This window comes from Polypterus senegalus, chromosome 3 (assembly GCF_016835505.1).
Source record: "Polypterus senegalus isolate Bchr_013 chromosome 3, ASM1683550v1, whole genome shotgun sequence".
Taxonomy (NCBI): Eukaryota; Metazoa; Chordata; class Cladistia; order Polypteriformes; family Polypteridae; genus Polypterus; species Polypterus senegalus.
In genome coordinates, this window is record NC_053156.1 from 174874529 (window position 1) to 174946617 (window position 72089).

Consider the following 72089-nt stretch of genomic DNA (forward strand, 5'->3'; position numbering starts at 1 on the left):
GTCTTTTTACACCAAGACTGTCTAGCCCCTTACAGAGGAAATTGTACTGAATCCACTGATGCATAACAAGGTCCCCAGTTGTTTCACCAACATTACTGTTGACATTACATGCTGGGGAATTTGAAGACCATCTCAGCAAAGACAGCTGCCAACACGTCTTCGTGACTTTGTGCTCCCTCAGGGTTGAGGAGCTAAGGATAGGGAAGTGTGATATGCTGGTACATTACTCAAAAAATTGTGGGAAAAGCTTCTTACTAAATAAGGGTGCTTGCAACATGAGATGCACATGTTAGTGTAGGGAAAGCGCTAGGAGGAAGAAGTGAGACAGGTGTTTTGCAGACAGGCCATAGGCGACTTAAACAGTTATTATTTCAGTGGTGTTTTCCAGGACACAAACAATGGAAAATGGTAAGGAAACATGTTTAGTAAGAATCCTTCAATGATAAAGACATTGGGCTTAACCAATAAAATTGTCTGATGTTTCTCTGCAAGTCATAACAATATATTTCTGTTCATTTATTTAGTCGTCATATTTAATATATTATTTTTTGTTGTTAGTATTTAGTATGTTTTGTTAGTATTTTTTTGCAGTTTCTTTAAATTTCTTTATGTTCCCTGTGTTTTTTGGATTGACCCCCTAAGAGCCTGAACTTTTCCTACTTGGAATTGCCTCTAGCCCCATTAAAGGAACTCTGGCAAGTAGAGCATCTTCCATTTCAGTGAATGTGCTTTGGAGGAGTTGTGAATCTGTTTGATGAGTATTGCTGTTTTCATTGGATTTTCTTGTGTTTCCATTTCTTTTTGCTTCTGTTTCAGGATTAAAATTTAGAATTTTGTACTAGGAATGTTTACAGATGGCCTGTTTATCAAGTACTTTTGCCACTATTTTACTCTTCTGAGGATTTTGTTGCATGGTTATCAGTTGAATTGCTTGGGCATCTTTGTTTGAACTGCAACTCTAATATAATGTAAATTAACGACATTGTAAATATGATATAGTCAATAAAATGTGAAATACTCTGTCTGTAAATATTGTTTTAAAAAATTACTTTTGCCCTGCACAAATTAATTGTCCTAAATGATATGTCAAATTTAAAGCTTGCTAGTATAAAATTTGTGGAGGGGTTATAAAGTGAATTTTAAACAAATGATCCAAAGTGTAACTGTAGGAATGTGACTGACACATCATTGAAATGTACAATAACACAAGATTTTCTGTTCATTTCATTGATCTGCTGCCCGGAGTTGCTAAAATGCCAACACCAAAAAAGACTACATAGGACTTACAAATAATCAAAACCTGCAGTAATGTTAATTCTTTTTTGTATGTATATAAATATGCATATACATATACTGTATATATATATATATATATATATATATATATATACATATACAGGTATATATATATATATATTGTCACACACGTGCACTTAGGAGGCAATCAACAGGCCCAGAGGTGAGTGAATGGTTACAAGATGGGGGGTTGTATGGTATTAATGTCTCTCTTTCTGACCTTACAGAACTAAAGAAGAGAAATAATAAAGTACCCGACATAATTGACTCGGCAGATAACGGTTCATCCTACCATTCAACCTCCATAACAACACTTACGGCTCCCACTGATGACATAACTTCCGGTCACGCCATGATGCTGTCACTTCCGGGGCCCACTGATGACATCACTTCTGGCTCCCATTGATGACGACATATCCTGTTATTACCACTTCCTGTAGCCATTTTGATTCATTCGTGTATAAAAGCCGAGAGAAATCACTTACCATTGTCAATGTCTGATAAAATCTTTATTTATCATCTTGACCAGGAGTAAAACATTACAAGGGGCCAGTCCCCGAACCTTTATAGTTGTTCGTGACTTGTTTATTGATCACTATATATATATATATATATATATATATATATATATATATATATATGGCCCTTTGCTTTCCATCCTGTCCTAAAGCAGCCAACAATAACAGAGATTTTAACTCTCTGCCAGGTACTTCTTTTAAAAAGGTCATGTGTAAGAAATTTGAACAACAGTTACTTACAGTCTCCACAACTAACAATAGCACATTAGTGAATGCCATTTTTACATTGCTTGAAATGGACTCCGCCCTCTATGAAAACTATTGAGCCACCACAAGCATATTTCAGCTTGGCTTTTAACTATATGATGTTTTAAAGTGCTGTTAAAAAGCAAACACATAATGTATTCTATTCTATTCTATTGATATAACTGCACATGATCCCTGAATGCACCTGAATGTTAAGAAAAGCGTACATTTTCTGACTTGTTTAAAACTACTTTGCTTAAGATTGACATATAGTCTAGTATTCTGAAATGGAAAGTCTACAAATGATACAATTATCCCTTTCCTTATCTTTTTTCTTTGATGTGCTTCTTGTTGACATAGTATTTTTCATACCACAGTCTGTTTCCATTTTCTGATACACCTTGTAATACTGCTTGCTGATTGATTGACTATCATAGCTGTCTTTACTGTTTACATTTCTCGTGACGTGGAGTGATGGTTACTGTAGCACTCTTTCATGGCAGCTCAAGGATATGAGTCACTTTTAAATCTATGTAGTCTGGATAAGTGAAATTTTTACGTTCTTACCTGGTTTGTGCCGGCTTTCTCTAGTTTTAAATTGCACCATGTGATTAATGCACATTTTTTCAGAGTTGCGTCACTGTTAATGCTGGCAACAAGCTCCAACTACTCCACACTCAGCAATGATCTCTCTACTATAATTATTTAAAATTATTTATTACTTGAAAAGTGTATATGTTAAGTCATATAATTTAGAACTACAGACACATTTTCACATTGCTCTGATTTTTTAGGCTAACAGGAACCCGGGTCCTATCCTGGCATCACTAGATACATGCACCCACATGCACAACTAAACTTTTCAATTAGACCATTTCAGAATCATAAAGTTACATAACATTTCAGTGAGTTATGAAAGGAGTTCCTGAAGAAACTCCATGCTAATATTTGTTACTCATAGATACTGACTAGAAAAGATAGCATAACTGGAAAAAAGAAGCCATTAGGAGTCGGCGGTATTTATCACAGTGCCAACATGCTGACTTATTACAGTATAATCTTGTTTACTTAAAACAAATGAGCAGAGTCTTAGAAGGAATAAAAATCCCCAAATTTTAAAAAAGGAAGCAAATATGAGAAGAAGCAAAAAAGAGCCTGAAAAGAATTGTGGTATATAAGTGCAACATTAGGAGATTTAGGAACACATACTGTATGGATAATGAAGAATTAGCCGATAGATGCTTTAATTCAAAATAGCAGAAAAAGAAATAGATGAAACCACAAGATATTCAACAACTTTCACTGTATAAACATTGTGTATTGTAACCAGTAGGGTGTACCCCCAAGACCCAATAATGCCCAACACAGTTACAGGTTCAAATAATGGATTTTTTTAATCTACCAAGCACCTTGTACAACAGACACGGACAATAATACAGTGCAAAGGTTTTTCCTCTGCTACTGAATCCAGTTGAGTGTCACCTTTTGTGCTGGGCCTGGAAAGGAGTATGTCTTGTGGGAAGCACTTCCAGGTTGTCTAAAAGCCAGAAAAGTCTTTCCCTGGCACAGCTGTCTTGTGGCACCCGGCGACCTCGACTTGAACTTCCAGAATCCACTGGGTGTCCAAACTGGGATGGCTGCAGTGGACCACTACTACCTAACATATGGGGGATGGAACTGCTCCTGACCTCTGGCTTCTGCTCAACCATCCCCAGGCAGCTTTCATTTTGGCAAGAGGTCATGCTGTCGTCCAGGCAGGACGCCCATCAGTCCTCCATGGCACTCACAGTATACATTTGAATACTTTATACTTTATGTACTGTATATATTTCTTTATGTTCTAAAATATTGTGAAAATATTTGTCTTAATTAAATGTAATATACTCTTTCTAATCATACCTTAAATTGCAGAAGTTTTATAATTTTATGATAATGAAGGAATTTCTTCTTTTTTTAGTTAGCAAGTTTTAAATTGTGGAAACCAGTGAAAACTAGTTAAGAGAAAAAAATGTAATTATAGGTTACATCCTTTTTCTTTTGGATAAACCTCACATCGCCATTTCAAAAGCAAAAAGCCTCCCCTAACATCAAGAATGACTCATGATTATTATGTGGCGACATATTAACTGACTGAATGATCTAAATTACAGTATTTAAAGTGAAAGTAAAGATTTTGCAGAGAACAATGCCCCCTGCTGTTAGAAAATAAGCAAACAACAAGGGTGAGGGTAATCATTGTACACATCTTTCAGACTTAAATTGTTTCACAAACTAATAACTACATATACATGATAAAATAAAAATTGTGAAATAAACTTTGAAGTTCATATGAAGAATTTTAATGTTTTAATGTAATACTCTTTTCATTGAAAACCTCAGCATGCTACACATTTACAGATCAAAATAGTGAAATTACATCGTAATGACACAAAACACTTTGAAGTTAAACACAAAATGTGCGTATAAGCACAAATTAAATGCAAATATTTAAGATGGCATCATTTTTCACAGTTGGGTAGCAAACTAATCTCCCTTAGAAAAAAAGACTTTTGGGGACCACAGTCTGTCTCAGTCTGAGAATTTCTTCTGTGGTGTCACAGCACACTCTGCCACAGATCTTTTGGTTACAAAGACACTATCTCCGGTGTGTCCAACTCCGATCCTGGAGGGCCGCAGTGGCTCCTGTCGCTTTCTTTTTTAGGGACCAGTTTCTGCTGTTAATTGACTTCTATTCCCTGTTGTTTTAATTGCTCTGTTTTTAAAGACACCATCCTCAAAATTGATTTTTTTTCCTTAAATGGCAGCCAGACAAAATGAGATGTGAAATTAACCAACAGATCACCAGCTAACTCCAATCTATCTCTCTCCAACCAGTTTCTTTCCAGTTCATCTAAACTGGTTGTTAATTAAACCAATTATTTATATCCTTGGTTTGCTGGTGCTCTCATTCTTCCACAGCAGTTCATTTTCTTTTTTTCTATAGGAATCATCAAAATATTTTATGGACCTGAACAAATCAACACTACTGAGACCTTCACTTTTCTTTATTTTTAAATGTTGTATGATGGACAGGTTAGCTGTCATGAGTTGGCTCACTTTGTGTCTCATCATTGTTTGACTGCTAATTAAGGAAAAAATACAACTAAGGGGGTCTGCATCTTAAATAGTAAGTCAGTTACAAATAAGGCAAAAGACGTCAATCAGGAGCAGAAATTAGTCACTAGTTAAGAAAATGGGTAGAATTAAAGCCTGTAGTGAGTGCGGCCCTCCAGAATCGGAGTTGGACACCCTTGCACTACTTCATTTTGTTCGAGCAATAAAAGGCGATCACTTTGCAAGTGGGCCAGCTTAAGCAGTTAGCAGTGCACTTCCATGTGTTAAATATCAGGGTGTCTCTCTTCCCAGACCACTGCATCTGGACTTTCAAATGATCACTGGGAGAAGATAAGTCAAATATATTTGATCTGTGGCTGTATTCAGCAAGCATCTCAGAGTAGAAAAATGGTCCTAACTCACTCAACGATTTCAAATCGATGTGCATTTCCTCCTGTTCTTAAGAGTAAGAAGAAAAGAATTTTATCAATTTTTCTAATTTAGGAAAGTATTTCTAACTTCCCAAGGATTTAATAAAGTATGTGAGCTATCCTAACTCTCTTGGAACTCAGTCAGAGATCAGCATGCACATCCTGGGAAGGGTGGAATGTTCTGGAAATGGTGGACAACAATGAATTCATAAAAAGATATAAATTTGATAGAGATGGAATAATATTCATAACAGATCATCAACACAGACAAGCCACGCACTGTTCACCAAAATGAAAATGTTGGTAATGGAGTATTCCTTTGGATAAGTGCTCACATATCTTCCACAGCTTGCAACGTAACTTTTATTTTGAGAATATCTGTCATATTTTGCCTACACAAAGTGCAGTTATTAGTTCTACTAATACTTAAATAGAACAATCACAACAAGAAAGCTGAACGTTATATTCCTCAAATTGACTTTTTTCTGCACCGAGTCTCAATTTGACTTAATATCTTTCTCCTAGCTGGCCACCTATCAGTCTCTCAAAACCCAATGTCTTTGCACTCTAACCACTGACAGCCAGATGGCAAACGCTGCTCATGCTTGTCCTCTTCACATGCTTATACATACAGACACTACACTTTTCAAGTGTGAACACTCATACATACGAGGAGCCAAACAAGCCATAAATCATATACTTTTATATGTAAACTACGCATGAACACTATGAATTTATGGGTATTTACTATTGGGTTGCATGAGTACAATACTGGTTTCATCCATATGAACTATATTGGTTTGTGCCTGTATACTATTAGTTTGTTTGTGAGCTATCGGTTTGTATATGTATGCTACCAGTTTGCATATGAACTATAATGACTTGAACTTGTATTGCTGGTTCACATGCTTTTGTTATTGGTTTGTGAGTGAATTGCATTAGTTTGTGTTCGTATGTTGTCAGTTTGTGAGTAAGGTGTATTGGTTTGTATTCATATGTTGTCGGCTATATTGACTTGTGTTCATATACTACTGGTTTACTTACATAAAGCATTAGTTTTGTATAAGCACTATACTGGTTTCAAGTAATTAATACGTTTCACGTGTGAACTCTGTTGGTTTTGTGGATCGAATCCATGTCAGTCTTGTACTGGTTTTATATGTGTACTATGCCAGATTTGTGAGCATAACATGCTGGTTTTATATATGCTTTATATCAGTTTCCCGTATGAAACATACCGGTTTACAAATGCACATTGTTGCAGTGTTGTGTGTGTACTATATCAGTTCTGCATGTGAACTATAATGGTTGTTCATGTGGTTTTCAGAGGCAAAGGGAGGGGCAACAAAAAGCAACTGTAGGGCTGGTACAGTCAGCTATTTTTGAATGTGAAGGCGAATGGGTAGGCACAATAGTTTAAAACCACTGAATATTTTCACTGTAATAAGTTTATTAAATAGGTTAGGAGGTAAATATTACTGTTTAATAGTGTTTGCCCTTAAGCTTGAAATTAAGTGTAAACAGTTTAGTTACTGCCTCACATCCATTGCCAGCTGATTTGGAGTTTTTTGGTCTAACAAAAAGCATTGGCATTTGGGAAAATCAAATTAAAAAGAAAACTCATTGAAATATAATACTAGTCTGAAATAATAAAGAAAAATCATCTGTATACAAGATCATGACAAAATGAGGTAAACCAACTTGAAAGAATTTGTCGTCATTATCGATGTCATCTTCAGTTAATTTTTGTAAATCGAAATATCCTTCAATCATTTTCTTTTGAAAATCAACCCTTTACCATTCTCAGCCAGTTGTATAATGTTTTAAGATCTGTTTATGATCAAACAGAGGAAATAATATTGTGATTAGAATGAAGTGAAGATTTTTTCAATCAAGAGCCTTCAGCAAATCTAGGAAATGAATGATTAGTCATTTCTTTTCTGGTAGGACAGGGACACCAAGGTAAATACATTATTAGTGTATTTCTTTGAACTAATATTGGAAATCATTTTTTGTTAAGAAATAATGACAATTGTTTTCAGCACACAGCAATATAAAGAAAAAGTAGCCTTGTGCCTTAAAACTTGCACTTACCTGTTGTGATGAGTAGCAAATAAATGCTTGTGATGTCTAAATTCTTGTGTCCATAAAAAAATTAAAAAGCTAAACTACAAATACTTTAAAACAGGCTGTCCAACTTAATTTCACCTTAATATTTTGTTGATAGAATAGAAAAATGGATCTTGTTTTGTAAAAGGCTTGGTTTAGTTATATTTTTGTGTTAAGTTGTGCTTTTATTGTTCACCTTCTTTCTATGCTGCTGTGTAGTGTGATGAACCAAGAGCTTCTACGGTCATAAAAGTGAATTAAAACTGTGGGAAGAAATTAAGTAAAAACTTGTATAGTTTTATAGTATGTACAAACTATATGAAGTTATCAAGTAAAATTTGGTAAAAGTTTAAAAGATTTTCCTGACATTTGCAAAACTGTAGAAGCAGAGAATTAATAAACAAGAATTACAAATCATTGTTTATTTTAAATATTGCTTTACTCTAATCAACATCATTCCAATGCACTTAACAAATGAAGATCACTCAGAGATACACAGTAAGACAGTGGTGGATATTGAAGTTTCATCTATGTAGTTTACAATAAAAGAAGTACATTACCTGATTAACATTACTTTATTATTTCATTAAACCAAATTACGCTGAAGTAGAATTAAAACAGAAATCTAATAATTTCATAAATTAATCTGCATCAATTTTAATCTGTTTTACAGATAGCACTTTCATAATATTTTAGCAGTTGTAATTAACACTGTAGGTCGGAATCCCTTAACTCTTGTAAACCCTTACAGTATACTAGTGCAACTTGTTGAGACCCACAGAAATTGTTCTGAATAAGCAACAAGTCTGTAGCCATGATATGGACTGAGATCTCCTCTTAGTTACATTCATTAAGGAACAGATACACTTATGGCCAGAGCAGAAGTACAAGAAAGTACAAAGAATATTCAGAGTTTCGCATCTGCCTTGTTACTTTGTTTCAGCTGGTGTCTTAATGAGTCTTTTATCTTTGTTGTCCACCCAGACTATTGCACTTCAATAATGCTTAAATGTTAATGCAAATCCTCAACCATACAGATAATTAATTTCCATATAGCTATCAATTCTTTTCACTCTTTATCTCATCCTTATTCCAGCTGTCATTTTAATGATTACATGATTTTGTTTTTTTGGGTTTTTTTGCTTGTAATATTTTCAGTAGCATATGATATGAAACTTTTTTGACATTTGGTATTTCTGCTTAGAGGTTTATTCCTTTTTCCTCTTAATTTGTCAGTGTGACACATACAGTTACACCGCACTATCCTGGCAAAATATTTAACAATGCAGTTTATACCTCAATGCTCATGTGTAAAAGAAACAGTTGTTAACAGTCTAAAAAGATAATGTATCAATTAAATTTAGCATTTTTTACTGTATCTATCAGTCAATCTATATCTACTGTATGAGTATATTTATGTGTGCTGGTGTGAGATACACAGGAATCTTATGAAAATCCATATTAATTTAGGATTTTCTTGGATTTCTATTTCAAGACTCCTCTATATTGGCACATGAACATTATGTTGCCATTGACAAAGACTGGGACTCCTTGTTAACTCCAGGTTCAGCAATACTTCTGATTCTGAGCTTGATACTTTAATTCTAGAAGTTAGGCATTCAGCACCTTACATAGGTGAAAGATACAGTACATTTCTGGCAGCCTGCCTTCATGTAACATTTGTGTGCAACAATGGAGGATAAGAGAAAGACTTGATATAATTGATCTTGTTGGAACTATAATTCGGAGAAGGTATGCAGTTCAAAGAAGAGTATATAGTGTTCCTGGAACAAATTATCTTTGGTAAGTGTTTTGTCTCTGGAAAACTGAACTGATCGAAAGCCCTTTGTCAAACTTTTTGCCTCTTATTTGATTTGAATGCTGGGAAAAGTACAGTTCTAGGTTCTGGATTGTTATCCTTTTTATGGTTTACACAACAAAACTATAACTCATATACAAGTGCTTTGACAAAACTTTGTTAACACACTACACCATTATTTACTGTTATTAAATCTCAAAAATACAGAGAATATGTGGGTATGTCACAAGACACTTAAGAGTGGAGATTTACATACATATATGTCACAGAAGAAATAATAATGTATAAGAATAACAATATATAAGAAATAAAATATATTAATGTTTTTAAAAGCTGGATCCACATGCAGTTTCTCACAAGTAATTTTAATTTATAGTCTACTTAAAGAGTGTTATTTGTAAATGTGTAAAGGGCAACATGGTGGCAGTGCAGCTAACACTGCTACCTAAAAGGTTCAAGATACTGGGTCTGAAAATGCCAGGCCATTGATCATGTGGATTTTTCACAATTTTCCAGTATACATGAATATGGGAGTTTGAACGAGTGTACTGTGCTGGATAAAGCCCAATCTATAGTTATTGCCCAGTTCTACTAGGGTTAGGACTCATCACTTGGTGATGCTTGAATTGGAGTCAGTATATTTAGGAACTGAAGGTGCAATGGAGCACTGGTAATAGTACAGCTTTGCAACAATGGGGCTGGGGTTCACATTTTGGGTCCTTGCTGTGTGGAGTTTACATGTTCTCCCTGTGTTCATATGGATTTTCTTTAGGTGCTCCATTTGCCTCCCACAGTCCAAAGACATGTAGGTTAGGTGGATTGGTGATACTAAATTGGCCTTAGTGTGTGTGTGCTTGTGTGTGTTTACCCTGCAATGGGCTGACATCCTTTTCATAAATTGTTCCCGCTTTGTGTCCCATGCTTGATATGATTTCCTGCAACTTTCATGCAGCTTTCCTGCAACTAAGGATAATGCAGATTTGGAAAACAGATGGATGATTGTGTGAATAGAATGGGTCAAAACATGGATGAACAGGTAGGACTATGCATAGCTTTCACAAGGTGTATTAATTGTAATATACATATACAGTACATCCATAAAAGACAATAATAACATTATTAATGTTCTCAACCTTCACAAACTGTAGATGTACGTATATTGTTGTTTTAATCAGTCATATAGATGTTTTTCACTCAGTAAAAAAGTATGTTTAATAAGGAAAACACAGCTTTAATTTTCAATTAAATTGTAGTATCAGGTATTTGTACCTCAAAAGTGCGGCTGAAATTAAAATCTCAATTATGGGGATCTCTCACTATTTAAGGTGTGTCTGTTTATAATTTTGTAAAGGTCATATTCACATATTTTTATGAGCCTAACAAAATTACCCATTTTCATTTTCCAGGCACATAGACAACAACCATAATCTAATCCCATGGAGGTTTGTTTTTTATGGATGTGTTGATGGTTATAGTCGTACAATTGTTAACATTGAGGTTTCAAACAACAATTCCACATCAATAGTGCTTACATTTTTTAAGAAGTTGTGAGGAATTTTGGATTAGTTTTAAGGTTTCAATAAGATGTGGGTTCTGAGAATGTGCTGGTGGCAAGATACATGATGGGTGCAGTATGCATAATCAAAGGATTGAGCATTTTTTGGTAGAACTGAATAGAGCAGTGACCTCCTATTTTAAAGGAATATTAGGTTTATGGAAGAAAATCTTGTTCCCCTAAGAAGTTATGTACTATTTACACTACATATATATGCCTCAATTTTAAAGTAGATGTGCATGAATTTGTTAACCAATGGAACATAGTTTAAGCACAGAGAATAATTTTTCACTACAGTTGTGGACTGCAGGTTTGTCTGTAGGTGACAGAGTAAACAGCTTAGAACATGTCAGTTGTGATTCATTTCCACATAATTTTACACTTGAAATGGAAAATGTTGTTTTCACCGTATCTACTGAACAGCTTGAGCAATTGCACCAAATGGTTAACTCCTTCAATGATCATAGAATTAATCATTTTTTGACAATTAAAGAATATCTGGGGACTATTCTTAGAACATTATAGCAACCCAGCCACAGGTGATGCACATACCAGTGTGTTTCTTTTTGTCAGTCCCAAGCCCGGATAAATGGGGAGGGTTACGTCAGGAAGGGCATCCGGTGTAAAATTTTGCCAAATCAATATGCGGACAACAATACAAATTTCCATACTGGATCGATCGAGCCCTGGGTTAACAACGACCGCCACCACTACTGTTAGCCAACTGGGTGCTGGCGGAAACTGGCTTACTGTTGGCCGAAGAAGAGGAAGGAGAAGAAGAGGGGGGAGACGTGTCTGGAGGCAGGAGAAGAGGAGGAAAGTAAAGAGAGTGGAACTGAGGGTATGAACTTTGAATGTTGGCAGTATGACTGTTAAGGGGAGAGAGTTAGCAGATATGATGGAGAGAAGGAAGGTTGATATATTGTGCGTGCAAGACACTGAATGGAAGGGGAGTAAGGCCAGGTGGATCGGAGGGGAATTCAAATTGTTCTATCATGGTGTGGATAGGAGGAGAAATGGAGTAGGGGTTATTCTGAAGGAACAGTATGTCAAGAGTGTTTTGGAGGTGAAAAGAGTGTCAGACAGAGTAATGATTATGAAGCTGGAAATTGGAGGTGTGATGATGAATGTTGTTAATGCATATGCACTGCAAGTTGGGTGAGCAATGGGTGAGAAAAAAGATTTTTGGAGTGAGTTGGATGAAGTGATGAACAGTGTACCGAAACCGGGACAGAAAGTGGTGATTGGAGCAGATTTCAATGGGCATGTTGGTGAAGGCAACAGTGGAGACGAGGAGATGATGGATAGGTATGGTGTCAAGGAAAGGAATGAAGAAGGTCACAGGATAGTGGATTTTGCCAAAAGGATGGACATGGCTGTGTCGAATACGTATTTTAAGAAGAGGGAGGAACATAGGGTTACGTACAAGAGTGGAGGAAGATGCACACAGGTAGATTACATCCTATGCAGAAGAGCTGATCTGAAGGAGATTGAATACTGCAAAGTGGTGGCAGGGGAAAGTGTAGTTAAGCAGCATAGGATGGTGGTCTGTAGGATGACGCTGGAGATCAAGAAGAGGAAGAGAGTGAGGGCAGAGCGAAGGATCAAATGGTGGAAGTTGAAAAAAGAAGACTGCAAGGTTGAGTTTATGGAGGAGGTAAGAAAGGAGTGGAGAAGAAGTGTACTGGTGCCAATATTTAAGAATAAGGGGGATGTGCAGGACTGCAGTAACTACAGTGGAATAAGATTGATGAGACACAGCATGAAGTTATGGGAAAAAGTAGTGGAAGCTAGGTTAAGAAGTGAGGTGATTAGTGAGCAGCAGTATGGTTTTGTGCCAAGAAAGAGCACCACAGATGCAATTTTTGCTCTGAGGATGTTAATGGTGAAGTTTAGAGAAGGCCAGAAGGAGTTGCATTGTGTCTTTGTGGACCTGGAGAAAGCATATGACAGGGTGCCTCGAGAGGAGCTGTGGTATTGTATGAGGAAGTCGGGAGTGGCAGAGAAGTACGTAACAGTTGTACAGGATTTGTATGAGGGAAGTGTGACTGTGGTGAGGTTTGTGGTAGGAGTGACGAATACATTCAAGTTGGTGGTGGGATTACATCAGGGATTGGCTCTGAGCCTTTTCTTATTTGCAATGGTGATGGACAGGTTGACAGACAAGATTAGACAGGAGTCCCCGTGGACTATGATGTTTACTGATGGCATTATGATCTGTAGCGATAGTAGGGAGCTGGTTGAGGAGACCCTGGAGAGGTGGAGATATGCTCTAGAGAGGAGAGGAATGAAGGTCAGTAGGAACAATTCAGAATACATGTGTGTAAATGACGGGGAAGTCGGTAGAAAGGTGAGGATGCAGGAAGTAGAGTTGACAAAGGTGGATGAGTTTAAATACTTAGGATCAACAGTACAGAGTAATGGGGATTATGGAAGAGAGGTAAAAAAAAGAGTGCAGGCAGGGTGGAATAGGTGGAGAAGAGTGTCAGGAGTAATTTGTGACAGACGGGTATCAGCAAGAGTGAAAGGGAAGGTCTACAGAACGGTAGTGAGACCAGCTATGTTATATGGGTTGGAGATGGTGGTACTGACCAAAAATCAGGAGACAGAGCTGGAGGTAGCAGAGTTAAAGATGCTAAGATTTGCATTGGGCGTGAACAGGATGAACAGGATTAGAAATGAGTGCATTAGAGGGTCAGGTCAAATTGGACGGTTGGGAGACAAAGTCAGAGAGGCGAGACTGCATTGGTTTGGACATGTGCACAGGAGAGATGCTGGGTATATTGGGAGAAGGATGCTAAGGATAGAGCTGCCAGGGAAGAGGAAAAGAGGAGGTTTATGGGTGTGGTGAGAGAGGACATGCAGGTGATGGGTGTAACAGAACAAGATGCAGAGGACAGAAATATATGGAAGAAGATGATCCGCTGTGGCGTAACCCCTAACAGGAGCAGCTGAAAGAAGAAGAAGAAGATTCTTAGAACATTACAACAATCTAGATGAGAACAGGCCATTCAGCCCAACAAAGCACACCAGTCCTTTCCACTTAATTCTTCTAAATAAACATTATGTCTCATTTTGAAAGTCCCTTAAGTTCTACTGTCAACCACACTTCTTGGTAGTTTATTCCAAGTGTATGTGGTTCTCTGTGTAAAGAAAAAACGTTCTAATGTTTGTGCAAAATTTATCCTTAACAAGTTTCCAACTGTGTTCCTGATGAACTCCTTTTAAAATAACAGTCTTGGTCCACTATACTAATTTGCTTCTTAATCTTCTTTTGCTTAAACTGAAAAGCCCCAGCTCTTTTAATCTTTCTTCATAATTCATCCACTGTAGCCCTGGAGTCAGCCTGGTTGCTCTTTGGGCTTTTTCTAATGCTGCCATATCCTTTTTGTAACCTGGAGACCAAAACTGCCCACAGCACCAGTGAAGCCTCACCAGTGCATTATAAAGCTTAAGCATAACCTCCTTGGACTTGTACTCCACACATTGTGCTATATGACCTAACATTCTGGCAGCATTCTAAATGGTTTCTGAACACCATCTTGAAGTCGATATCTTAGAGTCCACCATGACTCCTAAATCCTTCTCATAAGGTGTACTTTCAATTTTCAGACCTCCCATTGTGTATTCAAACCTAACATTTTTACTTTCTATGTGTAATACTTTACATTTATCGACATTAAATTTCATCTGCCAGAAATCTGCCCAAGCATGTATGCTGTGCAAGTCCCTCTGAAATGATTCAACGGATTCCAAATTATCTGCCAATCCACCTAACTGGGTATCATTTGCAAACTTAACCAGCTTGTTAACTATATTCCAATCCAAATTATTTATATATACTATATATATATATATACTTGCTTTGCTAAAACAACTAAACCCCAATGTGAGACCCCACCCCCTCCTCCCCCGGGGTGCGCTGTGTGCCAGTCACTTGTGTCTCTGCTGTTTACATTGTGAAGAGGGGGGCTGAACGCACACTAAGGAGATGCGGTTGCTCCTCTGAAACCCCCTCTTAAAAGGTGACACAATGGGAAACAAATACATTTTTTTACCTCCTCTTTGCTCAATCAACTGTTGCCTTGCTGCTGCAGCTGCCATGCTGCTTGATCTACATGTTGCACAGCGCTTTGAAGTCTGTACAGCAGCTGTCCTTTTGTCTTACTGCCTTGTCTCGAAGGGACATTAAAGTGTCTTCAAGAAAACAACCCCTCCCAAATCCATATACTTATGTAGTCCATTATCAAAACATACCCTGCACATCTATTAAGTAATCTCACCACCATGCTATGATTTTGTCTGCAGCTGTCACTTATTGCTTCATTGACACTCCAAACTGAAAGAAAACATTTGGCCATTTCTTGCCAAATTAATGTTTTTTCTATGTAGCATAAGGCAGTGTAAAATGCCCTGGGAAACTTCTGAATTGCATTGAGAACACCAAGTGTTCTCAGACCCAGTTTGAAACTTAAAATAAACTAACATAATGTTTAGTAATATCACTTAAATTTTTTTAAATGTTGCAAAGCAAGCCAACTATAGCAAAGCAGATATTTTACCTTTCTTTCATTTGCTAAGTTTTACTAATTTCTTTTTAAGCATTATATAGTAATCCCTTTGTAACCATTTCTTAAAACATAAATTCTACTTATGTTCTTAGTTAATAAGAATGTCAGTTTGAAACAAATTTTAAGGTAATAGAAAAATATAACAAAGGTATACAAACAAGTGATTTCACTATTATGCTACTAGAAATTTTAACATTACTGTTTTGTGCTAAAATTTGAGAGAATGAAAGATTCTAATATCTTCTACTAACTCCCACTAACCTATACATACCTTTTAAATACTCCTTGTGTGCCCAAAAAATATCTATTTGTGGCTTCTTCGTCAATTTGTTTTTTAACATTAAATAGAAATCACCCTATGCAATCATTTTGCCAAACTCAAAAAATCTTGAAACATCAAGACAGCTTCAGAAGCTTCATCTAAGTTTTTCACCCCATATATCTCAAATATATTAAGAATCACAACGTAGATTTGGGAACCAATGCAACAAATTTCACCATGCTTAACATTTACTGATCATATGGCTAATCTACTCTTAAAACTGATTAATCACTCTCACCTTAGAATAGTCTATCTGCTGATGATGCGCCTCACTGAATATGTTAGATTGCTCACATGACAAACAATTATTTTTGGAAATAACACTGCTTTATTGTTGATAATTACTTACAATTTCACATGGAGCATGATGTGCCAGAGACACAATCACTACTTTTATTTTTAGATGTTAAGGACAAAATGTAGGCTGATGCGACATATTATGTCATCACATACTGTACAAGGTGAGACCCAAATGTTATAAAATACATACAACTTCTTATATGGACATAATTTATTTTTATTCTTCAAAATACATTTCTCTTTGATCAATACACTTGTTTGTGCATACTTTCAAATTATTCATGCCCTCCAGGAAAGCAGTTTTTGAAATGTTGTTAAGCTCCCTAGTCACTGCACAATTAATTTCTTCCACTGTTTGGAAATGCCACCCCTTTTAAGGGAAATTTTAACTTGGGAAAGAGAAAGTAGTCAGCAGGTGCAAGATCTGGTGAATAAGGTGGGTGGTGAAGAACAGCAACGCTTCTGTTCGCCAGAAACTGCTTTACAGTTGCAGCGTTATGAGATGGCACATTATCATGAAGAAGGAACCACTCACTGGATTGGAGTTTGGCCGTTCTAACTCATCGAATTCTCTTCAGTTGTCAATCTAAAACACCCTCGTAGAATTGTGCATTTACTTTCTGCCCTTCAGGGACAAACTCTCGATGAATTACACCTTCTACGTTAAAAAAAACAATTAATATCGTCTTCACTCGTGATTTTTGAAATCGCAGTTTCTTTGGTTTTGCCCCACCCACTCTGCACTCTGTCGTTTGGTAGGCAAAACATCATGTTTCATCACCGTTAATGATATTTTCACAAAAACATTCATCTTCTCCCATTGAATGAAGATCCCGGCAATAAATAACGTGTTCTTGTTCCTGCTCTGTGGTCAAGGCGTGAGGAACAAATCTCACGTAGATCTTCCTTTATCCCAAGTCTTCTGTTACAATCCGGTGAACTGTCTCCTTACCAATATTCAAATGATCAGCAATCATTTGGATAGTGGTATGACGGTACATGAAGCATAATACTACATAGTTACGGTGTCAGCCACTAGATGTAACGCACAGTACTTTTTTTTTTTTTTATTTATTTTATTAATTTTATTACACTTCATACAAAGCAATCAAGTTTTTACAAAAAGAAAAATAGAGTTAAAAACAGGTCGATCCCCACCCTTGAGAGAGAGAGCAAGCCAAACGGCATAAAAATTTTACAGCTTTTAAACATACCTAAATTAATAAATTCTCTATGCTTCATGACTTATTTTAAAATATTACTGATTAGATCCTGCCATGTTTTGAAAAACGTCTGTACGGATCCTCTAACTGAGTATTTGATTTTTTCCAATTTCAAATAATATAACACATCGGTTTCCCACTGACTTAAAAGAGGAGAGTTTGGGTTCTTCTAGTTTATCAGAATGAGTCTGCGTGCCAAGAGTGTAGTGAATGCAATCACAATTAGTTTGTCTTTCTCCACTTTAAGCCCCTCTGGAAGAACCCCAAACACAGCTGTTAATGGGTTAGAAGGGATTGTGAGTCCAAGACTATCTGAAAGGTAATTAAAAATTTTTGTCCAGAATAATGTTAATTTGGTGCAGGCCCAGAACATGTGGCCTAGTGAGGCTGGAGCTAATTTGCAGCGTTCACAGGTTGGATCATGCCCTGGATACATTTTGGAGAGTTTTAGTCGAGACAGATGTGCTCGATAAATAATTTTAAGTTGTGTAATTGTATGCTTTGCGCATATGGAGCTCGAGTGAATTCTCTGCATTGCTACTTTCCACTCCTCTTCTGATATATTAATTGAGAGATCTTTTTCCCAGTGTCCTCTTGGATCTTTGAAAGGGAGGGATTGTAAAATGATTTTATATATTGCAGAGATGGAGTCTAAGTCCTTGAGATTGAGCAATATTTTTCCAGCATGGATGAGGGTGCTAGATGAGGAAAATCTGGAAGGTTCTGTTTAACAAAGTTCCTGATTTGAAGATAGTGAAAGAAATGTGTAGCTGGAATGTTAAATTTGGAATGTAATTGTTCATAGGAAGCAAAGACGTTGTCTATATAAAGATCTCTAAGCACAGTACTTTTTTAAAGAAACTCCTCTAAAAACTTTTGGGTCGCACTTTGTGCTATATATTAAATTAAAAAAATAATTTAAACATAATTACTTTTTGTAGTTTTGTAGTTTTGTATGTGACAGAAACCATGGTGATGGTCATCTATATTTATGGCAAACAGCAATGCCATTCCCTGCAACGAAGTAGTCATCTGTTCTCACAACTAAAAACACACAGAAACAAATTCATGTAATTGAGTTAATTTACAAGAAACATGGTAGGCTTACTACACCATATCAAAAAGAATAAATGTGTAACAGGTATAGTTATGCAAAATACAAAATGCAATACAACGTAAATGAAATTCATGTAAATTTAGCCATCGGTGAAAGTGAAATTCCATTTTACTAACATGAATTACAAGAACGTACCTGCACTATTGATTCATAAGTATTTTTTTCTGGCCCAATAAAGAGAGTACTAGCTTGAAGATATCTCATCAAAAGTCTCTCTGTGAGATCCTCCAACATCAACAGCACCTTCCGAATTGCCAACATCATCAGTAAACTTAATGGACATACTTTTGTTAGGAGAATAGTTATTTCTTTTATATCCACATATTGCTCCCTTACACAGTGAAGATCTGTTAATGTTAAAAAATGCTTTCTTCTTCATTAACTATACCAGCCAAGTTTTGAAGACTGTCTTCAAGAAGGAAACTGACAATGAGAAATATGGAGATCTTTCAGGCATAAAATTATGTCAGCTATATTACCAGCTATTCTTTGGGTTCAAAAAATCAACAGTGTTTGATGAAATGCCTACCCATCACCTGATGAATCATTAGAGTTGTCACTGAAGACAATGGGCACTTCTATGTCATTATCTTCTGTCACTTCCCAAGTATTGATGTACTGGCTATAAAATAAAAGTTAAAAAGTGCAAGAAGAATATAATAGCCTATTGTCAAAGTATCAAAGTTGTGAATACAATTTACCACGGGGATAAGCAAAACTAGCATTTACCTTCCTCTAAGCACATCAAAGAAAAGAAATAAAAAACACTTGATATTTTATGCAGTTCACTAAAACACTTTAATTCCCTTATTGCATACTGCAGCATGTATTAAATATGAGATTTGTGACATTTGTCCTTTATTACTCTTCAAAATAGTATTTTTAATGAATAACCAAGGTATAATGTCCTTGTTATCCAATGACAATAAAGAAACTTTCAAATTTCTGCTTGCATGTCTTTCTTCTGCCAGCCTATTGATGACAAATACAAATGTTTTATCGGCCACAATAATCTCTGTCAGGAAGGCAGACACCAAATTAATGTTCAAGCTCTCATTTTTAACAAAGTGTTAATTTAACATGGACATTTTCTATCCAAACTAAAAAGAAGTAGTATTTAATGCAAATACAGTATGTACTGATAAGGATCGCTTGACTGACTATTTTCTCCTACAGTAACTGGTGAATATGCATTTGCAGATGAATTCTGAAGGTATGTTTTCTCAGTTTCTGTCACCAGCTGACCTTGAAAAACAAAGTAGCTTCATAATTTCAAAACCAAGCAGTGATCCTCTGTCTATAACCACATCATCTGTCATTTGAAAAGCAGATGTTTCTTGAAATTGTTTTTCAAAATCACTGCTGAAAAAAAAGATTCTTGGTTAGAATTCATGTAGTACAAACACTAAAAAATGCACTTTGTAATATATCTCAGATTTAATTTTCATGCAGGCCTGATTTTCAGTATATATTTTCAATGACATATGAACTTACAGTTGCCTTTCATAATGAGAATCTGAATAAATACAATGTTTGTCTTGTGTTCTGTTTCATTATCGGAGGAGTTTTTACACATGTGGGAAGCAGCCCGGACACTGACAGACAACATCATTTTTAGTCCAGCACACGTTTATTTATACTACTAATAAAGTGTATAACCCAGTGCCGCAGCACCAATCACCCCAATAGTCCAGGCCTCTGTCCACAATGCCTCTCCTTCAGACCGCCTCCTTCTCTCTCTATCCAGACCTCGTCCTCTTCCACCCGACTCCAGCCCTGAATGAAGGGAGGCGGCCCCTTTTATACAAGCCCGGATGGGCTCCAGGTGCTTCCCGACACTCCTCCGCGGACACTCCCCTGTGTGGCAGAATTGCCGGCTGTGCACCCGGAAGCCCTCCGGGTGTCCCCAGTCTTCTTCCCCCCAGCACTTCCTGGTGTGGTGGAAGTGCTGAGGTCCAGGGCTCTTCAGGCACCGGGGCACCCCCTGGCAGTGACCACGGGCCCCTACAGGGTTGAGCTTCCAAGCTCTGCACCCGTGGTCCCGAGTGCAACCAGGGCGGTTGCAACCTCGTGGTCTGGAGGAGGCGCAAGCCCTCCTCCGTTCCTCCTGGGCATCCCGGCTGGGTACCACCCCCAGCCATCTGCCACACTAAAATAAATAATCCACAATTACATACTGGTTACAAAGTTTAAGAAATTATCTAACACAACATTCTCTCACCAACCTATTCCAAATAAGGTTTGTAAGGTGTTGGATCCTATGTCAGCACCATTTGGTGCCAGGCAGGATCCAAGCCTGCCAGTCCACCACAGGGACATTTACACAATTATCAACATCATAATAAAGCATACATACAAACTCTCTCTATGATATCATCAGAAGACTTAAGAAGTGTTTTGTTTGGCCTAAGTTATAACAACTTGGTTGTAGGTTTGTCCAGCCACTAGGTTTGGTTTAACAACTTTACTATGTAGACCCCATGACAATTTCAAATCTGAAATAAAATACTTTTAATTAATGAAACAAGGATTTCCATGACAATATTTAAATGCACATAGTTCCATTGAATGTGGGATATTCGAGCATCCACTTGAAACAACTGTATCAGCGTGGTATAACTTAAAATTAAGTTTAAGTTAATCCAAGATAAATCTTACATAAACATTTTTTTTCTTTTCAGTTACTCACTATACTTATATTCCTTGTCCAAAGTTGTTTAAACATTTTTCAGAATGGCAAAAAGCCTATGCATACTCCACACTTTACATTTATATTTACAATATTCAAACTCCAAATTACAGCATGCTGTACAAAGGTCACCAATTAAATCTGAGCCTCTCACTCACTTTGAAACCAATAACAATAGCCTTGAAATGTGGTTCATGGTAGAAAGGTGAAAAATAAATTATATTAATGATGATAAAATGATCATTTCAAAGATTTTTACTGTGAAAGGGTAGGATGCAGATTAATTTACATTTCAGAAAATTAATATCCTATTAAACAGTCATACTTACTGAATGCGTGAATCAATTTTATTGCTGAAAACTAATCATAATTGTTCCATAATCATTTTTGCATCCCAGTCCTTTTGAAACTCCACTACATTCTTCACATGGCCTTTGTCAAACAGCCATTGCTTTGTTCCTCATTTTGGAACCACAACAGAATTAGCACCTGGTAGTAGCACTACATCTTTTGTGAAAGTGTTTAGGCCACACAATTGCTTCCAGAATACTGAACCTTTAATTCTTCACTCAAACACCTTTTTAAGATAAAATCATTATAAAATTCTACACACTTGTTTCTTCCCAGTAGCATATACCTTTCTGTGGTCAGTCTTGCAGAAATTCTTGAAGACTGTAGCATATTTAACCTTGTAGAAAAGTATGGAATACTTGCACATCATTTTCCTGAGAAATCTTTGGCTAGTTCTATATTGGCTAAATTCACAGAGGCTGCAGAAGAACAATGAGATACATTAAGAGGATGTAGGCTTTCATATTGTTCAGCCATGCTGTTGGGTGATAAGCCTGTCTGATTCAGTGCTTCGTCAAATGCTTTTCAACAGAAGGGTTGTTCAGAACTGATCCAATCAGATCCCTGCAAGCATCTATATGCCTAGAATTATCCATTCTGGAAGAGTGAGAATTGTCCACGGTTCAGATTAAACTACAAATCTGTAAATAAATTTTAAGGCAAATGCCTACACTTACCAAAACTGACTCAAATTCTAATGCCAGTTAGTTGAGATGTAATTGCACTGTAAACTCTGAAAATTGAGTTATATACTGTAATTCTATATTTTAAAACTTGTATGTAAATATTTTAACACTATGCCAAATTCACATGTCTGAGAATCACATTTTCCAATATTTTAGACTGAACACTCATTATTAAAAATAAACCACAGTCAAGCAGAAACAATTGCTGTTCATAAAGAACTTTAAAATATTTAGTAATACAACAAAACCAAGTAAAATATTAAACTAACACTTTTCCCAAAAGCCAATAATTTTGCTATACTGCCAAAAACCTCAAAACAGTTGAAAATGGATGTGAGGCACCAATTAAATTGTTTACACTTAATTTCAGGGTTAAGGGCAAATACCATAAAACAGTAGTATTTACCTCCTAACCCCTTCATAAACTTATTGAACCAAGAATGTTCAGCAGTTTTAAACTATTACTTCTACTGGTTCCTCTTCATATTCAAAAATGTCTGACTGTACCAGCTCTCAAAGTTTCCAATCCAACTGCTCCTGAAAACCACGTGAACAACCAATATAGTTTGCATGCAGAACCAATATAGTTCAGTCACAACACTGTAACAGTGTTTGTTCATAAACCAGTATGTTTTGTATGTGAAACTGATATAGTGCACACATTAAACCAGTATGTTACACTCACAAAGCTGGCATAGTACACACATAAAACTGGTACAAGACTGACATGGACTCAATCTAGTGCATACACAAAACCAATAAAGTTCATATGCTAAACCAATATATTACCCACATGAAACCAGTGTAGTGCATATACAAAGTCAATGCTATACATAAGCAAACCAGTAGTATATGAACACAAGCCAATATTGCTGATACGCAAACCAACAGCATACAAATGCAAACCAATGCAATTCACACACAAACAATCGCATGTGATCCAATAATACAAGCTCAAATCAATACAGTTCATAAGCAAACCAGTAACAAACAAACAAATATAGCTCACACACAAACCGATAGAATACGGTCACAAATTCAAATGAATGAAACTAGTGTTCTACACACACAAAAAAATGAAGTATGCATGCAAACCGATAGTAAATACTTACAAACCAATAGTGTTCAAATATAAAGCAATGGATTACGTATAAAAATTATATAAGTATATAATTATATAGTCTATTTGGCCCCTTACACATTAGACATCCACCTCCAATTCACATGCATCCACATTATCTATATTAATTAGCATCTGACTCATAATTATCAAATACATTTGGACTATGTTCTAATTGTGCTCAGCTTCTAATATTATCTGCTATTGGCAAATATTTGGGTACCTAATAGTTTCACTTTCATTTCTTTTTACTGCTTTTATTTTAATCTCTAATGCTTACTTCTGAGAGCGCCAGAATCAAAACTAAGTGTGAGTGAGCCTAAATTTATACATATACTGTATATGTGAGTGAGCCTGAATATATATATATATATATATATATATATATATATATATATATATATATATATATATATATATATTTGAATGAGGAATAGAGACAGTTAGAGATGTTGGTAGAGTTTCAGAACTAACTAGCATTTTCATCATTCTAGGCTGCTACCAGTCACTGCAAGAGGAAATGGTGGGATGTTTGTGAACCCAAGAAGGACAGAAAGACTCAGTTTACATGCTTCAGTTGCAAAAAAATAAATTTACATGAAACACACTTTGAAAGTCTGCCTTTCATGTGGTGGATAGATGCTATACGTTTGTGTTCATCCAGGCTAATTGTATCATTTCAGTATAACCCTGTATGTCTTTTCAATTTGTTCAATTCAGAATAAGGAACATCAATAGCTCTGGAAACCTTGTCTCATTTATATTTGTACAATATTAATGATATATTATGCTTGTATCTTGATGATTATTGATTTCTACACAAAAGTCAAATTTTATAAAAAGAATCAAACAGAACTTTGATTTAGAAATGTGATCTAGCAGAGCTTAATATGAACATTAAACATATTTAGTGAGAAAAAGACAACATCTTTTAAGTAGTTTGGCATAAGACATTATGCTTTTATTATTTTAAAAGCCCAAAACCACTGCAGATATACCAGACCCATGACTAAAACCTGAGTAACAAAAATACGAATACCACACAAAGGTTAACATTGCTGCTGTATTATTTTAATTTAAGTCAATGTATAAGCTAAGAAAATAGTGTAAAATAAGGACACAAATACCATCAAAGGTTTGGGAGATCCCCCCGTATACTGCAGAGAAAAAAAAGAAATGATGTCTTTAAAGACAGAGTTCAAAATGGAACTGACAAAAGGCAAAATGGAGGTGTTATATATGGTTGGCTACCATAAGTGATATCATGGGTAGATGGCATTCTGGATCTGGAAGTGACGTCAAGAAGAGGTGGGCTCTTGAGGGTTGGAACCGGAAGTGACGTTGTTAGGTTGAAGATTCTTCAGTTGTTCTGCAGTGAGAGAGGAAAAAGAGTTAGAGGGCAGTGCCAACCCCTGGTTTCGGCGGGTAAATACATCTATTTGAGCCCGTAAACTGTCTCCCAAATGCATGTGTGTGATCATAGAAAAAAGCAAACATAGGCTAAAGCAGTTATGAGCCAATACAAATATGGACTCAAATAAAATATGACTAAAGACTGCTGCATGGTTCATAATACAATTTAAACCTTAACACTCATCTTTCAAGATTTTATCACCCCCAGAACTGCAATGATTTGGGTATGTCAAAACTAGCTATTTCATGAATTTTGCACCAAACATTGAATGCCCTAACAACATGTGAGGTAATAGGCAGATCAATACATTTTCCCACCAGTCCATGTGAGGTAATGTTAAAGCAAGCTGCATTCATTTAAATTGGCATACACATAAAGATCATTGCCACAAATGTGGATTAGCATGCATATGTTAATTGCAAGCAGTATCACAGCATCAATACACAGGCAGACATACTGTAGATGCAAACTGTATTGCATTGGCTAGGAAATTACCAGAACATAAGTAGGGCAGAATGGATGTTTGATAGCAAAACATCAAACAGGTATGCTGAACTTTGCATTCTACAAAACTCTGGAACATGCTGGAATAAATTAAATCTCCTTTGTTGTTAATTCATCTCCTTTGACTTTGAATAAGACCTTTGGGAGTATATGATGTAAACCAGGCTCAACTGCATTTTTAATCCACCTTAGTTCAGTTGTATTCATTTTATAGATAGCCTGTCATCTGTAATGTTGCTGTTCTATTTCTGGGCTTCAAAATGCAGATTTTCAAATATTTCACGATATTGCAATCCTGATGAGTCCTAAGCAGCTGGGCCGACAACATTTTTTCTTTTGTAAATACAGAATGTGAGGGGAAAGAAGTGGGAGCAGACAGAAAATAGAATTACAGACCAGCAACAACAGTATAAATAAGTGGATCACCAAAGTTAGTTTTCACCCCAGTATTATTTGTCTTGCCTTCTTGTGATTGGGTGAAAAAAGGGTGCACTGTTAGCCTGCGTTATTTATAACAATGATGGTATTTTTTAGAGTGGCATCTATCTCAGTATTTATACAAGCCCCAAAATAAAAGCCTGTTTTGTTTGGATCACTGTCTCTGGACTCGTTCCTTCAGTTCAGCTACAGTACAATGTGTGGAACTGTTCATTGCTGCTTTTAATTGCTAAAATGATTAACATATCAAAAAGCTTCACATTTTACAATTATTGTGGATACTGAACACACGATTTATGGTAATTGGTGTAAGATGAAAATTTTGTTCTAAACTTAACCTGACCATCATGGCAAAAACAACTCTTGTTCTCAGAGGTAGGGCCATAATATAAAAAATATAAGATTGGAGAAATACTTGTGACAAATATAAGTAAATATTATACTTGCCTGATATTGAAAAGAAAAATAAAAGATATATAAACCTTGAAGGTACATGTTAAATAAGAAGAATAGTTAACATAATCATCTTATATATGAGCAGAATTTATACATATCTGTTGGTAAAGAAAATGTTTGCTGTTTTCTGTTTTAGGGTGCATTTTCTAGGATACTTGTTGTACCCATCTGTCATCAATGCCACATGCTTGTGTTCTACAATGGAATTTGTGGATATTGCATAGGCAAAAGTATTAAAAATGGCCAAGAGTTAGCATATTACTAATGCACTTATTGAGGCCCTTCTCCTCACCAAATGGGCACCTGCAGTCTATTTTTCTCCCCAACTCAGCATGTACAATAAAAATCACATCCCCTATTATGTATGCCATTTGACAATCTGATTACATTATAAAAAAGCACACCTTGTCTTTGACAGGTAGAAGAATATGCTGACAGCTGAGAAGACATCATGTCTTCTTAGCTGTGGCTACAGTGTGGAGAAAAATGCACAGCAAAACGATTGGCTGTCTTTTAATGGCTGTGGGAGAGCTTAAGGGAGCATGCTTGAAGGAAGTACCTCCAAAGACCAGCAGTTGTAGTAGAGGGAAGAAGCTGGCTTGCCTGTAAAACAACAAGCAAAACAGTTTGTGAAAAATTGAATGCAACTCAAATGCAATATTTTCACAGAAACGGCAGATCTGACAACATACTGTGGTAGAAATTAAACATATTAATTAAAAAAAGAACCTTATCCTCTACTGAGACAAGTGTGATAAAACCTTTTGAGTCAATAATCAGGCAGGAGAAAAACTGTTCAAGGCATCATTTAATTTACTTCCTCAGAAAAAGCCTTAGAAGGATCATCCTTCACAGCAGTCTGTTACAGAATGGTCAGAATCATCCCAGAATAAAAACAAAAGCTCATACATATTGATAATTGAACTTACATACCTGTGCTGATTAATGCTTACATATCATACTCTGATTGATCAAAATAAATGAGGTGTTTTAGTATAGAGCACAACCAGCCAAAATCAAAGTCTTTCTCCATTAGATAGTACTCTTGAAACCACCATGTATGTGACAACTGTCCGCTTTTATTGTTTACAGGACATCTGCTGATCTCTCAATCATACATTTGGTATATTACATCAACCTGCTCCTGGTACATTCTTGTCTTTGTTGTTCACTTTACCTTTATCTGGTTTCCTGATATGCCTGAACAGGCTTCTGACTATTATTAACCCTTTTATGCTAGCTCTTTACAATGAATGCTATATTTCAATATGGAAAGCATATCAAAATACTTCATCCTAAATAAACATGTGAACCCCTAACTGTAATTTTTCTCCTACAGTATACAAATACAAGAATAATTTGTCGGCTTTCTTTGAGTGTGCACGTGTCTGGCATCATATCATGTCTGTGATTCAATATGTTTGACGGTGTGTTTGCATGCAATTCAAAACTTGCACCAGCATTTCAATATAGATGTACTCAAATCATATTTTTTCTCCTTAAAGGTGCCGTTTACCATAAAATACCACTTTGCATCAGTCCTTTCAGTTTCACAATTTTCACATTTACACTCACTGTCGGATATTTTGCCCATTGTGTCTCCCCTTGTCTCCCTTCACCATGTCACAGCAATACTAACTGTGTACTTTGTATTCAGCAATGTCTGAAAAACTTTGTGATACTATTTCAAGTGAGTTTATAGTCTTATTTGACCCATCAGAAATAATTGGAGTGTTTCGTCACAGGTACTGTGACATTGTTTCATTGATTGTTTTGTTGTACTGAAGACAGATGACAATTCACATCTGGAAGACAATGTTCAGTAATTTCAATTAAAGTTGCAGGAAAGGATTTGTCAAGGTAAAAAGGATATTTAAATGCAGTCAGGTGAGAGCTGGAGGAGAAACATGGTGATTCACATCTGGGTGCCAATGTTCAGTGGCATTGTTTATGGCAGTAATAGAGGGTCTTCATGTAAAAAATAAGGAAATATATTATAAATCACATTTTCTGAGCAGAGTTTCAGAGCTGCAAAAGCACAGGGGACTCATGTATAAACGGTGCATACGCACAAAAATGTTGCATACAAACATTTCTACGCTCAAATCACAATGTATAAAATCTAAACTTGGCATAAAGCCACGCACATTTCCACAGTACCTCATACCTTGGCGTACGTAAGTTCTCAGCTCGGTTTTGCAGACTGGTGACACCCAGCATCAAAGCAGTGCTACTGTTCCTGTGTGGTTATCCTTTCTTTTTCAGATCCACATCTCTGACGCGGCTTTATAAATACACTGAAATTATCCGCATATTGTTTATTAGTTTAATGCATCTGATTGTAATTAACCAGTAACAATATAATGGCCCACAGAATGGTCCAACTATTCTAAATACAATAGCTGCTTTAGCGTTGTTACTCTCACTGCACCTTCTTCTTCTTCTTCTTCTTTCAGCTGCTCCCATTAGGGGTTGCCACAGCAGACCATCTTTTCCCATATCACTCTCACTGCACCACTCTGAGTATTTATATCACTCTATATTAGTGGGGAATTAAAGATCTACAGAAGCTGAGAAAGAGAATTATCAGTATACAGCATCAAGCTGCCTCAGCCATGCTATCTATTGAACTGCTCTCACATGGCAAACATTTCAAAGACTTTCCTGTACGGACCTCGCAGTTCAGAAACAGTTTAATCCCAAGAACTATAAACATACTCAATCACTCTATCAAGTGCTCCTTGTAGAACTGTTTGTAGTTATAAGTACAATTACCTCACTGTAAACTTGCACTACAGTTATAATATTGCACAACCTGAGCCACTTTATAAAGCGCGTATTTACATATGATGACAATATCATTTTAAGATGAAATGCAGCCAAAATATGTTTATTATATTTTACAGATAAAACTTTAACTTAATTTAAATAATCTATATTGATAATAATTAAACATGCCAGGACACAGTGCCGCAGTGCTAGCTAGGAGCTTGTGCTCTATTCACGGATTATTCCTGCCTCACGCTGTATTCTTGCTGGGGTTGGCGTGACACTGGAAGGATAGATGGATAGAATAATTAAACACGTACTACGAAGATATTTCAATGTTACTTAAATGTTTTGAAGAATCGGCGTTCTAAGCTTACAGATGGCTTAACATCTATTACAGAGCTGATTGTGTGGCGATTGGGTATTTGGAGAAGGAATTGGGGGTTAGTACATTTGAAAGGGACAGTACTGCTGCAATTTCATCGAAGGTCGCGCATGGCGCAGCAAGCACCTTGTGTGAGGAATGAACAATCACTGCAAACTGCCACCGTGTTCCCATGTTTAATAACATAATTTAACTCCTATCATCATAAAATTATATCACGTATACATCTCAGTATTTTAGTTATGCAATGAGCTGTAATATCACAAATGTAATGGATTCTGTGTCCTGTCGGAGGAAGAGAAAGCCCGTTTAAGTACTGATTCACATACACAGAGGACATAGAAGATCAAATACAAAACAAAGCATTTAACGTGCTACTTTAGTTACGATGGGATTTGAGAAACTAGTAAATTAAATGATTTTAAGATGAAGTTTATGATGTTCTACTTTAATGACAAAATAAACTACGTGATTAAAGTGGAAATCTTGAGATTAAAGTTGACATTTCATGCTTTTTTCCCCACTGTGTGCCTATTTTTTTTTTGTCTGTACCCTAATAAGGTTTCATGTGACACTCGGACGGTGGGCTACGACTCGCCTTTTCACGGCGACTTTGATATCTGACAACTTCTTTTTTTATTTCAGACACTATGCAACTTTGTGAACTTAAGCTTTTGAGTTTCTTCGACACTCTATGTCACTCAGTCAACTTCCTTCTGTTGTTTATACCACTGTTTAAACCAACAAATAGTACATTTTTCCTTGTCTCCACTTGGTATTCTCTGAAATTCTTCTATTTTCCCATAGTCTTTTCACAGAAAGCTGAGCTTAAGGGCTATTAATATTGATTTGCATATTCAAAGAGGCATAATTCTGGGAGGAGTTGGGGCAGGACAGCAGGTGCGTGCACGAGTGTTACTTTTCACACTGACCGGGATTTATGTAGTGGAAGAGCGTGGAAGTTTGCGTACACACAGATTTATGCATCTGGATTTTTCTGTGTGTACGCACATTCCCACTTTTGTGCTTACGCCATGTTATAGTGTGAGTTCTATGCACAGCGTTATACATGAGGCCCCAGGTATTTGCAGCAAGTTAAGAAAAGTCAAGAAAGAAAGCAGTGTGACATGCATGCTGATGAAATAATTAAATATTTTAAAACACAACAGCAATTGGTGATGGCTGTGGCATTTCTAGTGTTACGCCATGCCAAGTAAAAGCTTAATTAAAGAAAGACACTATTTAATTATTTTTATATGATGAAATGTCTAAGCATAGTGGTCAAGTTATCAAATCTATGACAAATTTGTTGGTTTCCAACAAAGACAGTGTGGAGACTGTTCCATTTTATGAGGGCCAATACTGTGTATTTGCACTGAAAAACTTTTCTGTCAATTTATATAGCTTACCAGTTTAATTTCTCAGGATTAGAAACCAAAGCTCAGTAAAATCACATGTGGTGTTATTCACTCCATGCATACAGAAAACTTTAAATATCATCTCCTTATCCTATTTGTAGCTTAATGGCAGGGGTCCTTAATCACGGTCCTGGAGGGCTGCAGTGGCTGCAGGTTTTTGCTCCAACCCAATTGCTTAATAAGAAGCGCTTATTGCTCAAATAACACTTCTGCTTCATTTTAGTTGTGTCATTCATTAATATTTTGAACCCTTATTGCTTATTTTAGTCTTAAGCAGCTGTATTCTTGGTTTTTAATTACTCATAATTAGCAATAACATGCAAATGACAAAAGAGACCAGCATTTATCCATTTAACTTGTTACCATTTATACCTGTGTGTATTTATCAGTTACTATTGGGTTTAACTAAATACTTGGAAGGAAAGTGAAGAGAAAAAAGTGAAGGACTGAGAATTACTCATCCATTTTAGTCTTCAGATCATTTGGATGATATCCCTAGAAAGTGGGAGAAACTCTAGGATATGAGAATTACCTGACATAGCAGAGTTAAAGCACTAACAGGCCATGAAATTAAATTATTGGCAAGAATTGCTTTCTAACTAAGCAACCAGGTTAGAACAAAAACCTGTAGCCACTGGGGCCCTCCAGGACTGTGATTGAGGATCACTTCTTAATGGTTTGACACAGTATGGCTGCAAATGGACATATACAAATGGACATATACAAAAGGAATGAGCTTTTAGGGATGGCAGGATTTTTAGATTTTTTTATCATGATAATGGCTGTCTTATGAGCCAGTTTCGATTCCCAAAAAACATTTGGTTTTCCTAATGTAAGCTGGGCTTTTGAAAGCACTCAGCACTAAGTGTGGCATGTAGTGAAAGTTAATGGAATGATGTGTGCTGTGAAATGCTCAAAGAGACGCCCATAAACAAGGATGTGACTTGGGTAACTGTGCTATGCATACGACTTCAAAAGAAAATGTGGTTGATCACAAAGTAAAATTCATATTGATACCTGTATACCTTATCCATCCATCCGTTATCCAACCCGTTATATCCTAACTACAGAGCCACAGGGTCTGCTGGAGCCAATCCCAGCCAACACAAGGCTCAAGGCAGGTAACAAACCCCGGCCAGGGTGACAGCCCACTGCAGGGTACACACACACACACACACCAAGCACACACTAGGGATAATTTAGGATCGCCAATGCACCTAACCTGCATGTCTCTGGACCGTGGGAGAAAACCAGAGCACCTAGAGGAAACCCACACAGACATGGGGAGAACATGCAAACTCCATGCAGGGAGGACCCAGGAAGCGAACCCAGGTCTTCTTACTGTGAGGTAGCAGCGCTACCCACTGCGTCACCATGCTGCCCTACCTGTATACCTTATAAATGAAAAAAAAATATTCCTGAACAAACTGGGATAGGACAAATTGAATTAGAATTTTGCTTTTCTGGGAGCTTTAACATCTATGTATTGGCAAATGAGTAAAACATATAACACTATTGCATGAGCATTACAACGCTATAGGCTGTTTCTTACTAAAACATCTGAACATTGATAAAAATACACTCTATACCTCAGAGACAATAATGCAAGAATTGCTTAATATTTTTACATCAGAAATTAGATCTATAATACTGAAAGATTATTGAAGATTATTTCAGTGTTATGTGTGATGAAACCACAGACATCTCAGTTTTAAAACAGATGATTATGTACATTAAAAAAGTCAATAAAAAAGGTCAGGATTAGTTTTGTAGCAACCTGCAATATGATTGATAGCAAAGCTGAATCTATTACTAAATTTACTAATTCAGATTCTTGATAGAGACGCTGTTACAAACATTTTACATGTACATTTTACTTTCAAAAAACAAAAGGGAATCACAAAATTGCTCAAAGATAGAACAGCTGGACTTATATCACCTGCCCTGTGTAAACCACTGACTGATTCTTGCTAGTGTCCAAACAGCTGTCTTATTTAGTGAAAATGAAAGATATCTTAAGGTAATTATTTTTCTTCTTCCAAAACACTTCCATCCAGTTGACTATTTTTACTCTAATCCAAAATATACTGAACATCTTTCAGATTATATTTGAAATGGCTAGTGATACTAGATGTCTGAGTTATGACTAAGCAGGACAGTTTCTAAGAGAATAAATTATGAGTGTTACAGCTGCGGGCGGCACGGTGGCGCAGTGGTAGCGCTGCTGCCTCGCAGTTAGGAGACCCGGGTTCGCTTCCCGGGTCCTCCCTGTGTGGAGTTTGCATGTTCTCCCTGTGTCTGCGTGGGTTTCCTCCGGGCGCTCCGGTTCCCTCCCACAATCCAGAGACATGCAGGTTAGGTGGGTTGGCGATTCTAAATTGGCCCTAGTGTGTGCTTGGTGTGTTTGTGTGTGTCCTGCGGTGGGTTGGCACCCTGCCCAGGATTGGTTCCTGCCTTGTGCCCTGTGTTGGCTGGGATTGGCTCCAGCAGACCCCTGTGACCCTGTGTTCGGATTCAGCGGGTTAGAAAATGGATGGATGGATGTTACAGCTGCACTTGAAAGAGAAGCCACCAAACAACATGATATCACTGCTGAAGGTTAAGTAGACATATTAAAACATACAGCTTCGTTGCTTCACTAATGACACTTTTCAATGTTATTTGTTTTTTCCCCTAATTGTCTAGAGCATCTCAAAGGCAAGATGTTAACTTAACAGAAATAGAGCCTTACAAGCCACAAAATTATCCATCATGAAATTGAAAGACACCCCAGAAGACATATTCATAATCTTCATCAACATCTTGCAGATGAATGGCTAGACCTGATACACATGCTAATGTAATTACATTCAAGGCTGCAATTTATGATAAGTACATAAGCACATGTGTTAACCACCCAGATGCAAGATTTCCTGATATGCCAATCATTTCCTGCTTGTCAAGGCTTCTCAAAGCTTAAAGCCATGATCAAAATCATGCCACTGAGATTTTTTTCTTCTTGTTCTAAAGACCCAGCCATACACTTTTAAACTATGGCTCTACAAAATAAGATAAACTGTCAGTCAGTTGGTCAGTCATCGTCCAACCCGCTATATCCTAACACACGGTCACGGGATAAGAAGAACTGTTAAATCAAAAATTATTAAAGGACAGTTCTACAAAACCTTGACTCCATAACAAATATTAATGAAATTAGCAACAGTATCTAAATTGAAGAGGACTTTTTCAAATTTAGCAAAACTAGCTGCTGTTAGACTGGTTATACCTCTGAGCAAAGCTGAATGTGAAAGTCGATTTGCTGCCCTAAAAGAATAAAAACCTGTTTGAGGAATCAAATGAGGCAGAACACCCTAAATAATCTAATGTTAATTTATTTGGAAGGACCAGATCAACATGATTGTGACTCTGAAAAGGCTGAAGACACCAGGGTTTATAAGAAGAACAGAAGTAATATATAGAATTTTAGGCTTGTTAATCACCGTGAACATTAAAAGGTTTTCATTAATTGATTAATTAAAAAAATCCCTGCGGTAGGCTAGCGCCATGCCTGGGGTTTGTTTTCTGCCTTGCGCCCTGTGTTGGCTGGGATTAGCTCCAGCAGACCACGGTGACCCTGTAGTTAGGATATAGCGGGTTGGAAAATGGATGGATGGATAAATAAATCCAGTCATTTTTTTAACCAAATGGCTACTCTTTAATACAAAGTCCTCAAAGATTAAATAAAAATTTTATGACAACACACTTTAATAATCTAAACTAACTAAAAAAAAACTCTCTGTTATATAGACCATACAAGGTGACCCTTCTAAACATCTTTTCCATTCTTATCAACTGTTCTGTTTTTCATTCATACATATGATTCACTGTTTATATGTGTGTGGCATATATTTTTAATTATTTTGTCACAGAATTGTTTCTATAAATATTTCTATTTAAACTCAGAAACCTTTTTATTATGTATGCTTACCTAATAGTGAGCCAGTCCTGGAAACTGCCTGTTGGAACCTGCAGTGACAGAAATGGGTGTGACACAGAAATGCTAGCTGATGTCAAATAAAATGTTCAATAACTTTTATAAATAAATGGGCAGTGGATTTGGTCATTGAATTGCTAATTTAGTCTCAACTGGACTGAGATTTGGCATGTGAAGAAGTCATGACATTAAGCTGATTTTAATTTTAAATAAATAATTTGGATGTTAAAATAAATCATGAAAAAAATAAATAAAATTTCATTTCATGCTAATGTGCATCTGAGTTGTCTTTAAATATAAGGACAAGAAATATGCTGCTAGAGAATTGAAGCAAGAATCAAGTCAAGTCAAGTTGGGGAGCATGCACTGGTACCGTTCCTTGCCGCACCCACTACACAACAAAACAACTCGAGATCCCAGTTTGCAACACCCCAGGCAGACAAAGGTTCCAGTCCCACCCTCCGGAAATTACCCTCTATCTGCTGTAGCCAGGTGTTGCGTGGGCGACCCCTTGGTCTCCAACCACTCGGGTCCCCAACAATGAGGATCTTATGAGCCGGATCACCCTCGGTGAAACGCACCACATGGCCGTAGTGCTGTAACTGGCGCTCCCTCGCAACAAAAGGTAATGTGCCTCATTCGGGACTCCATGAGCAACCGCTCATTCGACACAAAGTCAAACCAACAGTACCCACGGATTTTCCGGAGAGACATAGTACCAAAGGAGTCCAGCCTTCATCTAAGGTCACTGGATTGTGTCCATGTCTCGCAACCATATAGCAAGACAGGAAGCACTAGGCCTCTAAAGACTTGGACCGTCATCCTTTTGCATAGATATCGGGAGCACCACAAACCCCTTTCCAGTGACCTCATGACCCCCCATGCTCTACCAATCTGTCTACTGACTTCATAGGAAGAGTCACCAGAGACATGAATGTCACTGCCAAGGTAAGTAAACCTCTCAACAAGGTCAACACTCTCTCTGCAGACAGACACACTGCTGATGGCTGTGCCCAAGAGGTCATTAAAGGCCTGGGATCTTGGTTTTTATCTAGGACACTCAGAACAATAAGGACACCTAGTCAGAATGACACTGCAAAGTTTTATAAATAAGATTCCAGGTCTACAATGCAGTAATCCAGCTGTTAACACATTTAGAATAAAAAGACATTTCCTCCTTCTCCTGTATGACCAGAAAGTTATTCATTCCTACCCACTGCTGGACCACCTACCCTCTGACCTCTTAGGGGAGTTTTGAAAACCTCTACCCAGGCCATTTCTCTTCTCTCCTTTTCTGTCGCTGTCTAGTTCTTTTATGGGGTATAAAGCATACAGGGTGTAGCATCCCTGGTTGACCCCCTCTGACATTGGCATCAGCAGGAACTCTTGCTGTCAATGTATTCTCTCTCTCTCTCTCTCTCTCTCTCATGCCACCCTCCCCCTTCTCCTTCCAGGAGGTTTTCTGCAGGACTTAACCCTTTCATTAGGCTATTCTGTTGCAGATCTTGCCTTAGGCAACCAATTGCCTGCTGGATACTCCTCACATTGCATATATGTTTGTCTTTAGAATGACTTGTGTCCTCTCTAGGGTGTAGTTCTGTCTTTTACCCTTTAATGCTGGGATAGCTGCCAGGAATCTGTAACTTAAATAAGGGTAAGCTATTACAGTTTCATAAATGATCTAGTGAATAGAAGGATTTCTAGGTAGATGTTTATTGTTGAAATTAAGAAATATAAAAAATTAAGATCACCAAGCGTATATGATGCCTATAATTTACCTACCAATAATCTTAAGCCTGCCAGTTATTCAGTTTAACACTGTGTAAAGAATTTTGACTCTTAATTTAGAACAAGCAAGTGTCTACTCAGTCTGTTATTCCCAACGTGCTTTCCATACAAAAATATATTCAGGTGATATCTGGTGTATGATTACATGCAGGGGATAGGTTTTAGAAAATAACAGTCTATAATTACAACTTTAGGGGGTTTGAGGTCAATAAGACCTCAAGAAGTGTGTGAGGAACTGAAATAAAGAGAAACCACATATAACTGTAGACAATACAATGCATTGTTATTAAACAACAGTAATTTTTAAGAAAATTGTTTTAAGACAAAAAGGGAAAAGGAACTAGGAATAAGCAAAAGAACTTGTGAGACTGATTGTATTTTTAAAATAAACGAGAAGAGATGTCAATGCAATCATTACAACATAGGGTTTCAGAAAGATATTCACTTGCAGACATATATATTGACTCTTTTTTCAGTTATTTACCCTCTTATTTAGCAGATGACCCAGACATCCTGCTTTCATTTTATATTTTCTAATAATGATTCATTTACCCCAATCTGCATCATCCTAAAAGAAAAAATACATGTCTCATTTAAACCATGATTTGGCACAAACCACCTTGATGCACAGCAGGTCAGCTGTCACCCAGCAAGTTATTTTTAATAGTGTTTATCAAGGTTGTCTTCTCCTAACTCTCTCAAAAGGTTATACTGTATCTGAATGCATGCTGTGTATGACAACACGTAGGCTTTAGTAGAAGGGCACTATTTCAGTGGAATTTTGCTGACTAATGACAGCTTCCTTGATACAATTCCAAGAAACTCTTCACAACTATATAGACAAGGTCAGGCGTATTTGGATAAAGTTTTACTTTGCAAACAGTAGTTAAAAATTATCTTCATAGCAAGTGGAACTTATTAATTTGTACTTATTACAATACTTTGATCAATTTTCATGAAAATCATTTATTAAACAGAAGACAACTTCTAAAATATATTTTAATTATTACTGTACAATTTTTAGCACTCTAAATATTTAAATAAAAATGAATGAAAAGTAGAAAATTGGTTTTACTGAGTGGCATTAACTTAAGCACCTTGTGGATTTTTATAGAATATATATTAAACAGTTTATATGGTATTAATTTTCAAGACAAATTTGATTAACTATTAAGAATAATAGGTATTGATTTTCCATTTTTAATCTGTCATCTTCAACATATTTAGCTTCAGCTGAAGCTGTTGTTGAACATATATATTTATGGGTATTTTCAGATCTGCGAAATTAGGATGAGGATTTTAACCATGAAATGAGTGCTTTCAATATGGCATCAAATTAGAATCTTTTAAAATAAAGTCAACTCTGTCTCACTTGAATCTTGAGCAGCAGAAAACAGAACTTGATCAGATTTGTATTTTAACAAGACCCTGAAAAAGGCAGGTAAATGCATTTCTAACATACTTTAAATGGTGCAAACATAGACAATTTATAATAAGAGAGTGCATATGGCTATTACACAGTTGTTATTAGTTTGTAGTTTTGGTCAAGCATAAAGGAAATACATTTCTTACTTTCTTATCCATATAGCAACATACTGTGTTTATTTAATAAAAAAATTATTTTCGGGCAATAGTAACTGTGTATGGTGCAATCGATAAATCAGCAGGGAAATCCTACAGCCATAGCTGATTTTATTTAAGGGTTAATCAGAGTCATTTCAGATGAATACTTTGAAGGCAAATAAACTGCGAAAATTATCTGGAAAATTACTGGAATATGACACTTATATGATCAAGATGCTGAAAGTCTGTTTTTAATTATTTTTTACTTCCTTTCCTAAAATGGTCCATTTGCCTTTTTACTTAAACATCATTGGTTACAAGATCTTAATGTAGGTAAAAAGGCTCTGCAGAATGTTGAGCTGCCCTCTATAACAGACCCCTATTGTATTAGAAACTTTCCGTTTGTTCTAAATGAGAACATGAGATAAATTTTTTTTGATGGCCATCACTACTAACTGCATGGGGTAAACTATTTTTGGGTGGACTGTTTCCTTAAGTCAAATTCATGATACACATTAAGCCATTTTCAAACAAAAGAATGTCAAATGTAACATATCTGGAGCTAGTTCTAAATTGCATGAAGAGAAAAAATGTATTTATATTTCTTTGAAATTCAACATCATTATAATGTTTTAAAAAATGTGCCTAATTTTACTCAGAATAGTTGGAAAATTAATATAATAAAGCAGTATGCTCAGTGTTGTTGTATATCCATCTTTAAACCCACCTACTTGATCAACCACATTTATCCCAAAAGAAAAAAAATGTGACAGTTGGGTCTTTATTAATTCTTAAAGATCTGTGAATCACAAAAAATACCCTGTGTATGTAACAAATTAATTTTATTTATGTTTTTCTTTTAGATCTGAAAAATATATAATACTGCTTTATTGCAGATTTCATTATGAGTAAATGGGCAAAATGTAAGTTGCTTAAAAAAACTGAAATGAAAGTGTAAGACTAACAATGTTTATAAAAGTAATTCAACACTCCCAAACCTCCATAATCAAACTGAAGTTCACTTAGAGCAAAACCCTTTGGTGCAAGGCAGGAATTCATCGTGCATGGGGAATCAGTCCATTGCAGTGCCTGCATGCATAAACAGAAAGGGACATTTTAGATTTTCTAGTTAGTTGATTGTAGGATAGAGTAGCATCACCCTTTTTTCATGTCACAAAAGACTTGTTACAAACCAGAGCTACCTTTTCCTTAACAGACAATTAACACTAAAACCGACACATTTTTTTTCAGTACCTTAACTGGCTAGGCTATGGAAAGTAGCATCTGTATTTTTTTGTTCTCACTAATGACCCATCAGCTCATATCATAACAATACATTCCTACTGCCGTATCTCCAAAAAACATACAGCTAATGCAGCTTGAGTTAAAAAAAAATTCTTGTTTGCATCATATTTTTTATTTAATTTTATTATTGCTTTTATTTGTATTTATTATTGCATATATTTTTACTTTAAATGTTAGAATGCATTTTCAACAAAAAAAAACAGGTGCATGACCACAGGGGAAAAAAATGATTCAGTATTTGCTCGTGAAAATTAGTGAAATCAACTGGTCAAACACAAAAACTTGTCACCAATTGTTTTCTTTTTGTATTATGGTGTGTGCATTCTTCAATTTATGTGCGACTTTCTTCTACTGAGAGTGAGAATGAGCCACAGGGATGCTGTGGCACAGCAACTTTTCAAAGTTGGTCAGTGTAAGACCACTTCAGAATTTAATTATAAAAAGCACAACACTTTTTAAGCACTTGGAAGTGTAAAGTATTATACTAAGTCAAACCCTTATTTTTCTTTATCATCACATGTCTGATATAGCAGAAAAGCTCTCAGTATATGAAGTTCACAGCCAGCATTACTTGTATCCAAGAAATAGAGAACATGCAAGATGACACATTGTGGATAAATTGATCTGTGAGTGGATGCAGCTCACTTGCAATGTTTTCACAGACTTGGATGACCTAAAAATGTATGCAAATATAAATATAAAGAAGTAATTGTTTTCCTTTGTGTGTGTACACATCTGCCCTCAAACTCTTTATGTGATTCAATTTGTGTCAGTGCGTATGTGTTTAATTCAACGCATGTGCAAACATTTCACTACAGCTGTACTCAAATCAGTTTTTTTTTCCCTTAATAGACATGTCATTTACGATCATGTACAACATTGCATCAGTCGTTCCATTTTCACATAGACATTTGTTTTTGTATTGGATTCATTGTCGGATCTTATGTATTTGTGAAAACTCTGCAAATGAGTCGTCGTCCACCGTTGTACTCTTCACTTGCAGCTTAATCACTCCGTCTAATATGTGCCACTTCGCACATTCTCCCTTTCTCATGTCAAATTTATGCTGACTGTGTACTTTGTATATCATTTCAAGTCAGTTTGTAACAATTTTTTCCCTAACCGAAATATTTAACAATTTTCAGATTTGTTTTATTTACTTCTTCATACATAGTAAAACAATGTGTGTGATATTTTCCTGTTAATTATTTTATAGTTGTCTCCTAAAGACAGTTAGCAAGGCACATCTGGAAAACAATGTTCAGTAATGTCTATAAGCAGGTTTCCATCCAAGGAGTTTTTGCGAAAAAATATTTAGCGCTTCAAATTTTTTTAACCGATATAGCTGATGGAAATGCTAATTATCGATAAAATGTTGTACATATTGACATAATATTTTTCCGTTTAACTTTAGCGTTGTGAACCCGGCCCGGACACAGACAGGCGGACATGTTGTTCTTCAGACCACCACACATTTATTTACAAATATTTACAAGTATAATGGGTCACACAGACCCCAGTCAATGGTCACTCACACCCAGTCACGTGCACAAAACCCCAAATTAGTCCTGGCCACACAATGCCTTGTCTTCGGGCTGCCTCCACAGCTCTTCCCGGAAGTGCTGGGGTAACAGGTCCCCAAGGCATTGGGGCGCCTCCTGGCGGTGACCATGGGCCCCTACAGTGTGGAGCTTCCATGCCCAGTACCCGTGGCCCCCAGAGAAACCAGGAAGGCGACCCCCACGTGATCCAGGGTAGGCGCAGACCCACATCTGGTCCCTCATGGCGTCCCGGCCGGGTCATGGCCCCTGGCATCCTTGACAGCGCATAAATTCCATATCGATACCTCAGATGTCGCAAAAACTACATTGGAAAAACTTTTTGTCGGAAAAAAGGGCTTTAATACAAATAAATGTGTCACATGATACATTTTCATGACGTGCAATCAAAACGAGAATGGCGGAGCGGTTCGATTGGTCTGATGAAGAGACTCGTTATTTCTTGTGATGAGCCAATGCAGTAGCGGATAGGCTGGGTCTCCTGCTACTAAAAGGGGTACCTGAACTCCCTTCACATCAACTGTAGCCTGGGGGTGTCTCTCAGGATGTCTAAATAATACAAAAACCGCAAAGGAAATTTACTGTGCCAGTCAAAATATTTAATAAACTGTGTGTTTCATTATCTAAACATTTTTTCTTATTATTAAATGGCAGATGTTTTAGCATATATGAGAAATTCTCTCATTAATATTAACTTTAGTTTTTTTTTTTTTGATTAAACATTGTTATTTTGTATTAATTCAAATTTCAGTTTTAATTAAAAGCCTTAAGAGAAGCAGGTTACAGTACTAATTCAGTTATCGCACTGAGAAGGGATGTTGAAAGGTAGGCTCACCTGTACAGATCCGATGCTGCAAACACAGCTGCATCATGGGCACTTCCAGGAGTGCCAACGCAAATGTCTCGTATCATGCACCTGTCATCAACAAGGGCCTGAAGAACAATAGATGGCCACCCTTTGCGATTAATGTAATCGCGGTAGCCTTCCGTCGGGGAAAGAATAGGCACATGCGTGCCATCCCACGCACCGTAAATCTGTGGCACAAGATGCACCAAGGAATTGCGGTATTCAATTTCATTGGCCTCCGCTACAGTCGGAAGTCTGATATAACGCCACATTAATTTTTCTTTTAGCGGTGCACACAGCATATATACATCGATGGACGGTAGTTTTACTAACCCCGAAAGTTTCTCCAACTACTCTATACTCGGTGCAGGTTGCCAGCTTGTAAAGGGCGATGGCAATCCGCTTTTGGGTTGAAACCGGTGGTCGGTGGCAACCTGTAATGGGCGCAACATCAGGACTGATGAATCCACACAACATCTCAAACGTCGGCCGTGTCATTCTAAAATGTTGCAGCCAGAGATTTTCTGTGAAGTGTCTCTCCACCACCTCCTCCCAGAAGGTCTTATTCTGTCGTCTCTCCCATACCCGTGGGTTTTGTTGCACTGGGGTACTTTCTTCGAGCTCTAGGGCTATCAGACAAGCAACTGCTTCATTCTGCTGTTGTCTTCAGATATTATGTACAATTCCAATTATTTGTGAAACTGAAATAACAGTAAGCTGGCAAATTTCAAAAAACTGTCTAAATAATCTCTCCATTTCTTTGTTTCTTTGTTTAGTGGAGGGGGTGTAACGTGGAAAACAAATGGTAGATAATTTGCGACATACACAAAATTATGTATGGGAACGGCTCAAGGGCAGATTTTTTTTCGCGATACAACAAAACTTATGCGACAGTTCGTTTTGGGGGGGATGACGTCATCATGCACACCATTTTATCGATAAAAAGTCGGTTGGATGGAAACAGGCTGGAGACAGCAAATTTCGCACATTTTTTTTACGTATATTCTGTTTGTCGATAACAAAACGTCGCAAAAAACTGGATGGAAACTTGGCTTATAACAGCAGCAGGAGAGAATTTTTGTTGAGGTGAAAGGGATAGGTAGGAGAGAACTGAGCAGAAAGAATTTTATTCTGGTACTTGGAAGAACAGTATTTAGGCTTAATTCAGTACTGGAGCTTTTATATGTTTACACTGCAAAATGGATAACTTCCTAGTTGTCTGTCTTGCTCCAGCTTTATTCTTGAGATTAAAAGAACTTGAAGCTGACTTCATTGGTAGGGTTCAGCTGTAGCAAAAAAGGTGCACTGGCTGGGACAGAGACAGATGTGGTCTACACAGTACAAAAAAGGAATGAAGAGCAGGTGAGTAAGCTGTCTTTAAAGCCTCAAAGTAACGTGCAATAAGTGCCTTACACAATACAGCCAACAGCTGGGAGCTGATCCCGCAGTGCAAGCTCTTAAGAAAATAGAGTGTGTATTTCTTCTGTATTTAAAAGCTACCTCTGGCTTTAGTTTCTACATGTATATTGTTACTTTTATGTATTTTGTTGTGTTTTATATATTTAATATCTTTCTATTTTCTTTGTTTTTGTATTGGTTTACCTAAATAAAACCTAAAAAAGAAAAAGTTGGCACAGTATGGAAAATGCAAACCAAAAAAAAAAAAACGAATAATTCTTACATTTACTTTGACTTTCATTTCATTGCAGACAGTATAAACCCAAGATATTTTATTTTTTGTCAGGTAAGCTTCATTTCATGTGTTAATATACATCCATTCTTGCATTTCAGGTCTGCAAAACATTCCCCAAAAAGTTGTCACAGGAGCAAATTAGGGTCAGTAATGAAGTAAAATAATTAAATAATGAGATGATTTCAAACAGTCAACTGGGGACTGTAATCATGATTTGGTACAAAACAGTATCCATAAAAGGCTCAGTCTTCGAGGAGCAAAGAAGACCACAGGATCTCTAGTTCGTCAACAGATGCTTGAGAAAATTACTGAAATGTTTAAAAACAATGTTTCTCAAAGAAATATTGGAAGGGATTTGTACATTTCTCCCCCTACAGTGCATCATATTATTAAACAATTTAAGGAATCTGGTGGAATTTCAATGTGTAAAGGTCAAGGGTGCAAGCCTAAGCTGAACACCTGTGATCTTCGATCCCTCAGACAACACTGCATCAAGAATTGTTACTCATCAATAGTTGATATAACCACATGGACAAGAGATTCCTTTGGTAAACTTTTGTCAAGCACTACAATATGGAGTTACATTCACACATATCACTTAAAACTTTACTGTGCAAAAAGATGCCTTGTGCTAATCATGTCCAGAAGTGGCGTCGACTTCCCTGGGCTCGAAGGCATCTGGGATGGACCATCACACAGTGGAAACATGTATTTTGGTCAGACCAATCAGTATTCCAGATCTTTTTTGGAAGACGTGGACGAACGGTGTGTGCTCCAGATCAGCCACAAAAAGGACCATCCATACTGTTATCAGCTAAAGTCGAAAAGTCAGAGTCTGTCATGGTATGATGTTGTGTCAGTGCCCTTGGGAAAGATAATTTAAACTTCTGTGATGGCAGCATTAATGCAGAAAAGTACATTAGGATTTGCTGCTGCCAAGACAACAAATTTTCCTGGGACATCCATGTATTTTTTAATAAGACAATGCAAAACCACATTCAGAACACAGGGGTACAGGTACTGGACTGGCCTGACTGCAGTCCTCACCTGTCCCTAGTACAGAATGTGTGGCAAATTATGAAGTGAAAGAAGAGACAATGAAAACCCTGTACTGTTACACAACTTAAGACCTGTTTGCAGGAAGAATGGAACAAAATAACATCTGAAACGCTTCATTACTTGGTATCCTCAGTTCCAAAACATCTTTTAAGTGTTGTGAGAAGGAAATGCTTTACCATGCCCATTTTTTTGGAATGTGTTGTTTAGGCCTGAAATACAGGAATGCATGTATATTAACAAATTAAATGAAGTTGACCAGACAAAACATGAAATATATTGGGTTCATACTGTCTGCAAATATTTTTTTTTGCCATTTTCCATACTGTCCCAACTTTATCTGATTTGGAGTTTGGGTTACTAATATTTTAATTACTATTTTCTCATTTGTTAACCATTTTGCTTTGACTTCATATACTGTTAACTATTGTCTTTGTTCTTTGTATATTAAGTCTAATGCTGAGTCATTACATGCTGCTCATGTTATTCAACTTTTTTTTATCAGTTTTGCAGCAGTCAGAAAATTAATTTGAGCAAACAAAAAGAAAAATCAGACACAAGACAAAAATCAAGATAGAGACACTTTCAGGTGCAGTGGGAGCATAATCTTAGAAAGTGTCTGCTTCCCCAGACAAGATCTTTTTTATATGAACAACCACATCCAAAAAAATGAAATGTGTGAAAACCATTAATTCAGGGTTCCACTGTAAATGTTTTTCTTTAGAGAGAGATCTACACTTCCACTATGGGGGGAGCCACATATTTTGTGCCATGCAGGTGTATATTGACAGTATGTTGGTCTTCTTTGAACAACTATGCCTCATATACGACATTTTAGCAAAGGATTTCCTTTACTACATGCAAATTAGAGCCTTTCATAAACTGAATTGATCAGCTTTCCTAACCTTTCTTTAATATCTTCTGCATAAAATTTAGTTTTTACTTGTATAAAGAAACAGGTAGTATTTTGAAAAGTATTCCAGTGTTTTCCCAGTGTTACCTCTTGATCATCTGAGATTACATTGGTAAAAGGACTTTCAGTTACATTTTACAAATACAGTTGTCCTCAATACATGCCATAGTGCCAGCTTAAAATTTGCCATTTTGTGCACAATGAAGATAATAGACTTTATGTGCAGTCCAATAGCACATCCGTCATCATTACTGCCTCACAAATTCAGTAACCTGGGTTTGAATCCTGTACATAATAACTGTCTGTGTAGATTCTGCATATTCTTCCCATGTTTGAATTTGATATCCTCTGAATGCTCCAGTTTTGTCGCACATTCCAATGTTAAACATTGTGAACGCTGGCCTGGACACACACAGACGGACATCTTAGGTTCACCCAACACACGTTTATTATACAATATTTACAATATTTACAAGTTTTTATGTTACGTACACCCCCAGTGCCTCCAGCACCGATCCCCCAAAGTCCAGGCCTCACAGTCCTTCGTGCCTTCCTCCTGGCCGCCTCCAGTCCTCTCTCCAGCTCCGTCTGTCTTCCACCCGACTTCTGCTACTGAATGAAGGGAGGCAGCCCCTTAAATAGGAACCCAGATGTGCTCCAGCTGCTTCCCGGCACTCCTCTGAAGTGTGGCGGAAGTGCCGGCTGCGCACCCGGAAGCCCTCCGGGTGTCCCCTGTCTTCTTCCCCCCAGCACTTCCTGGTGTGGCGGAAGTGCTGGGCTCCAGGGTTGTTCAGGCACTGGGACGCCACCTGGCGGTGGCCACGGGTCCCTACAGGGCTGGGCTTCCAAGCCCTCTACCCGTGGCCCCCAACGTAACCAGGGCGGTCGCCCCCTCGCGGTCTGGATTGGTACATCTAAATAGGCCCTCATGTGTGAGAGAGAGCTCTGTGATATACTCGTGACCACACTGTTATCCAGCTCAGTTTCTTGGCTTGAGCCCTCTGTTGCTGTGATAGGCATTAGTCACTCATTACTCTAAACTGGATTAAATGAGTTTAAGAATGTTAATATATTAAAATATCATAAATTTTTATTACCCAATGTCTCATTTAGTTTTGATTTCATTTTCAACATAAGTGTTCCTCCTAAAAGACTAACAATTGCTCAGAGGTTTCATAGATGTTTACATTTAAGAACACAAGTGTGGTTTCCTCAATTATGTGTCAATTACACTTTTAAAAGTTAGCTGTTAATCAATCATTTACCTGATTTTGTGAATTTCTGCCAAACACCAATCACCTAATTTGTATGCTCAAACTTTTTATTGCTAATATTTCGGGGACCACACACAACTTCCTTGCTAGTGACCTGTTATACAATGAATGCATTCTCGTAAACGTCTGGCAGGATGGGACAGTTTATGCCCCATTCTAAGACCAATTCCATAGTATCTGCTGCAAAAGACACACAATAGTGTCCAGTATTTTTAAGCGCCCTGTCTATTAGTCTATGTCAATGGTTCTAAAGCTCAGTCCTGGAATCCCATGTGGTGGTTTTTGTTCTTTGGAGGAATATTTTTGGACAAAATTAAATAAACACATAAATGAGCAAATACCGTAAATAAAAGTAATGTAAAATTCTACTAGAATGGGCAAAGAATTTATGTACAATATATTACATGGCTAAAATAATGTGGTTTTTTTAAGTCTTGGTTTTTCAGATTTTCATCATCATTATGATGTCCAAGTGTTTTGGTTATTTAATCCATTATTTACTAATGAGCATGTTAGTAGGTCTAACATTGAAGTAGCTGCTGCCTTTCAGTATTTAGTGTAGTTTGCCCTCCATATCTACCCCCCTTGCTGTTAAATGTCATCAATAGAATACTATTAGGGCCCAACTAACACAGAAAAAGGCAAATTAATAGGAAAACAACAAAACAGAGCTAAGCATTTAAAATTAAGATGAAGTAATAATACAAAAAATTCTAAATGCCTCATAAATGTAAGGAAATTGGCAAATCAGTGCTAACGTCAAAAGAAATATTTCAAGATATTTTAGTGGTGAGCAGGGCCTGCAGAACCTGATGGGCAACAGTACAAAACCAGAGACTTGCTTCAAGTGTCAGAGTAATTATTCTCATTATTATTATGCTTTATTTAGCATACACTTTTACTCAAGATGACTAACAAAAACTCCTGCCTACTAATTTATTGCTTTTGTTTGTTTAAAGTGGCACTAAAAGCAGAACAATCTTGCAAGAGCACAATTCCCAGAACTGAACCTGCTCCACCTGAGGAAAAGGGCACTCTACTGGTCACACTACACATAATACAAACAGCATTGGTGATTATACATTGCAAAGTTAAAAAGCAATAGAGAACAAAACTAGTTTTTATATAGAACAAAAGTAGTTTTATAGTTAGTCCCAAGATTAGGTGAAAAACCAGATCTCAAAATCAGTATCAAAGTTGCTTGAAATGTGATTGAATCAGTATAGCACCAGCGACTCAGGAAAAGATCGGTGGAGTATAAAGTCTCAGGTGTTTTGTGTATACACTTGAGAATCATAAGACTGGGTGCAGATTGTATGCTTTTGAAAAGCTGATTTCATAGCATAGGAATTGAGAAGCATTTTCTAGTTTTAGCTTGACAGGCAAGAGACTTCCCAAGGAATGTATGTTAAGACTGAAGGTTTTAAGAAACACAGTCGTGAAGCATCTTATAAGTCAAAACAATAATTGAATGCTTTCTGTAGTTGGAATATCATTGACAGTGTGAAGCAGAGGGATATTGTTAAAATGAGGAGCACAGTACTGAGAAGTTGCATTATGAAGAAGCTAGAAATATCTGATCTTATGTTTAGAGAAAAGAGTTTCAGTAGTTTAGCCTAGAGAGGCAAGGATGGTAAAGAATGCTCAAATCCCATGAATGCCCTAAGAAAGTAGAAACAGGATGTAGGGGTCATTGAAGAAATTTATTGATTCCCTTTTAGGGTTACATCAATATTCTTAACTTTATCCGATTGAGAGAGTGGCATCATTAAAGAAAAGGCTTGGGGAACAATCATTACAAGATAGACAATTATAAGATATGGACTGGGAGAGGTTAAATTTAAGTTTAATAGGTTTCAGCATATTAATTCATACATACTCAACACTACTGAATAGTACTCAATACTCTTAGCTGACTCTAGGCAGCCTGCACGCAATGAATCATAATGTCCAGGTTCAGCTGGTAGTGTCTGAAAGTTAGCTGCTGTATATAGTTACCAACAACAACAACAACATTTATTTATATAGCACATTTTCATACAGACAATGCAGCTGAAAGTCAGTCATTTTCCAACCCACTATATCCTAATGCAGGGTCACAGGGTTCTGCTGGAGCCAATCCCAGCCAACACAGGGCACAAGGCAGGAAACAAACCCCGGGCAGGGCGCCAGCACACACACACCCACACACCAAACACACTCTAGGGACAATTTAGGATCACCAATGCACCTAACCTGCATGTCTTTGGACTGTGGGAGGAAACCGGAGCACCCGGAGGAAACCCACGCAGACACGGGGAGAACATGCAAATTCCATGCAGGGAAGACCCAGGAAGTGAACCCACGTCTCCTTACTGCGAGGCAGCAGCGCTACCACTGCACCACTGTGCTGCCCATACCTCAAAGTGTTTTACATACTTAAGTAAAAGGAAGTTAATATAAAACATAAACAAACAAGATTAGACAATAATATTGTACAGTATGTAACAAAGAGAAAGGAAACGGCAAATGGCCAGGAGGACAGAAAAAAAAAACAAAAAAAAATCTCCAAGTAGGTCGGAGAAAAAAAAAAAATCTGCAGGGGTTCCAAGGCCAAAAGACCACACTGGGCATTTAGAACAATCAAGTAACCAATGAGACGATTACCCTGTCTTAGTTTTAATATTATATTTAATCAACATATAGGAATACACCCAAGGAGAGAATACATAGATGTTTGCATCTTAAAAGAGTTGAAGCCCAACTGAATAGCTTTCTTACCAACATTAATACAAGCTATTGGCTTAACATGCAGAACACAAACCCTTAGGCACCGGGTTCATATGTATACAGTTGTTAACACTGCTATACTGAATGCATAATCAAACTGCTGCATAAAAGAATTCAATTTTTTAGCATTTTCACATTATTATTCTGAGACTGTGAAGGATCTATCCATTGTATATTGTGGCATCTTTGTTTAGGTTAGGATCTGCTTGTATGAAAAAGAGAATTAAAAAAAAGCTTTAAAAGTTCTTTGCTGGAAGTGCCACTAAGTGTTATGACAGGGAGAGTTAGCAGGAAAACTGTTTATGATATAAATATTTTTATGTCTTTTATCTAACCAGTAAAAATTAAACATTTGTGCCAGTCATTCCTAAAACAGGGTGCACAAAATTGAAAAATAACCACCATGAAGCAGCAAATGTTCTGAAGCAAAAGGTATCAAGTTCTCTAAAAGATCAGAACCAAAGCTGACAATATGCTAACATTCTTTCTTATTTCTGGAATGATTATGTGAATATTATCATCATCATTTGCAAAAGGTTCACTAATGAGCATATCTGTGTTGGACATGGTCAGGTGCAGGTACCTTCATCTAACAGTGAGTGTGCCCACAAAGACTATATTAGTGTGTTAATACTTCAATGAGGATTATGTTAATGCTACAGGAACATACCCTTTTTTTACACAATATTAGCTTATGTGTCACACATGCACTTGGAAGAAGGTTGATAAGCTAAAATTATGTTATTTCTCAGCCGGACCAGGGGTTGGTGCTGTCATCTGATCCTTTCTTCTTTTGTCCCTCTGCAGAACAGCAGAAGAACCGGCCAAACGGTAACATCACCACCAACCCTCCCTCTGATGATGTCACTTCCGGCCATCTCTGATGACATCTTCCTCCTCAGAAACCACATACTGAAGACATCTTCCTCTTCCAGCCACTCTGATGCATTCCCCTCTGTGTCTCTACTTTATAAATGTCTCTGTTTCACCTTCTGTTATCAGTTCTGTTCTGAACTTTGCTTGTAACAACGTGTTTCTTTGGCTGCTTTTTCAGCATATGGGGAGGCTATCCTAAAATCTTTTTGAGTTCCAAACTCTCCTTAATATACGTACTTAGTCAATTTGAAAATTCGAAACCTTTAGTTACTTTGTTTACTGCTTTTGCTCTTCAACAGAGTTTACCCTGTACCAGTTAACAATAAGAAGCAAATAAGATTCTGAACAACTACAAACTTGTCAACTGTTTGCCCTATTTGCTCCTGTACGAGTTCATCATATAGTGCATACACCAAGAAACATTTGGAAGAAATAAGAGATAAGATACAGTATATAAAATATAACATAACTATTATTTTCTCTGGTCCACAAAACATATTTGTGAAAATCCAATTTGTTGGCCTTGTTGGCAGGAGATTGCCGGAAAGCACCTGGAGCACATTCGGGTGTGGATAAAAGGGGCCGCCTCCCTTCATTCAAGGCTGGAGTCGGGTGAGGAGAGGACGAAGCAGGGGAAGCGAGAGTGGAGGCGGCCCAAAGAAGGAGAAAAGGCAGTGTGTGAGAGGCCTGGACTTTGGGGACTTGTGGAGTTTGTTGTGCACTTTAATAACGTGTAAATACTGTAAATAAACGTGTGGTGGTGGAATTGCAACATGTCTGCCTGTCTGTGTCCGGGGCTCGTTCACAATGGTAACAGAATTGTGAAATATCACTAGGTTTATGATTTTAAAAGAACATTTGCTGCATACAATAACACAGACTAAGTTCAGGATTTCATAACCTGTTAATGTCATGCTAGGTAGCCTACCATACATTAGAGATGTCAGAATATTTTTTCTACATATTAGGAAGCTTTTCAAAGCACAAAGAACCAACTTCATATGCAAAGAACCCTTCCCAGAACAAAATGGTGCTTTGTCAAGCAATAGTTCTACGAGGAACCATACAAATCAGTAAAGAAGCATAAAATTCCATTAAATTACTGCAATTTCTAAGAGTGTAGTTTTGCTGATGTTCCGAACTGTGGTGGTGAATCAGGAGCCAAGTTTTCAGACAAAACCAACTTCATTCCATCCTTATTAGTTGTCACAAGGTTAGGGTTGTGACTGAAAGTTTGAGATTGCAAGTACAGTATAGCAATGAGTTTGCATGTACTGGTACAAGAGGCCAAAATGGTGTTTCTGTTTAGGAGCTGCTATCATTGTGATAGGGTGAGGTGCAGTATGGTGTTATGAATTAGGTTGGTTTTTATTTATATGCTTTTACTTTGTGAATTTTCTTTACTTTTTCATACTTGGGGAAATAAATTACATCTAACGTGTTATTTGTTTAGTGAGCATAACAATTTATTGCAGTTTTTTCCCTGAATTTGTATATTTACTTTGATAAAGTATTAAGAATGAAATGATAATTATCCAAATCACGAGGGCTCTTTGGTAATAGCTATATAGTCTTTACTTAAACATAATTTAGTGTTCTTTAGGGTTAGGGTTAGGGTTAGTCAGAATAACATTTCTAATGCTGTTTATTTTCTAACCTTGTTCAACTAACTCTCTGTACAGCATTCAAAAACAACATCATGATGCCATACATCCCAAAAGATGCAGACCATTGTAATCACTACCTGAACATAGAATAATTACAAAAAGCATTATTGAACAATCATATACAACATTTCCACCCTCTCCCACCAGTTGAGTTTGGTGTGAAAAGAGATCAAAAAGTCTTGGAAGAAGGCTGGCCATGAACATAGTCTTGCTTGCATGGTCCCTTTTCCATATTTGGGAGCCCTTTGAACTCAACACCATTGAAAACGTAACCAGATGAGCGTGGCAGATGGGGACAAAACACTCCAGGCAACGGGATGGTGTAAAGTGTCCAAGTGCTTTTATTAAACAATAAAAAAAAATCAAAATAGTGTCTATTAAAGTGCAGTGCTTCCAATAAATGTGCAAAGGTAGTTCCAGCTCATGGTCTAGCATATATTTGGCTGGGGAAATGACAGTCGTAACATGCTAAGCAGCTCTATAATGCAGCAGGGTCTGTGACAGTGCTTCATTAAAATGACAACCTGTGACAGGTGGGCCCTGAGGCGATTTTTTAGGGCCTGATTAAAATGTTCAACCCCTTCATCACCCTTGTGTGATAAAAGGACATTTTAATGTGGTGTTTGGACAAAATTAGTGAACGTGGCAGATGTGATTTGTGGACCATTATCTGTTGTAAAAATGTTCATAATGTAAATGGACGGTCGTACAGGTAGGTATGCCACTTTTCACACATGTAAGGGCCTTCCTCTCCCCTACTGAGCATTTTTGTTCAGCAGGGCTCAATGCATGGGAGGTAAAAGCCACAGAGTTCTCCACTCTATCTTGTATCTGCAAAGGAACTGCACTTACTGCTGAAGCAGATGCATCACACGTTACAATAGTTGGACTGTCAACATTAAAATGTGACAAGACTTGTGAAGCAGTAAGCAACTCTTTAAGTTTGCAAAAGGCTTCCACACAGTCTGCAGACAGATCCCTTGCTGCCTCTTTTATAAGCAGCTGCTGAAGGGGCGCAGTGAGTGCAGAGTATCGTGGCATGAATCTCATATAGTACCCTGTCATCCCCAGAAATAAGGCCAACTGTGAGGCTGAAGTAGGTGCTGGAACATGCTAAATGGGCTTCACATTCAAATGAAGGGATAATAAACCTGAAGCTGACAAGCAGAACCCAATAAAGTCCACTTCATGTCCAGCAAACAGGCACTTTTCTGCATTAAAGGTAAGGTTGTGGTGGCTAACAGCTGAAAAGGTTGCTTGCAGATGCTCATCATGGACAGCAATATCTGGGCCATGAACTATAATGTCATCCAAGTAAACAACCACCCCTGGAATTCCTGCCAGAATAGTGGAGAGGCCAAATGACCTCCTTGTATATCAAAAATTTCCAGCGTGGATGCAGTTAAATCCTTGCTGTTCTCATGCAGAGGAATTGAAGATAACATTGACGAAGGTCAAGCTTTGAAAAAAAATTGGAGCCATGGAAGTGAGTGGTGAGCTCTTCAATGGTTGGAAAGTGTTAATGATCAGGGATTTACTGCCCTCAGATCCACACATAGCCCTCCTGTCTTTTTTTCTGCTATGACCAAATTTGATATCCATGGGATATGCACATCATCCAGGTACTTGGCACAGGAGCGAAACCCAGGTAGAGAGGAAGAGACTGTGTGGATAACTGAAGGGGTAGACTCAGGAGAACATTGTTTTTGCTGTGTACAGTTACCATTTCCAGGGTCTGGTGCTGACCTGCACCATTTTGCAAAATGGCTTGGTTTTCAACACCACCTACATATTAGTCCTCATGCAGGGCAGTCCATGGCATGAGATATATGTCTAGTAGAGCCGCAGTTGCCTGAGCTGTATGATGCCTCATTTGTTGTACTGATGCTTGAGACTGACAGATGTACAGTTACACTCTTCGCCCTGTGGCTCATTCACTGTCTGAACAGCAGTCGAGGAATTCACAGGAGGCATCTATGTTTCAACTATTAGTAACCTCTCACACACCAGAGAAAGAGTAGTTTTTTCAATCAGTTTTTCTCTTATCATTTCATTACAAAGGAGGCCAAACTTACAAGATTCGGCTAAACCCTTTAAATTAGCCATATACTGTGAAATAGACTGAGTAGTATGCTGTGTCCACTGACAGAACTGTAGCTGTTTCGAAAGGACGCTGTGCTTTTTTGTGAAGTGCTCGTCAAGGAACTTTGTATGTGTCAGCGTCACCGAGAGTATGGAAGACACAGAGTGCTTCTGAGCAGGGGCAATGCAAAAGAATAGCTCTTATTCTGGCACTGGCAACTGTGTCCAAACCCACGGCAAGCTGGTACATTTGAAACAAAGACTTCCATCTTTCCTCCGGGGTGGTCGATTCACCTGGCTGAGGCAAGAAAAGTTCGGGAAGTAGCAGCGAAACAAACGGAATATTTTCAGCCATCCTCATTCGCCAGCTGTAGTGTTTTTTAGGCTGAAGTAGAGACACATTGAGAATAATGTTTCTAATGCTGTTTATTTTCTAAACCTGTTCAACTAACTCGCTGTACAGTGTTCAAAAACCAAACCCTTCCTTCAAGATGTCATACGTCCCAAAAGACTAGGACCATAGTAATCAATACCTGAACATAAAATAATCGACAAAGCATTACTGAGCAATCATATACAACACATAACATTTACATCCATCCTTCTATCCATTTTCCAGACAAACCTTATTCCATATGAGGGGCTCAAGGACCAGAAGACAGCCTCAGCAGTACAGGGTGCAAATCAGAAGATTCAATGGGACACCACTCTGTCGCAGGGTGCACTCCCTTTGATCCATGACCAAGGTAGACTTTGCTGAGTACCAAACTCTAGTCCTTCATGTTTTGAGACATCAGTGTTACCCATGCACAGCTCAGCTTTACCTCCTTACACCAATTGCAGTTAACTGAATAAAAATAATATTTACAATAAAATATGACAGTCTGGTACATTCATAAACAATATGTTTTTTAAAAATACAGTTTATTAGACTTTATTGTGCATAATGTGATGTCCAGATCAAGGTTAATTATTTATGTTAAAAATCGGATTGTTCTGTAAATGTAAAATGTCTCAGAAGTCACGCACTTTACTGTTCTATTGCTGGAAAATTATTAATTTTAAATGGGTTATTCTGAATTATTCTGAATGCCCAGTTTTTCTAAGCAATTTGTGAATTTTGTTTTTTTTTTCATTATGTTTTCTTATTGTCAATTTTCCTGCTTGTTTTAGGTAAGAAGTCAGTGCAATATTTTATATTGGATGTACTCTTATCACATCCAAGAACCATTGTTGACTGCTATAATTCTGGGTTATTCACATCATGGAAATCATTTTGTTCTCTGTAAAGGCTATGTTTGAGTAATAAAGTATTTTATCATTATATTGAGTAATAAAGGGTTTTACCAATATAATATTGGTGTTTCCTCAGTGCTAGCATTTCATGTTTGTTTATGCTGATGATGCCTGTTGCTAATATGTGATCATAGATGTATTGTCATCATGCTTTTCCTTTAACCTCCTTAGCATTGCATTTTATTCCAAACAAACATGTTAAAAGCATTGCATTTTTATAAAATATTACATTTCTATTAAATCCACCCATTATCCAACCCGCTATAACCTAACTACAGGGTCACAGTAATCTGCTGGAGCCAATCCCAGCCAACACAGGGAGCAAGGCAGGAAACAAACCCCAGGCAGGGCACCAGCCCACCAAATTTCTATTAAATCTCAAAAGTATAATAATGAAACAAATAATAATAGTAACGATGAATAAAAATAATACTATGAAATAAATAATAACAAAAATAATAACAACAGTAGGGCGGCACGGTGGCGCAGTGGTAGCGCTGCTGCCGCAGATTAGGAGACCCGGGTTGCTTCCGGGTCCTCCCTGCGTGGAGTTTGCATGTTCTCCCTGTGTGTGTGTGGGTTTCCTCCAGGCGCTCCGGTTTCCTCCCACAATCCAAAGACAGGCAGGTTAGGTGGATTGGTGATTCTAAATTGGCCCTAGTGTGTGCTTGGTGTGTTTGTGTGTGTCCTGCGGTGGGTCGGCTTCCTGCCTTGTGCCCTGTGTTGGCTGGGATTGGCTCCAGCAGACCCCTGTGACCCTGTATTCGGATTCAGCGGGTTAGAAGATGGATGGATTTCTGTTGGCGGTATATAATCAATAAAATGTCTGCTAATAAAATGTTATGAATTTATCCACAATGTGCTGGGTCAACTGCATCTCTTTAGTGGTAGTGTGGACAGTGGATGAGCAGCAATGATTTGTTCTACAAGTTGGCATGTATAAAGTTTCACCAGCCTTTTGTTTGTATAAGACAAATGCATTCCAAATACACTGTTCTACCAGATCACAGAGGCATTGTGAAGCAGCAGTGAAGAGAAAATCTCAAAGTTGAGATCCAGATCCAAATCTGGAACATGGTTTACAGCATCACTTCAGTAAATGAAAAAAGCAAAAAAAATGCCATATCTGAATTGCCATACCACTAGGTTCCCCTGCTTGCCATTAGCTGACCAGTGTTGAACACACCTGCTGCACCAACCAACAGCACAGTACTTCACTTCCTGGTTTTACCACTTGCCAGTGCAGCACACAACATCCCTGCTGCGACATCTGACAACACAGCACTCCCAAGCCCTGCTGATGTGCCCTCAACACCCGCTGGATGACCAAAGCTAGAGAAAAGACCACCCAGCCATTTTGACAAGTTTGTGAACTGTTGCAAGGAGTTGGAAGTGGCCATTGGAGACAGTGACTTTGAATATCTTTTTATAGTATTTGTTTTGTTGCATCCGCATAACAGGATAGATAGTCAATTCTTGATCTGCATGATCTATGCCATCCATCATGGTATTGTAGTTGACCACATCACAAGGTTTCATAACCTGCTTGTTTCCTTCTGCCTGTACAGTGACTATAGCTGCATTATGTACAATGCTAAGAAGACAAAACTTCTTTCTTGTCTTTCCATTTCAGCACAATCACTTTACCCTTTTGCCAAGCTACTAGCGCACCTCTCTGTAATTTAGCTCTGCCAAAGTCTTCAGGCATGCTACGATGGTTGGGACGCACAATGCAGCCGTCTTTCTTTGCAGCAAGATATCAAATAGCTCTGCTAAAGTATGAAAATTTTGCATGGTTACTCAATAACTTTGATCCAGCTGAGCATCTGATTGTATTTCAGATCAAACATTGTACCTTTCTCTGTGTACAGAAATGAATTCTAAATGCATCCCATTTTAAATTCACAAAGCTCATGAAAATGTATGCTAAATCTTACTCTTTTTGATACGATGCAATGTATCCATGACAATCTGCCCTTACAAGCCATGAGACTTTCATCGATACTGACATTACAGTCCAGAATGTAAAAGCTCAGAAATTTTGCTACAATGGTCTGGCATATCTCCCAAACTTTCTTCAGTTTGGGTGCTGGATGGGTATTCTCATCAAAATCTTCATTGTTGGTAAAGCACAGATATTTCATAATTAGTGAAAACCTATATTCAGATGTAGTTTCTCCAAATAGCGGCAGCACTGACGGATTCTCGGTTCCAATGCTTATGCAAAATGCATCTGTGCAGTTGCCCGAGTGACACTTAGGACTAACGCTTTTAGTATGGTTTTTGCAGCCCAAGAAACACTCAGGTCTACCACTAAAGAGGATAAAGAGGGCACAATGCGTATTCAGCACTCATATATTGGAAATGCCAAAAATAAAGTTGTATAGGATTAAGTGTGTAACCCCAACCCTTGCTGTGGCTGTCCACCGCTTCCCAAATCTTACATGACATTATTATCTGAATTAAATTAATTTCACCCTCTGACAGAATTATTATGGTTGGTCATTTTTAATATTAATGATCTGTCAATGGAGGCTCTGATTGGGGCGCTCCAGAGACTGAGTGAGGAGTCTGAGTGTCTGGGCTTGCGAGTGTCCTGAATAAAAACCAAGATCCAGGCCTTTAATGACCTCTTGGGCACAGCCATTAGCAGTATGTCTGTCTGTGGAGAGAGTGTCAACCTTGTTGAGAGGTTTACTTACCTTGGCAGTGAACTTCATGTCTCTGTTGACTCTTCCTATGAAGTCAGTAGACAGATTGGGAGAGCATTGGGGGTCATGAGGTCGCTGGAAAGGGGTGTGTGGCGCTCCTGATATCTATGCAAAAGGACGAGGTCCAAGTTTGTAGAGTCCTGGTGCTTCCTGTCTTGCTATATGGTTGCGAGACATGGACGATATCCAATGGCCTGAGATGAAGACTGGACTCCTTTGGTACTGTGTCTCTCTGGAGAATACTTGGGTAGTACGGGCATGTGGCGCATTTCCCCAAGGGAGATCCAGCTCGTAAAATCCTCATTGTTGGGGAGCCGAGTGACTGGACCAGGTCAAGGGGTCGTCCACATAACACCTGGCTACGGCAGATAGAGGGTCATTTCCGGAAGCTGGGACTGGACCACGTGTCTGCCTTGGAGGTTGCCAACCGGGATCCTAAGTTGTTTCGTCGTGTGGTGGGTGCGGCAACGCACTGTACCAGTGCATGCTCCTCAACTTCACTTGATCTGACTTGATCTGTCTGATTCCCTCACCACTGCACTTCTAAATATCATTTCAGTCTAAACAACATGTTTCTGATTCATGTCTTAACCATAGTCATATAGGTAGATTTGTTTCTTACATACGGTACCAAAATTAGCTCCCTCTGTCTTACAGAACATTTTGTATCAGTTTTATTTGAAATTTTGCTTCAAGCTGTCCTTTCAGATTTGTATGGTTCATTCTCACATTGCTAATATGAATACTCTTAGATTAGTCTTTGTCATTCTGGAAATGAAGACTAATCTGAGTTTTATCATGTTATCATTTAGTGGAGTATTTTTTATTTTTTTTTTATTTTTATTTTTATTAATTTTATTGCACTCCATACAAAACAATCAAGTTTTTACAAAAAGAAAAATAGAGTTAAGAACAGATCGATCCCCACCCTGAGAGAGAGAGCAAGCCAAACGGCATAAAATTTAAGGCTTTAAACATACCTAAATTAATAAATTCTCTGTGCTTTATGAACTTATTTTAAAATATTACTGATTAGATCCTGCCATGTTTTGAAAAACGTCTGTACGGATCATCTAACTGAGTATTTGATTTTTTCCAATTTCAAATAATATAACACATCAGTTTCCCACTGACTTAAAAGAGGAGATTTTGGATTCTTCCAGTTTATCAGAATAAGTCTGCGTGCCAAAAGTGTAGTGAATGCAATCACAATTTGTTTGTCTTTCTCCACTTTAAGCCCTCTGGAAGAACCCCAAACACAGCTGTTAATGGGTTAGGAGGGATTGTGAGTCCAAGGCTGTCTGAAGGTAATTAAAATTTTTGTCCAGAATAATGTTAATTTGGTGCAGGCCCAGAACATGTGACCTAGTGAGGCTGGGGCTTGGTTGCAACGTTCGCAGGTTGGATCATGCCCTGGAAACATTTTGGAGAGTTTTAGTCGAGACAGATGTGCTCGATATATAATTTTGAGTTGTATAATTGTATGCTTTGCATATGGAGCTCGAGTGAATTCTCTGCATTGCTACTTTCCACTCCTTTTCTGATATATTAATTGAGAGATCTTTTCCCAGTGTCCTCTTGGATCTTTGAAAGGGAGGGATTGTAAAATGATTTTATATATTGTAGAGATGGAGTCTAAGTCCTTGAGATTGAGCAATATTTTCTCCAGCATGGATGAGGTTGCAAGATGAGGAAAATCTGGAAGGTTCTGTTTAACAAAGTTCCTGATTTGAAGATAGTGAAAGAAATGTGTAGCTGGAATGTTAAATTTGGAATGTAATTGTTCATAGGATGCAAAGACGTTGTCTATATAAAGATCTCTAAGCAAGTTAATTCCAAATTTTTCCAGATATTAAAACTGCATATGTTTGTGAAGGTTGAAAGAGGTGGTTCTCTTGCAGAGGTGCCACAGATAGAAGCTTCTCCGTCTTAAAATGCTTTCTACATTGGTTCCAGATTCTAAGTGAGTGGAGCACAATTGGGTTATTAGTGTATTGCCGATAGCGTGTGTTTATTGGAGCACAGAGCAAGGAATACAAAGAAGTACTGCAGGATTTTACTTCTATTGTGGTCCAAGCCTGTGTATGTTCTTCTATTTGTGTCCAGGTTCTTATCGCCTGTATATTTGCTGCCCAGTAATAAAACTGGAAGTTAGGTAGAGCCATGCCACCTTCTGCCTTTTGTCTTTGTAGGGTCGCTCTTTTGATGCGTGGATGTTTTGAATTCCAAATAAATGAGGTTATTGTTGAATCTAATTGCTTAAAGAATGATTTATTAATGTATATTGGGATGTTTTGAAATAAAAAGGAGCTTAGGAAGAATATTCATCTTAACAGTGTTAATTCTTCCAGCTAGTGTGAGATGAAGGGTTGACCATCTATGCAAGTCTTGTTTAATTTTTTCCATGCAGACGAAATTTTGTTGATAAAGAGCTTTATGTTTACTTGTGATGTTTACCCCGAGGTATTTAAACTGTTCTGCAATGATAAAAGGTAGGGTGTCTAATCTAATATTATATGCTTGAGAATTCACTGGAAAGAGTACACTTTTATTCAGATTAATTCTGAGACCAGAGATCTTTTGAAATTCTGTGAGTGCTGCTAAGACTGCAGGCACAGAATTTTCTGGGTCGATATATACAGTACCATATCATCTGCATATAATGAGATTTTCTGTTCCAGTCCTTCTCTGCTAATCCCCTTTATCTGATCAGTATTTCGACAATGTATTGCCAGTGGTTCAATGGCAATGCAAACAGCAGCGTGACAAGGGCATCCTTGTCTAGTGCCACGTTCTAGTTTAAAGTAGTCTGAGCAAATGTTATTGATGCAAACTGAAGCTTCTGGGTTAGTATACAGTAATTTAATCCATGCACAAATGTTTGGGCCAAACCCAAACTTCTCCAATGTAGTAAAAGGTATTTCCATTCAATCATGTCGAATGCTTTTCTGCATCCAATGATAATAATATTTCTGGGGTGTTTGATTTAGTTGGTGAGTATATTACATTAAACAGGCGTCGAAGATTTGAAGATAAGTGCGGCCCCTAATAAATCCAGTTTGGTCTTGTGATATTACGAGGGAGCACTTTCTCCATCCTTCTAGCTATGATTTTAGAGAGTATTTTAACGTCGTTATTCAGAAGTGAAATTGGTCTGTATGATGCACATTGTAATAAGTCCTTATTTTGTTTTGGAAAACAGTGATTAGTGCTTGGCGAAAGGTTTGTGGAAGAGATTGGTTATCTCTGGCTTCTGTAAATGTTGCTAATAGGAGGGGAGCTAGCTGAGCGGAGAATTTCTTGTAAACTCTGCAGGGTAGCCGTCAGGGCCTGCTGCTTTCCACCTTGGAGTGACTTTATAGCATCTAGTAATTCTGATAATGCCAGAGGTTTATCAAGTTCCTCCACACTAAAAGCGTCTATTTGTGGTATCTGTAATGTATCCAGAAATGCATTAGATTGTGTATTGTCTTCTTTAAACTCAGTAGTATATATATATAGGGATTTATAGTAGTCTCTGAAAGTGTGCATTATATTTTTATCTCCGTTCGTGTTGGTGATTACCGAGATTGCGTTGCGCACTTCTTGCTTGTGAATTTGTTGAGCTAAAAGCTTATTAGCTTTCTCTCCATGTTCATAATAATGATGTCTGGATTTGTAGATTAGTTGTTCAGTTTCTTTAGTTGTCAAGAGGTTTAATTCTGAATGTAGAGCCTGCCTCCTCCTATGTAGAGTCTCGCTTGGTAGTCTGGCATGTTCTTCATCTATTTTAGTAATTTCGCTTTTTATCTCTGCTACTTTCTTGGCTTCGGATTTATTTCTGTGGGAAAGATATGAGATAATCTGTCCTCTTAAGAAGGCCTTAAGAGTTTCCCAGAGTATTCCTGCAGAGATCTCGAGGGATGTATTTGTCTCTAGAAAGAATTTGATTTGTTTGGATATAAATTCAGTACAATTCTCGTCAGCTAATAGAAGCGGGTTGAGGCCATCTGCGGGTGAGTGTATGGGGCTTAGTAATTTTAGCTCCAAGATCATAGGTGCATGGTCCGAAATAACAATAGCATCGTATTTACAAGATTTAATCTTAGGCAAGAAGTTATTGTCTATAAAGAAGTAATCAATCCTTGAGTAGCAATGATGTACTGGTGAGTAGAAAGAATATGTTCTTGAATTTGGGTTTAAAAACCTCCAGGGGTCTGATAAGTTGTGATCAGTTATAAACTTTGTAATTATCTTTGCCGTGTTAGATGCCGTTCCCCCTGTGGAGGAAGTCCTATCTAAAAGTGGATTTAGAACACAATTAAAGTCCCCAGCCATTATAACTTTATGAGTGTTCAGATTGGGAATGGATGCAAATAAATTTTGTATAAATTCCTTATCATCAACATTAGGTGCATAAACATTTATCAAAATCATTTTACAGTTAGATAAGTCTCCCATGACCATTACATATCTCCCTTCAGGATCCAATACTACATCTGATGCTACAAATGGTACTGTTCTATGTATGAGAATTCCCACACCTCTAGTTTTCTTTGTAAAACTAGAATGGAACATTTGGCCAGTCCAGTCTTTTGCAGCGGAACTGATCCTTGCTTAGTAAGTGGGTTTCCTGTAAAAATACTATTTTAGCATTTAGACCTGTTAGGTGAGAGAGTACTTTCTTTCTCTTTAATTCGTGATTCAGGCCTTTAACATTCCAGCTTACACGTTCACTGTCCCATCATGGAGACACTGATTCTGAGTTTTTGATGTCATTTTATAGTCTTAACTGGAAGTGAGACAGCTTAGGTCTTAATTTCCTATTTCCCCAAGAGTTGTTGCCATGCAGCTTATTATTACGTTGGTAGTTATAATTATAAAGATTAATAGGATAGATTAGGTATAGATCAAGCCTGCTCTCTTTCTCTCCCCTTAACCCCCACCCTCCCTTTTGCCTCCCCAAGTGAGGCTAAAACCCACTTCACATAGTCCCAGTCCTCTGACATACCCAGAGACAGAGCACGTCCAAAGCAAAACAAGCCCCAATGCAGCGGCGCTTTAGGGTTAAAAGATAGAGATATCTGTTACCAATATAGTCTTTAAAAAAGAAAAAAAAAAGAAAAAAAAAGAATTTTGCACTTAAAATATATATATAGTCTTCAGCAATTTTAGTGCATTAAGATGATACACCCAGATAATAAACCCGGGTGATGGTGTTAAAGATGTGTCCAAAATAAGCATAACAAGTCTTAATGCAGTAATAGCAATAACAATAAACCAAGGGTATGATATTGAACAGTCTTGTTTAGGGTAGAGATGAAATAATTAGAAAAGAAAAAAAAAAAAGAAAGAAAAAGTAATTAAGCACAATAAAACATAAACAGATAGCCCTAGTAATACTAAGTAATAATGAGAAAATGAGAATATGTGCTGATAAAACCCCCTATTTTAAAAACGAATAGATCAGACAGTAGATTATTAACCGCCATGACTCACTATTATGTATCAGAATAGTCCGGGATCAGCTTTCTTAATTCCTTTTCTGCTTCTTCCTTGCTAGCGAAGACATAGAAATGACCCTGCCATTCCACTTTCAGTTTTGCGGATACAAGAGGCTGTATTTGACGCTGGCTTGCCGTAACCGCTGTTTAATGTTGTAGAAGGCTGCGCTTTAGTAGCTGTTGCTGGAGAGAAGTCAGGAAGATACGAATGTGGTTATTTTCATAATGTAATATCTTCCTTGTTTCTGAGGAGTGCCATCACCTCTAGCTTAAATGATAATCGTTCAAAACGAACTATAAAAGACCTTGGTCTGGGTCTAACGGTGTTTGATCCGTATGCGGTAAGCTGCTGCTATCTCAGATTCTGCTTTAAAGTCGTCCCCGATTATTTTAGAAAAAGTTCAGCAGCGAATTTCACCGGGTTTGAACTTTCTCGATTCTCAGGCAGACCTTCAATTCTGACGTTGTACCTTCTACTTCCATCTTCCAAAGCAGCCAGTCTTTCTCCAAGTTTTTTGCATTCGGAGCTGACATTTTCTGCTTTTTCTTCAGCACTGGTGGCTAAATTTTCAGCTAATTCAATCCTAGTCGTGAATGTCTCCTTGAGATCCTCCAATTGATCAGTAAGCGTTTCAATTTTACCCAGCACCTGTCGGATTTCCACTTGCATTTCTTGTCGCAGCCTTTCATTTGCCTGTTGCAGCATCAGCCGTTGCGTTTCATTTGCTTGCTGCCATTCCTGTTTTAATTCCAGCAACTCTTGTTTCAGCCTCTCATGTGCCTTTGCCCTTGCTTTCTCATTTGCCTTCTCGGTTTTCTTTATATCTTGTACGATCTCAGCGAGCATCACTTCCAGTTTAGACATTTTAATTGTGCCTTCTTGTACCGTGGGTGAAGCGTCAGACTCTACTGTAGCCAGTGCTCCCGCTATTCCCGGCTCGCGTGGAGTAATTGAAATCGCGGTCCAGAAGTGGTAGTTTGATCATTTTAGAATTTGGGTGCCCTTGCAGCTAAAAACTCTTTTTCCAAAACTAGTTTTATGTCTCTTGGAATTTAAAATAAGCATGGATCTTGAGACTGCAGTGTACACCCTGGAGTTTTGGAGGTCTTTAAGGTAAAGGGAGAGACATATCCATGTACGATTTTAGAGAGGGTTTAAAAATGGCTTTAAACTAAAGTGGAATTCAGTGAAGTGATTTAAAATCTGGTGTGAGACGGTGTCACACACGTGCGTTTAGGAGACAGCTAAAGGGCCTGGGTAAATGTAATATTACACCAGACCAGGGGGTGGCAAAGTGTGCTGACTGTCTCTTTCTCAGTTTCTTGCAGACCATTCCCGGGAAATCTCACCAGGTTCCAGCACCTCTGATGACATAACTTCCAGCTCTGGCACCTTTGATGATGTCACTTCCAGCTCTGGTACCTCTGATGATGTCACTTCCAGCTCTGGTACCTCTGATGATGTCACTTCCGGTTCCGGACTAGATGACATCATTTCCTTCCCCAGCCCTTAAAACCGCCATCTTACCTCCAAATAATCAGTTCTGTTTTAGACTCTGTCTTGCGAACATCTCTGACCAAATATTACTACAACTTTTTGCAGCTGGGAAATAATATATGGGTGGCTGTCCCAAACCTTTATGATGTCTGAAGTCTCATTACTATCACAATGGTCATATTTCCTAGTTCTCATTATGATCCTTGTTGCAACTTCTTTGAACTAACTGGAGGGAAGTATTTTTAATGACCTGAATACCCTGCCTGACATTGAGAATTTCAACAATTAAATTAGATTAATTCTTCATTTTTTAATACTTTATTTCTTCCAATAAAAGAAATTTATATGACAGTCAAACATGTAAAAGTTTGTGCAATCAGAAATACAGTCAATCGCATATATTACAGAAACAATTAAGATTTGTAGTTATAAACTGTGCTAAAATCCCCATTCTCAGCCAAAAAAAAACATTAATCAGAAATAAAAACAAACCCACTGTGTTATACAATCTCACATTAATTAACACAATAGGAGTTTAGCAGAGACACTGGCAACAGCTCAACAGACTTATTTTAGAATAACATTAGTGAATTCTTCCTAATTTCTAAAGAACCTCTACACAGTTCCACGCAAAGATAATTAGGTTTTTTGTTTTTATATAAAATAACATATAATTTTTCCCATCGAGTTATGGGAGGTGCATTACGATACTTCCAAATGAGCCAGACTTGTCGATGCACTAAATATGCAATGTAGGAAATAATGGTCAGTTCACAACAAGATAGTAAAGCTTGTCTGAAATAACGTCAAACACTGCTGTAAAGGGATTTGCAATTATCATTTCTATCTGAGAGATAAGAAAAAATCTTTTCCCAAAGAAACTTTAGTTTTGTACAGTCACAGATGCCTATGCAAGACCAAAGTTACCTGGCATTGTTCACAATTAGGGTTCAATTGCTGATATATTTTAGATAATTTCCTTTAGGAGAGGTATGTCTAGTGAATGCTTTTTTGGCTGGAGAACAGGTTGTTTTATACAAATCAAAGGAGAATGAATGTTGTGAATTACTGAATTTCACTGAAATATTGATGGAGAAGTCTGTTTCCCAGCATTTCCGAAAGGTGTTCTAGTAGTGAGCACATTGACAATAGTTAATAAAGTCTAGAAATGCAGCCAATATCTTTCTCAGAAAAAACAAATCTACAACAATGAAAATGTCAGAGGTGGCAAATGGAAGCATTTACAATACATATAATCAAATTAAGAATTTTTGTAATAGTAACAATTGGTCCATAATTAAGAAACTAGCTAGAGGGAAAACCTTAAGCAACCGTGAGGAGTCCTAATACATGTCATTTACTAATCCATTTAATCCAGACCAGGGTCATGGTTGAGGGGGCTGGGAATTAATGAAGTATGATAGGATGCAAGGCAGGATCAGGCCCTGCACAGCCCACACATCAAACACACACTAGGGTCATTTTGGCATCATCACTTCACCTAACTTGCATGTCTTTGAACACTGGGAGGAAACATCCTTATATTTTAATTTTTGATTTGATATTCTTTATTAATCCCCAGGTGGAAATTATCTTATACCATATATGCAAATTCTAAATATTTTGTTAAGATTTTCTTATTTAATTAATGTGTATTACACTTGTCTAAATTTTAAAACTTCTTTTTTTGTAGTAATTGTTCTTGTTGCTTTCACTAGTGTCACTTAAGTATACAATATGTACGTTGTCACGTGTGTGCGCTTGGGAGGCAGATAAAGGGCTCTGGTGATGGTAATTATCCGATAAACAAGGGGCTGAAGCTATGGACTAATGCCTACTTTATTACTCCCTCTGCAGAATGGAAGGCTAACAGCCCCTCCATCACTGATGTCACTTCTGCTTTTTGCCATTTTCTGCCCTCCTGATCCTGCCAAGTCACCTTATAAACCCAGTACTGGCCATCTTGTTTCAGTTCAATTCTGAGCTCCCATCTGAAAAAGCATACTTTGCAACTTGTTGCAGAATTTATTATTTTCAACTTTTTCAGTTATATGGGGTCATGAAGGCATTGCCACAACTCTTCAATGTCGTTGTGTCTCATACATACATATTTATTTATACTGTATTTTTATATACAAAGTAGAAATATACTGCTGTGTGCAATATTAGTTAACCCTTTACCTCAGGCAACATCTTGTCAGCTGGTCAGCCCTTTACGGACACTATTAGAAAAATCCCTGCACAAAGTATTCACCACCTTGTTCTACAGATGTGACTCAGCAAAAATCCATCACCTGATTTACAATAAACTAGTCCTCTCCCATTCTGTTTTACATTCTAAATCTACCATGAATTTTAATAATCTAGTCTGTGTGGATTACATATACCTTTTCTCGTATCACATTACATACCTGAATTACTAGTTATATTGACATAAAAGAGGAGTTGCTTTTTTTCAGACTGATATTGCAAAGGATGCAGAAATAGGTTGAATGTCCATAACTAGCAGGTTCTAAACTTTGACACAATTGCCCCACCTACTGACACAAGTAAGAATTCATTTTAGTTGCAGGTAGTTTTGATGTTTAGACAATGTACGATTGAATCGCTCTGGACAAGGAAAATAAACAATGAAGGGAAAATGATGACTTTGTTAGATAAATTTTTCACTGCACATAATCTCACCATACATTGGTGGACACAGAACAAAGAAAAACAATTGATTGGTGTAAAATGTGAGAACTATTTTCTTATTTGCTGTAGTCCTTTATGGATTTTCAGTGTAGCCTGTTTTTTTTTTTTACAACTGATTGAAGCATTGTACTAGTTTATCCAATCTGGAGTTGAATCGTCTTGTTACAGTGTTCGATATGCAAGGCAGTAATGGTTGCTAAGGAACAGCACCTAAAGAAAGCAGTAACATTAGTTACTTGAGCTACAGATGAGACTTTTGCTTTATTTGTGCATCTGGTGAACATGGAAGTACAAACAGAAGGGTTGAGGTTGGATGCCAGGTGAGTTTTAAGTCTGAAGTCTGTCTTGGATACAATATGGTTCTCAATTTAAATGTTTACCCCCATTCCAAATTCCTTCACAAAATTTTGTAGGTGATTACTCAAGGTACATTGATGAAGTTGGGAAACTGAGAAATATCTGCTTGTGGTTTCTACCATAGGAGAAAAAAAAAGGTCTTGTTTGATTGAGTTCAAGCTAGGTATTGCCAGTGAGAATAAGCATTCCCAGCTAGTAAGGAATGCCTTTACTATGTAAAATTTACATTTACTCTGTACCATACTATGTAGGTGTTCTGCCCATTTTCCTCAATATACTGTTGCTATACAATAACTTCTTCTTCTTTCGACTGCTCCCGTTAGGGGTGGCCAAAGTGGATCATCTTCTTCCATATCTTTCTGTCCTCTGCATCTTGTTCTGTTACACTCATCACCTGTATGTCCTCTCTCACCACATCCATAAACCTTCTGTTAGGCCTTCCTCTTTTCCTCTTCCCTGGCAGCTCTATTTGTAGCATCCTTCTCCCAATATACTCAGCATCTCTCCTCTGCACATGTCCAAACCAACGCAATCTTGCCTCTCTGACTTTGTCTCCCAACCATCCAACTTGAGCTGACCCTCTAATGTACTCATTTCTAATCCTATCCATTGTAAAAAGAAACACAAGACCAGTATTAAGGGTTGGGGATTCCAGCGTTCAGAGTTATGGTCAGTTTTGCAAGACATACAGCAGACAGAACAGCAGCGGCAACACGGACAATTTATGCTGTAGCAACGGAAATGGGGAAAGAATGTGCTTAGGGTTGTGGGGTGGTGACGTCATCACTGGTGGACCAGAGGAAGCAGAGGAACCCGGAAGTGACCCGGATGTCTGGCAATGGTATTGGAGATTAATTCAAGGGACTGTTTTCTCATCTTTCTTGTCAAAATAAAGAGAGACCAGTTAGTACATCGTCGCAGTCCCCTGTCTTGCAGTTTCGTTTTGCTCATCGGATCCATAAGCTGCTCCCTAATTGCTTGTGTGTGAAACCATCCTCGTCACACCCAGTGCAAATCTTAGCATCTTTAACTCTGCTACCTCCAGCTCTGTCTCCTGCTTTCTGGTCAGTGCCACCATCTCCAGCCCATATGCCATAGCTGATCTCACTATCGTCCGGTAGACCTTCCCTTTCACTCTTGCTGATACCTGTCTGTCACAAATCACTCCTGACACTCTTCTCCGCCCATTCCACCCTGCCTGCACTCTCTTTTTCACCTCTCTTCCACAATCCCCATTACTTTGTACTGTTGATCCCAAGTATTTAAACTCATCCACCTTCGTCAACTCTACTCCCTGCATCTTCACCATTCTACTGACCTCCCTGTCATTTACACACATGTATTCTGTCTTGTTCCTACCGACCTTCATTCCTCTCCTCTCTGGAGCATATCTCCATCTCTCCAGGATCTGCTCAACCTGCTCCCTACTATCGCTACAGATCACAATGTTATCAGGAAACATCATAGTCCACGGAAACTCCTGTCTAATCTCGTCTGTCAACCTATCCATCACCATTGCAAATAAGAAAGGGCTCAGAGCCAATCCCTGATGTAATCCCACATCCACCTTGAATGCATCCGTCACTCCTACTGCAGACCTCACCACTGTCACAATTCCCCCATACATATCCTGTACAACTCTTACGTACTTCTCTGCCACTCTTGACTTCTTCATACAATACCACAGCTGCCCTTATTTAATATTTTCCTCATTTCCTTTCTGTAAATTAAATTGGATAGCATAGTGGCTAACAAGTTATGTCTAATCGTCCAGTCGTACTGTGTCTTGGTCTAGTTATTGTCTGTATGGACTATACATTTTTTTCATAATCCTTTCTTCAGGTACCCTGATTTTTCTCAGACTTTTCAATGCCATTCATGTTAGGTGTAATGGCATCTTTAAATCCACAAGTTGTTGGTGAGTAAGTGAGCATGCCTAACAAGGATCTGACATTCTGTATTGGTTTGGTTCTTGTCTCTTAAGCCTAGTGCAGCTAGGATGGATTCAAATCCCAATGACCACATAATTTGAAAACATGAATAAGCAAATTAATAAATCAATTAATTCATTCATTCATTTTTTGTCATTTCTTCATTAGATACTTGTGGCTTATAACAGAATTGTAGAAATGATTGGGCCAAATTCCATATTCTCCTGCATTGACATCTGAGAATCACCATTTGGGCTCTTTTAAGATATGTAATACCACCCCAGGACAAGAGGGGAGTTTTCACTAACCATATCATCTCTTTCTGTCTCTGCAGCACAGAGGATACCTCCACTTGAGAGCAACTGAACTCTACCCCCAGGGTCCCAGGAGCCCCACCTATGTAGACCAGGAGGTATAAAACCAAAAGGAGGGTGTGCCACTTGGACTGACGGGCTCAGATGAGTACCTTTTACTTCACAGCTTAGTTTCCTAAGATGGCACTTTCAAGGCCTGATTTCTGTTATGTCACCCAGTGCTTGTTTTTGTTCAGTCTTTTGAACAATTCCACTAAATGGGGTGGCACCTCAACTCTTCTTTATGACTCTATATGAACAATAAGTGGAATAAGTGAACAGTACTTTGGGAAACTTCAGATCACAGCTTGATATTTTGCAGAAGGTAGTTGAATAGGAACTGATAACCTGAACTGCCTGTTCTTGACTTCTTCTTATGTTATTAAGTGCTTATTGTCCCTCTGAGCTGAAGTGGTATTAGCATTTTCTAATTCCATGAAATTTTTTACCATGGCACTAGAGACTGGTGATATGTTACATGGTTGGAAATGCAGCTTAGAATTTAACTTTGCTCTGAATAAATGGCAATATGAATGCAGCTTCCACCACTGCTATAATCCATCCACTGAGTTCTTCCTATCATTAACAGAAGCTGTAGCATCAATTTTACCTGGTTTATTTTAAAAAAGATACCTATTTTGAAATATCATGCACTGTACCATTAGCAAAAATAATGAAAGCATTAGTTATTCATTCATGTGAGGGTCTGAGCTTACCCCCGAAGCATCAGGAACGAGGTGGAAACCAGCTCCAGATGGGATGCTAGTCCACTGTAGAGCAGTCACAAACATGCCCACATTAAGATTTAATGGTCAAATTTAAATTATTATGATTAGGTGTGGAAAGAAACCAAAGTACATGGAGAACTCCCACATTGAAAATGGATTTCAAGACTCTTCATTTGTGAGTATTTGATATAAACCAATAAATGGACTGTTTCTCACATAGGTACTTTCTAAACATTTACATGAAGCTTAAAGTTTCTTTCTCTATTCTGTGTTTACTCTGTACTGAGTAATTGAAATGATCTACAGTCAGTAGATCACTGCTCACAATAAGCTGAACTCCTATAAGCTATTATGACAAGCAGTTTTAAATTACACATAACAGAAAACAAAAGATTAAAATTGCTATTACTGTTCTCTAGTGGTATATTGCAACTGTATGCTCAGTGTTTTTTCTGCCTTTCTGTAACTTCTAGTTCATACATTTAATCAAGTTGGAAAGAGTTCAATGAATTTACCATAATAAAACATTTCTTAGGAATCAGTGAATTAGCTGCTACCATTTCTTTCTTTTTGAATGGGGGCAATCCATCTCTGTCAATTTTATTAACTGAATGTGTGACACTAGGTTTAGAGAAGGCGCATTTGTTCCAATTCACTCAGTTGACTGGCTATTGTTATCCCCAATAATACTGACTCAGCATTACTCCAGAGTGCAGCTTCCGTTTCCCAAAGATATTCAACTTTGGGAGATGGACTTATACTAAAGCATTAATACTAAATGGTGACATACATGCTTTTTAAAGAGTCTGTCTTTACTTGCATATTTTGCATGTTTAATTGAAG

At 37.6% G+C, this 72089-nt stretch overlaps 1 long non-coding RNA gene across 1 annotated transcript; it reads right to left on the bottom strand.

Annotated features, from left to right (window-relative positions):
• Positions 1–24428: 24428 nt before the first annotated feature.
• On the bottom strand, positions 24429–36100 carry LOC120526839. Its single transcript, XR_005633188.1, has 4 exons — positions 36036–36100; positions 34798–34835; positions 26818–26861; positions 24429–24815 (listed from the first exon to the last, which is right to left on the bottom strand). It is a non-coding gene; the product is annotated as an uncharacterized LOC120526839 (long non-coding RNA).
• Between the last annotated feature and the right edge of the window lie 35989 nt (positions 36101–72089).